Source organism: Mus caroli, chromosome 14 (genome assembly GCF_900094665.2).
Source record: "Mus caroli chromosome 14, CAROLI_EIJ_v1.1, whole genome shotgun sequence".
Taxonomy (NCBI): Eukaryota; Metazoa; Chordata; class Mammalia; order Rodentia; family Muridae; genus Mus; species Mus caroli.
The window spans coordinates 69330669-69399083 of NC_034583.1; the positions used below are offsets into that span (position 1 = coordinate 69330669).

A 68415-nucleotide genomic window follows, 5' to 3' on the forward strand; every position below is an offset into this window, starting at 1 on the left:
TATAGCTGTCTCTTGTGAGGCTATGCAGGTGCCTGGCAAAAACAGAAGTAGATGCTCACAGTCAGCTATTGGATGGAACACAGGGCCCCCAATGGAGGAGCTAGAGAAAGTACCCAAGTAGCTAAAGGGGTCTGCAAGCCTATAGGTGGAACAACAACATGATCTAACCAGTACCCCCAGAGCTCCTGTCTCTAGCTGCATATGTATCAGAAAATGGCCTAGTTGGCCATCATTGGGAAGAGAGGCCCCTTGGTCTTACAAACTTTATCTGCCTCAGTACAGGGGAACTCCCAAGAAGTGGGAGTGGGTGAGTAGGGGAGTTGGGGGGGTAGGGTCTGGGGGACTTTTGGGATAGCATTTGAAATGTAAATGAAGAAAATACCTAATTTTAAAAAAATAAATTAAGAAAAAAGAAAGAAAGAAAGAAAGAAAGAAAGAAAGAAAGAAAGAAAGAAAGAAAGAAAGAAAGAAAGAAAAGAAAAGAAAATGGCTTACACCTGTATCTCACGGAGGCCATTCCTCAACGGAGGCTTCCTCCTCGCTGATGACTCTAGCTTGTGTCAAACTGACATAAAACTAGCCAGTAAAAGTATACAACTGTTAACAGGGCTGTGGCGATGGTTTGAAGGATACAGCACTCGCTGCACAAGGCTGATGACCTGAGTTCAATCCTTCAAATTGACTTAAAAGCAGAAGGAGAGAAGAGAGTTGTTCCCTGACTGCCGCCACATGTGCTCTATGACGCGCATGTCCGTACTTACACACTGGCGGGGATGAGGGTGCACACACACACGCGCGCACACACACACACACACACACACACACGTGCACGCACGTTTGTTTAACTAAACTCGCTGCATTAATGGCTTTTCTGCTGCGTTTGACAAAACACCTCGAACAAACCAATCTACAGAAGAGTTCATTTGGGCTTATGGTCCCAGAGGGATAAGAATTCATCACCATCATACAGGAAGGAAGAGTAGCAGGCAGGCCTGGGAGCCGAAGCATCAAGCTGAGTGAGAAGTCACTTCTTGAACCCCCGAGCACGAGCACGAAGTACCACTAAGCACTGAGAATGACGTGAGGCTCTGAGACCTCGAGGCCCACACCCCTGTGACGCACTTCCTCCAGCAAGGCCACACCTCCAAAATTCACCCAAACAGCTCCACCAACTAGGTGCCAAGTATTTAAATATTTGAGACTACGAAGGACATCCCCTTCAAACCGCCACACTAGCCCTACTGTCTATCAAAGGTCACACTTTTAGCACAGACTCTAAACACAAAGACATTGTGTCTTCAAAACCTAGGCTATCTCTAGGCTTGACTGTTCACTGCTGTAATCTCAGGATGTAATCTCAGCATGAAGAGTGAGGACTGCCCTGAGCTCAAGACCCACTTGGGCTACATAGTGAGTTCTGGGGAAGTCTAGAGTATAGAGTGAGATACTGTCTCAAAAACAAAAATAAAACAATTTAAATTAAAAACAAATAATTAGGCTACCAGCATCTTCTCATTGGTTCCCCCATACAGTGTCCCAGCCTGGGAACTAAACTAATGAGCTCAGCCTGTGCTGTGAGTGTGTGTGTGTGTGTGTGTGTGTGTGTGTGTGTGTGTGTACACGCTCGTGGTATCCATATCCACTGGCAATGTTTTTATTCTTAATTCTCTCTCTTGCTTCTGGGTTCACATTGTAACACCCCAACCAACAACTTTGCAACCTAACCAATGCCAGAGAGCATTTACCGTAATTTCTAAGAGGTTAGCAGCCTTTTAGAGGGGTCGTGAGCAGGTTTGCAATTGGAAAGCAGTCTATGTTTGGATACTTTTGGTCTGAGGTGAAGAAACAGAAAAAAAAATTATTGAAGAAATTCAGCCAAAATCCATACTGCCGACCTCAAATGATAAGTCTCCATATAGCAAGGAAAATAAAGATGAAGACAAGATAAAGTTTGGTTCCAGACTGTTCCACTCCATGAATCATCCCAACCCAGTAACCAGGATATTTCCGTCCACAATACCTCAAAACAGACTCAAATGGCAATGGAATAAACTGCACTTCCCAATTTTAATGGCACAAAGTTCATTTGAGTTAAGCAATGACCTCATGCAGGAAGGGGAAGAAAGCAACCTTTAGCTGTATATTACTTCGGTGGGTATGTTTCAAGTAGTGTATTTTGGACCTAGGAGGCCCATAGAACCACCAGAGATCTTTCACATCCATGCCAGGGCTGTCAGGAATCAACTGATAATATTCTCAAATATCTGTGCAAGGATAACTTGTTGCTGAAGCAAGGTATTTCTGGTATTTAAAAGTGTTTCTAAGTAGAAAACCATTAACTAAAATTAATTAACTAGCATAGCTCCCAGGCCCAGTAAATGTAAACATTAGCAGCTGTGATAATAGGATTAAGGGATGTGAAATTGATCATGGAGCAAATCAGAGAATCAAAATTTCAGAAATGAAGTCAGTCTTCTAATTCTGAGCTTCCCATAGTTTTCTTTGCACCTGCTGGGAGACTGTCACAGACGTAAAGTAGAGGCTATCTGTGGTTATTGCTTGATATTTGGTCTATAACTAAACAAGCTGCCTTCTACTTATTCTTTTTGACATTTTTTCGTTTCTGGAAATGGTAAATGACCCCATCCTTGAAGGGAAAGATGGAACCACAAATGCTGGTCAAAAAGGGGAAAACTCAGTTGCTGCATCCCATGTTCTATTAGACTATGTTTTCTAGATCCTTCGGGGACAACTGTGTCCAAATGAAATTGCCAGCTTTTGACCTGTCAAAAGACTTTCCAGGATCAGCAACACTGATAATGCATGCCCTGTTAATAACTTCTGAGCATGTGCTGGACATTCTGTTGTCTGGTGAGGGCGTAAAGACTTCTATGCTCCAGGACAAGAGGACACAGGAAACCTGCCTCTTATCTCTCAGGGATTTGGCATTATTGCTCTGTTCAATAGAATTAATGTGTGGGCTGGGAATGTAAGCCACAGCTGCCCTTTAAAGTTTAGCAGTCATGTTTTTAAATGTGTTTTTAAATGAAACAAAATTAATGTGTTTTATTTCATCTAAACAACCAATTCCAAATAATGCTATTTCAATATGAATAAATTATTAAAGGGGTTCATTTTTTGTTTTGTTTTGTTTTTTTTACTTTTGTTTTCACACTAAAGCTTTGGAATCTATTTGCATTTGGTATTTACAGCACTCCTTGGTTTGGACTGGTCACATTCCAGGCAGTCAGCAATCTCACACACATGGCTAGTGGCTAACATATTGAACTTGCAAATCACACAACCTTGGCACCTTAATATGCAGTTTTGGAGGTTAGAAATCTAACACAGATCTTGCTGTGTTCCCTGGGGTGGAGGTGGCAGCGGGAGGGGGTGGGGTGGGGGCAGGGGGCAGGGGGCAGGGGCGTGCAAAGGGAGCTCCCTCTCCAGACTCTCCCAGAATCCATTTTCACCCTTGCTCCAGTTACCAATGGCCACTGCTCTTGTTGACTCAAAGCCTTCCTCGGCCTTCACAGCTAGGTATCACATCCCTCTCAATCCCTGGTTTTGCAATCACATAGTGCAAAGCCCAGAGCTGGTTAAGGCTCTCCCAATTTAAGGAGATTCATTGAACTCTCATAGATAGTTCAGGTTAAGTTCCCCCTATCAAGGTCCTTAACTCCATGACATGTGAAAGCAGAAGGATCAGGAGTTCAAGACCACTCTCATCTACAGTCGGCTGGAGGTCAACCTGGGCTACACGGTGCTCCATCTCAAGAAAAAATAAGTAAATGAAGGCAGGGTGTAGTAGTGCATACCTTTAATCCCAGCACTGAGGGAGCAGAGCCACTGGCTCTGAGGCCATCCAGGTCCATAAAATTAGTTCCAGGTCAGTTGGGGCTACACAGAAAAATCCTATCTCAAACAAACAAAAATAAATAAATGAATGAATAAATAAATAAATAAAACTTTACCATATAAGGTAGCAGATTCAAAGATTCCAGGGTTATGTATTTGGGCATATTAGAGGCAAACATTATTCTGCCAACTACAAATAATGTTCTGTTTTAACTTATTTGCATTATAAAGAGCGATGGCTCAGTGGGTAAAGGTATTTGACACCAAGTCTGGTGACCTGAGTTCAATCCCCAGTTCCCACACAGGAGGAGGGAACACTTATTGTCAGCTGTCCTTTGACTTCCACATACTTGCACACATGCAATTTTTAAAAATGTAGTAAAATAATAAAAATATAAGTGCTAAAATCAAGAATTGAAATGGGGCTACATGGGTAGGTACTGCGCTGTTCTCTTCAGCTTGGCTGGTAGAGCAAAGACTCCCTGCTTTAAGTAATAATCACATTCACGAAGTTTTAACTATATTCCCAGTATACATTTCCCCCCTCCTGCATGCTACTGACCAACCAAACAAAATTTAATATCTTCTAGATCCCAGCATGTATCACATGTATCAGTCCTGAAACGCATTTACGAGCACATGGTAAGATGAATTTGGACAGAAGACAATAGTAAAGGGATCCTTTTATTATGAATTTATGTTGAATCCTTTTATCGCGTTGGAAGTACATGAAGAATGGCTCACCTTTCACAGAACAAAGCCATGAATCCAACAAAATAATGAAGCAAGAACCAAAATGAAGTGTAGTTTAAAAAAAAAAAAAAAAAGATCGGTATTGTTGAGGCCAGAGCACAAGTCATGTAAGGATGCAAAAGCTATGAGACAATAGCAGGTTTGTCCACACTGCCTTTCAGTGCTCCTTACTGCAACCATGGATGAAGACTATCACCTGGACCATGGTTTTGGCTCCTTTCAAAAGCAAAGTCAAGAAACCAAAACGTCTTAGAGAAGGCACTCTAGCCCATGAAGGCCAGCGAGTTCCCTTCAGAGAGGACGGACAGACGCTGAGGTGCAGTGTGCAGGGTGCACTGTATCTGAGCTCACCTGACCATGCACAGGGCCGCTCTGACTCTCCCTCTGCAGGATGCCTGGCGCCACAGGCTGGCCCACACCGGGTGGTGCTGCTCAGATAAGAATTTTGTGACCAAAGCAGCAGCTCTGCCCTGAAACTGAAGCTGAACTTGGGCAGAGAAAGGCTTCCTTTTAGTAACTTAAGAAGAAAACGCTCCGATTGTGACTGGGGATGGAAATACGCCAGCAAAAGAAGACCTGAAAATATAGGCTAAATTAGGAACCGGCCTAAAGCTGGAGACTAAGGAAGGCTCACTCTAGAGAGGGAGCTTTGGTGTATTGTAAGCTATAGGCTGTGCTGCGGTACCACCCTCAGGCACACAGGAACACTGCAGCTTCAGGAGCACAGTCAGCATCCAGGCTGGGGCATGGCTTGGTTTGCCCTGTTCCAAAGGCTCCCTTTTATTACGCTGAAACACTATGTGCTCCCAAGTTGTCACAAGTACTACCTCAAGTGAACTATGAAGGACAAGCTGCAGGGTGTCTGTGGGAAGGCAGCGTGTCCGCACAGCAGCCATCCAGTCCTGTTAGCTCTGTGACCAATCCAGCCTGGCTGGAGGCAGCTAGGAACCACCAGTGAGAGCCGAGTGCCAAAATACCACTGTGGCTGGCTACCCAGAGCGCCAACCCCTCAGTTCTGAGTCTCACAAGCTAGCCTTGGCTATCAATCAGCACGGCTACTCATGTCCCAAGACCACAGTGGCCAGGGCGCAACTTTGCCTTCTCGTTGACAAGGACAGCTTTCCTCTCCTGCCATTTTTTTTTAAGATTTATTTATTATATGTAAGTACCCCGTAGCTGTCTTCAGACACTCCAGAAGACAGAGTCAGATCTCTTTACAGATGGTTGTGAACTACCATGTGGTTGCTGGGAATTGAACTCAAGACCTTCGTAAGAGCAGTCAGTATTCTTACCAGCTGAGCCATCTCTCTAGCCTAAAAGCCTCCTTCGATCCTGTCTGTCTGTGCTGGCTACTTTTATGTCAACTTGGCACAAACTAAAGTCATTTGAGAGGAAGGAATCTCAATTTATAAAACACTGTAGGCAAGCCTGTAGGGTATTTTCTTAATTAGTGGTTGATGGGGGAGGCCCAGCTCATTGTGGGTGGGGCCATTCCTGGGCTGGTGAGCCTGGTTCTAGCAAGCAGTAGGGAGCAAACGAGTAAGCAGCATTCCTTCAGACTCTGGATCAGCTCCTACCTCCAGGTCCCTGGCCTGTTTGAGTTGCTGTCCTGACTTCCTTCAGTGATGAACAGCACTATGGAAGGGTAAGGCAAATAACCCTTTCCTCTCTAAGTGACTTTCATCATGGTGTTTCATCACAGCAATTATAACCCTAAGACACTATCCAGCCCTACCACCTCTTCCTCCAATCCATTATCTTTACAGGACATTTTTGTGTTCCTTCCAACCTCAGAGCTGACCCAGGTTTGGAGTTCGGGTCTCTATTCAGGTAGATGTAGGACCGAGGCATTACGGTAGAGGCAGCGTCGTCTTGGCCTGTGGAAGAGGACTAGCAGCCAGAATGTGTACTTTTGTGAGGATGCCATTTAGGAAGTATAGAGATAGTGTTTTTAATTTTAATAGTTTTCAGTTGTAGTTAAACCTCTTCAGCTTTCTTTTTATTCATTTCATTTTTTTAACAAAAATTTCAGAAGCTATCTAACATATCCATGACTTCTTTATACAAATTATCATCTTTTAATTTCCAGGTTTGAGCCAGGTGTGGGATACTTCATCTTGAGTTACTGGTCAGGATGACCTGGAGACCCCTAAAACATCACAAGCAACCGTTATTGTTCTTGGATGCCCACCAGAACTTGATGGTAAGAGCCTTTTGCTGAGAACACTCTACACTTTGTTCCTACTACATGCAGAAACCAAGCTGGCACTGACCCGGCAGCTTCCTCCCTGCCCTCTAGCTTTAATAGTACCACGGAAGTTTTATAAAGGCTGCTGGAGGAGAAAACCTGCGCACACAGTGAGCTAAATGAAGACTAGCCTGACAAGACACTACTGTGGTATGTGTATATGATACTGTGGTATATGTATATGTGGTAGTGATATGACAGTTATAAACAAATCACTGTCTGAGTGGCTTTACAGCTAGTTCCATGGAAGGAAATATATGCTTGGTACCGTCAATCTAACCAAGAGGCCATGGCTGGGAGCTCAGAGCCTAGAGGTAAACCCAATGTTATTTTCCTAAGTGAGCAAAGTGTCAAACTGCCCTCAGTAGATTAGTTTGATGTCACTTTGACACAAGCTAAAGGTATCAGAGAGGGAGAAAAGCTTCAATTGAGAAATTGTCTCCATAAGATCCAATGTAAGGCATTTTTTAAAATTAGTTATCAATGGGAGAGGGCCTAATCCATTGTGGGAAGTGCTATGCCTGGGCTGGTGGTCTTGTTCTGTAAGAAAGCAGGCTGCGCAAGCCATGGGAGCCAGGCAGCAGCACTCCTCCATGGCCTCTGAATCAGCTCCAGCTCCCAGCTTCCTGCCTGGGTTTTTTTTTTTTTTTTTTTTTTACTAATGTGGATAAGTGTCTTTATTTTTATGTAAGGGATTAAATCTTAGAATTTGGTTTCAAGCAGTCACTTTGAGTGGCTCACAATTAATTTCCCCTAACAACAGCTCCAGGGGGTCTGATGCCCTCTTCAAGCACATGCACACATATGTATATGTATACACACACAAACAAACACAGAGAAATCAAAATAACATTAATCTTTTAAAAGGTATTAAATCTTGGTTGATTATTTTATACGGAAGGGCCCAGAACAACTTGAAATGGTTTTTAGAGTTGGTTGGTATTTTTATTTAATATTCTTCAGTGCTGAGAATGCTGCTTCAAATAAGAATATAGTAATAATGGCAGAGGCATGATTAATGGTAACTCAGCAGTTATATGAAATTCTGTTCTGATCTGAAGTTGTAACTCATTTAATGATTCTTTAAAAAATGAAACTCAAGTTAGTGACTCAAACAGCAAATTTAAAACGCAAATATTCTGATATAGTATAAGCTAAAGATATGCTGATTAAATAGTTACATACTGAGGAATGATAACAGGAAAATGCAAAAGTGNTTTCCTTCTATGATTAAGCCAACATGCTTCTGCGAGTAGAAAACCCTGTGTGTACAGTTGAAACACTCATTCATCATGCACAACAGCCTCAAATTCGAGCACAGTGCTTCAGGCAATGTGCATGGACATTGTGGAATGAATGCCCAGCACAGAGCATGCAAAACATTCATGTGGTATGTTCAGAGGAAGGGCTGCCATGAACCTGTGTGACACCATCCTGCCTGGTTTGAGTTCCTGTCCTGATGTCCTGCAGTAATGAATAATGAGGCAAATAAACCCTTTCTTCCTCAACTTACTTTTGATCATGCTATTTCATCACAGTAACAGACACCCTAGGCCACCCACAGATTAGTGCAGCTCTTGGTCCCCATCAGAGAAATTTTCTAACTGCTGTAGTGGACCGCACTTAATACAGAAACTCAAAAGTGGTCAAATTGTGAAAAATGTCTCAGGAGCCTTTGATCATCTACTGTGACATTCTCTACTCCCAAAGCTCAGGGAATATAGTGAAGAGGGGATGGAAAACCCTAAGAGCTACCGGCCAGGGTGAAAGTGTTCTAGCCATGACAGGACCACTGGATTTACAAACTCACGGAAGCAGTAGTTGGCTTTAAAAGACAAGCCAGTCACCATTACAGCACAGATGGGGCAGGGGCTCTTGAGAGATGATAGATCCTAAGAAAACGTACTTGTTCTTTAAGGATAAGGTCCTTGGTAGGCTGACCACACACCACTGGATATCCTTACACACATACATTAATGAACAGTACAAACTGTACCTGGTGAGTTATTTTGTTTTGTTCTGTTTTTTTTTTTTTTTAAGTTGGCAGAGGAAATAAAAGGTGGCATGTGGATCCAGGAGAAATTATGGAGAGGAATGTGGTTGGAGTATGATCAAAATGCATTATATGTATGAAGGCTGCAAACATGAGCACAAACACATTTAAACCACAATATAAAGCTTTTAAAATATAATTTGAAAAGAATTATCCAGGGCACACCCTTCATAGTTTATTACTACTGCTTCGGACACTTGTGCTGTATATCCCTCCTTTTCTCACCTGTACAGGAAGTTACCCTGGATTCTCTATTAATCTTCTCCAACATTCATATACCAATATAACTCTCATTCATATATATGTGTGTGTGTGTGTGTGTGTGTGTGTGTGTGTGTGTGTGTGCATACATGTCTACACATACACATGACTATCAAGTTATGTGTCTAACGCTATTTACCATCATGTTTGGTTTTTATCTGTTTGATTCTTCTATGTTTTTTATACCTGTGATGTTTTTGCTATGTTGTGTTCCAGACTGATGCATATAGCTGTACCATTTTTTTTCTATTTTAAATTCCATTAGATGAATACAGTCATTCCTCCATGCCTGTGATTGGTTCTAGGTTTCCCTGTGGACACCAGCATCCTAAGATATGTAAATTCTTTTTATAAGTGTCATATTTGCATATAGCCTATGTGCATCCTCCTACATACTTTAAATCTCTTCTAGATTGCTTATAATACCCTTTAAATAATTACTCAACAGCACTGTTTAGGAAAATAGAATTCTACATGTTAGCTGCAGATGCCACTTTTCTGTATCTTGGTCCCCAGTTATTTCTCCAATGCAGAACTCTCAACAAGTACAAGGGGAAGACAACTGTGTATCAACATTTGTTGATAAATATTATAGATTTGTCTGTTGATAAATATCCTGTTTTCCTGTTGAGAACAATTCCACTACACATTTTCTTACATACCTCATATACATACACACACACAGTCTCTTTTCTTTGGAGTTTATATGTAACAATTCTGTGTGTCACATGGCATATACAAGTCCAACTTAAGTCATGCCCAATTATCTTCCAAAGTGGTTTGACTAATATGTACTTTCATAAACTGGATCCTCCCAAAACACACACACACACACACAGAGAGAGAGAGAGAGAGAGAGAGAGAGAGAGAGAGAGAGAGAGAGAACGCTTATTGAGGAAGACTCCCAGGAACAACTGTGAGGAAACAGGAATTTGAGATTCAGATCTGGCATCTTCTTTATTTTTGAGGGGTATGCAATTTCTTTAAATTCTTATTTTTTAGTAATCCCTTGACAACCCCATACATAAACACAAAAGGTATCTTGATCATATACACCCCTAACATCCCTCCCACTCCCCCAGTTCCCCAATACTACCCCTCCCACCTTTAGGTCCTCTTGATTTTTTTCTTTTTTATAATTCTACTGACCCCAATCATGAACTATATGAACATGGGCAAATACTCCCATTGAATCATCCACCCCTTGAGCTACCAACAGCAAAATAGCTCATCAGTTTGAGATAGAACCTCAAGAGCCCTTGCTTCATCCATGCTGGAATTGTCTTGATCATGTGCAAGCAACTGCCGCTGCTATTGAGTTATTAAGTGTAGTGGCCATGCAATGACCATACCATATACAGGAGACAGCCTTTATCTTCATCTTCTGGCTTACTCTTCCAGCTCCCTCTCCCACTGCCCCTGAGCCATGGAGGGTTGATACAGCAACTTAGGACTGGCACTCACAGCCTCCCATTCTCAGCAGCCTAACTCATATTGAGGCTTTTACAGTGGTATGGCTGGATTCTTTTTCTCCCTTTTAGTTCAGATACATTTTTCTCTACAAATTTTTAATACAACTTCTTTTTTTTTTTTACTAATCACTTTAGACATTTTAGCTTCCTTATTCAGTAATCCAGAAAAAGTAGAAATACATGCATGCATGCATCCCTAGAAAATACAGGTTTTGAGTTTTCTTATGTTAAGTCTATGCATGGTTGTTTCTGTAATTTTTGCACCAATCTTTTCCATTATTTAGGACTTTTTTTCCTTTTTCTGAACTACACAAATTTGACCCTTCTCCCTTAACAAACTTACATCACTTCTTTTTATATATCCACCCCATTACTGACTTTCTGAAAACTATTCTGTGTAATTTTTTCCAATTCACTAATTCTCTCTTAGCTGTGTCTACTCTGCTGTCAAACACAAATGCCAAGTCTCAATGATTTTACCTCACATTTAAAAAGATTCTTTTGCTTAAAAAACTATTTACCTTGTTACATATATAAGCTTTTGGGGATTTACCTATATGATAAAATTCATTGTTTTAAAATACTCAATTCAATGAATTTTTGTATATTCAAAGAACTGGATAACATCATCAGATCTAATTCCAGAACTATCTCATCACACCTAATGAAACCCTGTAGCACTTAATGGTCACTCCCCGTTGCCTTCTTCCCCAGGCTCCCAGCAAACACTAACCTAACGTCTGCAGTCTGCTTCTGCCTCAAGTCCTGGGACTAAAAGGGTGCACCACAACCACTCAGATCCTGTCAGGTCCTGTCTTAAAAGCATCAAACACAACTACTTTATATCCTAATGCCGGACTGAGTGGGCTCCAATTCGGTCACTCTCACTCATGGTTTTACAGTTCTTTTTCTAAAAACAAAACAAAACAAAACAAAAACCAAAAATAAACCCTAAAACTTATTTCTCATTTTTCTATCTTTTTATGGTTTGGATTTGAAAATGAGCTCCTTAAGTTTTTTGTTTTGTCTTTGACAGGCATGGAGAGTTAACGGAAAAATGTTAAAGCAACAACCTGCTTTGAACATTCTAAACCACCCACTTAGGGTCAACTGAGGCTACAGGCTTACATGGAACTAGCTTATGAACTCTGGGGTGGATGTGTCTCTCTCTGCCTTTATTCACTACTAAGGTTGAACAGAAACTTGCAGAGTTCTTTTTTTTCCCCGCCTGCCCTACTAACTCTCCTCCTGTAAATATAGTCTCTTTTCTAAACCTAAATTATTCAGGCTTAAGATGGAATCTTGCTATGTAGCTCAGGTTGGCCTGGAACTCAGAAATGACCCTCCCTTCTCCAAGACTCAGGAACTAAGGCAAGAAAAGCTCTAGCTAGGAGACTAGCCTGGGAACTCCCATGGGAGTTCCTGTTTCAAAACAAAACCAAGCACCACTTCCACGCACAGGTTTAAGAAACAGGGCCAAGACACAGAGTTTGACTTTCCAGATGCAGTGAGAACCTATCCTGGGACAAGGGCAACCATCATTCATCTCCTATCTATTACTATTATTATTATTATTATTATTATTATTATTATTATTATTGTTATTATTATTACATTGCCACTGACAATCTGACCAGTGCTCCTGAGCATTCAAATTAGTAAAACTGGCAACTCCAAGCATAATTTAAACATAGCATCTCCTCATGAGTACTTACCTTAAAAGAGCTTATATCAGCTAAAAGTTATCAGCAGGCCTCTATAAACCAGGTCAGCCTTGGTCCAACAGGTGTATCAGTGGGTACAGGTACTTGCTGCCATGCCTGGTGACCTGCACTTGTGACCCAGAACCCACAACAGGGAAGAGAATCACCTCCCACAGACTGTTCTCTGATTTCAACATGAATGCTATGGCCCCAACATAAAAATGTGGGGATGGGGGGGTTGCATTTGTTTTTCCAGTTCAGTCTTAACCACATACTACAAAAGAAACCCATTCCAGTGTTTACTTAAAAGAGGATGGGTACAGAGGGAAGAGCCAAAATCAAACACCTCAATCTTGGGGCGTAAGTCCTTTTTTTTAAGTCTTTTTTTTTAAATTAAAATTTGTATTAGTTTTTAAACTCAAAAGTGTACAGGCACACGTGTGTGTGCGTGTGTGTGTGTGTGTGTATGTGTGTACTTGTGTATGAGGACAACTTTGTGAATCAGTTCTCTCCTTCCACCTTGACATCAGACCTGAAACTGAACTCAAGTTTTCAGGCCTTGTTCCATAAGCAAGTTTCCCATCTCACTGGGCCTTGAATTCCCTCTCAAATGTTCCTTTGTTCCAATCTACAAGTTTTCATCCTCGGCCTGTACAACAGGAGTAAAGTCAGTGTATGACAACTGCAAAATTACAAAGGATGAGGAAAAGAGATGTCCCCTGCATTCTTCATGGCTTGCACAACGTCACGAGCACTGAGCAGCTTTCAGGACCGTCCCTTTCTCTTCTCACAACACAGGACAACATGTGGTACTTACCCTTGCATATGCAATCTCTCACACTTAGAGAACCGTGTAGATACTTCAAGCCCTCACCGCATCCTCAATTCTGTACTCCCAAGAAAACAAGTCCTAAGTGGTCCCCTGACTTAAACCATTCAAAACCCTTTTGCTACATGTCTTACCTTTAGGTCCATTCTCTTCTTGGAATCCTCCTTAGTGTGTTTAACACCCAAGGCTATGTGTCTGCCCTTATTCCCAAACATTTTGAAGCACGAATGAGCTCTTTTCCAGCTTCTGGGTATTAAATGCTCATCAGGCAACAATTGTACTTGTATGGCCCTACAATGCATTACATGCATGTTCAAAATCACAGGATGGCCGGGCGTGGTGGCACACGCCTTTAATCCTATCGCTTGGGAGGCAGAGGCAGGCGGATTTCTGAGTTCGAGGCCAGCCTGGTCTACAAAATGAGTTCCAGGACAGCCAGAGCTACGCAGAGAAACCCTGTCTCGAAAAAAAAAAAAAAAACAAAAAAAAAAAAAAAAAAAAAAAAAAAAAAACAAAAAAAACAAAACAAAACAAAAAAACCCAAAATCACAGGATGTATAATACTAAGAGTAAACCTTAATAGAACTCATGGGCCTTAGCCAGTAACAGCATGTAGGCTCAGAGATGGTAGTATGCTTCATTCTCACATGTGGCAGTGAGGAGGAGGTGTGAGGTGTAAGTGAATCAACTGTACTTTCAGCTCAAATTTTTTCTCTATACCCTGTATTTCTAAAAAATAAAAAGCATTGAAATTTTACTAGTAAAATCTCATTATAAACTTAACCCACACCTTCACATTCATCAATACTTGTTTTCTCCATTTTCCTGTTCACACTGATGTAATTGTAGAGCTGCACTACTCTGCTAGCATGTCTGCTAATACCTACAACCAAGAGCTAACTTTCACATCCACCTATGTGTCAGGGCTATGATGTCTGTAGACTACCAAGGAATGCTGAAGCCAGATGAGAAGAATTTCAGAATCATGCACACGTGTTGAGGCAATAGCCTTCAACTTGCATTAAATCCAAAATGAGCAGCCTAGCTTTTAGGTCTCCTATATTACCCATTAAAGGCATCTCTGAAATAGATAGAATCCAGTATTCAACTAAAAATATTTCTAATTTCTCTTGTCCTCAAAATCCATGATATCAGCACATAGCTCCTTTTATGTCTTCCAACATACCAGTCTTGAATGCCTTTGTTTTAGTTCAGCAAAGAATGAATAGGATGCTACAGAAGGAAAACCATGGCTTGACATTTCTTAAATTTATTGAATAATTTTTGGCTGGGAGAGGAAAGATCACAGGCTTGAACAAGAGTAAAGACAAAAGAACAATTAACTGCAAATTATTACAAAAGTAAGTTCTGAAACATTTTTTGAGCCACCGCTAAATAAAACTTTAGTGCATCTTGAAATTCCAAGTTTGGTAAATGAACATTAAATTACTCAAGAGCAAAAAGAGGAGTTACTATTACATAGTATAAGACCTTAGTGCACTAAATGAGCAAACTCAAATAAATGGCCACAATTATTCAAAGTTACTTCTACTAAATATTCATTAAGTGAACAAGAATGCAGATTGCTTGGAACACAGCACAAGTAACTGAAGGCAGCAAATCCAGCAACATCTAAACCTGGCATTAAATAGTATCCAAACCATACAACAGACTGTAATAGGAGCCTGCAGAACTGCAGTTCTAACTCTATGAAAGGAATGTACAGATGGTCAAAATAAATAAATAGAGAGGCAGGAGTGACCAGCACCGCGTCTGTGTGTGCAGAGCAGGCGCACAGTAAACAAGGGGTGCCTACAGGGCTTGTGCTGAAGAGCCACGCGCACTTGACTTGAGTACGCCACTTCCAATTCCAACAGACACTCCCACAGTTCTCATGTGCTGCTGACAGGCAGACATGATTTTAAGTGGAGAGCATTTTCCCTACCCGTGTGTGGACCCAACATATTTAAACTCTGTGTAAAGATTTCTTTGAAAAATTACAAAATAATACATTGACTAGAAGCTGCTGCAAGTAGCTGTGGAGAAACACTACTGGTGGACAGCAGGTAACCACGAGGCTCTGGACAAGGATGGAGAGCATGCACCACCACTGTCAGAGCTGCCCGCTGTCACATGGGCCAACTCGTCACTTTCCACACAGTGCACTCAGTCTATAGCTTCCCACCAGCAATATAAGTCCTTTGCTAAGCGGAGTTAGAGTAGCATGAACTGAATTAATTCACATTAAATATCTCTAGGGGTAAATGAAGCATTTCTGAAAGTACAAAGGTACTACAGGTGTTCACGGAAGGCTGTCATAATGTTAGATTACACCACAAGGAGGCAGCTCATCTCTACTGCCATTTCTTCTGTGGGTGTTTTGTTGGTTGGTTTTTCTGGCAGAGGTCTCTGTCTGTGGATCATAGAATACCTTTAAAACTGGTGAATCAAGAATCAGCTCATTGCACATCACAACTTTTTAACAATTTTGAGTAAATTGTATTTCATTAGGAGCAAAATGCATATGACAGTATACAAATTCCAATATAAATATGTCAAGAAATCTGTGATAAGATGGAGCATCTCAACAGAGATGCTCCAAAGACAAAGTGCTTTAAAGCAGCCTCCTTTCCCCTGTGTCCGGCCCACAGGACTGCTCTACACTCAAACGCTTTCTTTAAGGAAGGTCAAGCTACACTTCTGCGCATCCTGCCGATACTTCTGTTTTCCGTGTCCCTGCACAGAACCGATGCAATGTGAGGTCCACTCTGTCTATGTTGCACTGAATGAAGAACACTGAGTGAGCGCTGCTTGGCTTCACCAGAATGCAAAGGAACCAGGAGCAGAGTTAAAGCTCAGCTCAACTACACCAGCAACTGAAACAGGAGCTGAGTTAAAGCTTGCCTCAAATAACTCCACCAGCAGCTGAAACACACCTGGGCACTTTCAGCTTTAGAAAACCAACATTGTCATTTGCACCTCAAAGAAATTTAGAAGTCAGTTTTACTGTTAATCTAAGCAATACATATCATGCAAATTACATAAGTTCGGTGTGCTGGTTCCTCATGGAATTGCAGGAGAGTGCACATGGGTATTACTCCCTGCATTTCCCCACTCTGGAAAATACTTGAAGAAACTTTTAAAAATGTATGTTTAAGGCAGGCCCCGTGTCTCTATGTTCAATTGAGGAAAAACTACAGTTTATAATGTAGTTTCAAAATACTTAAATTGTTTCTGGAGTCAAAGCAAATCTGACATCTCTATAAAAATAACTTTACCATAATTACTAATTCAAATTCACCTAAGTCCCCTGATAGGTGCTGTGTCTTCTACTCACTGTAGCCTCTAAAAAAGTCAGAGCTTGAGGAAAAATGAAAATGTAATGAAGAAAAATCACCAGCCCCAAGCAATATGACCTGCTTTAGATTCCAGAATCGGTTAGGGGAGACCCTCCCATCTTCACACATCTCAGACACAGAGACACAGCCTGGTCACCTCACGCAGAGCAGCCTGCAGTCTCTAAAAACACAGTAGGGAATGTAGAGACCAAAAAAGATCATGAGAGGAAACTTTACGAAATAGTCCAGATACATTTTACTGGGGGAGAGGTACTTCTGTGCTGAAATGGCAGTTACAACCTCTTTTGGGGCTACATGACCCCCATCAGACCATCACAAAACACCAATATTTACAAGTAATAGTAGCAAAATTACAGTTATGAAATATCAGCAAAATAATGTTATGGTTGGGGGTCACCACAACATGAGGAACCGTATTAAAGGGTTGCAGTGTTAGGAAGGTTGAGAACCACTTAGATAAAAGAAATTACTCTTGGTGAAGTGAGGTTTTTTTTTTCCTTCTTCAAAAATCCAACATAGAAAATTATTATTAGGCTCCTCTGAATGCATTTCTACATTAAATTTTAAAATTTCAATTTATTTTACAACCTGAATTTTCATTTGTGGAATAAATAAAAAAGACAAAATTCTTACCGCACAATATTTAGACGTTTTATTTAATGTTAATAGTGGTTTTCTAACTAAGAAAACACTAAAATAAAAGAATAAACTAGTAGGAAGGTTAAAGTTTATCCTCGTGCGCGCATGCGCACGCACACATTCTCTCTCTAAAAACCTCCGCCCCCCACTCCTTCTCCTTTCAGAACAATTGGCAGTATTAGCAAATAACATCACTTGATGGAAGGCAAGGGGAACTCATTTATGATGTTCACAGAAACCTAAATCAGTCAGGAGTCTGCTAAGAAATTAAAGGTCTGGGGAAATCTACAAGTACCAATAGCTGAATTAGGGAAATAAAACTGGTTTTAAGGAACAGTACATAAAGAATAAAACTTATCAGAAATAAATAAACAACAAAATATCAGCCTCAGTTTTCTTTCTTGATGTCAGATGACTTATCATTAGACGCCACCTGTTTTCAAAGGAACCAAGGGATAACTTGGGCCAGGCCGGCCGCCTCAGCCCTGTTTGCAGCAGCAGCAGCAGCACTATGTGGATCCAAACAAATGCTGTCAGACAATGCCCCAGCCTCAGGCGGGGTCAGATCGTCCTTCACAGAATATTATCTCAGGGTCAGAACACATACACATGTACAGAAGATTAAGTAAAGAGAATATCTTGACAAAGATTACAAAAGTATGAACTATATACAGTGTAATGACAGAAAGCATTTTAAAAGCTTCTTACTTTCCTCTCAATTCAATTAAAATGTTAATATTCTGCATTTGAATTTTATCCTACATGTAAATCATCAATTTCTTTACTTTCTAAAACAAGCAATAAAACATACTGGTCTGGAGCCTGTTCTAGGCATTCTCTAAAAGCCAATCAAACAGCGACTTGCATCTTTCCTCCCTTGAGGTTTTTTCCACCACTTCGTAGTATTTAAGCACAGCCTGCAGGACATCTCCCACTTTCCATCCTTTCTCTTGTAACTGCTTTGAAAGCTAAGAAAGAAGGATTAACAGAAACATTAACACACATTAACAGAAACTCATTTGAGGCAACAAAATTTTTGTTTTTATCTTTAGGCAAAACTGGAAATCCTGCTGTTTACCATGAAATATTCTTTCCCAGTTATGAGATCTCCCCTCAACCACCGGCGCCCTTTGCCCAAATTAAACATTTTCCTTTCTTAACCTTCAGAAACACATCTCCACAGAATGACACTTCAGGATTGCTAGAAACAGAACCCAAATCTTGGCAGTGGACAGTATGCATGGGAACACAGAGTAACTGTCTACAGGAAAATTCTTTACCTAACTAACACCCGCCACACCCTCAATTAGAAACATAAAATAATAATGACAATGTCAAGGTTAATAAAAGGATGTAGATTTTCCTTTCCACAGCATATAGTGTGATTTATACTCTGGAAAACACTCCACCTCAACAGAAACATGGCTTTCTAAGTTAAGAAATGTAATGTTTCAACAAAAAAAGCAAGCAAAAGAGTAAATGGGGTTTAAGCAAACTCTACCACTGCAAAGCAGAACAGGACCTTATTCATTTTTTTTTGTTTGTTTGTTTACTCAACTAGCTAAGAGTTCTTAAGTTTTAAAAGACCTGTAAAATAAATGTTGAAAAACTATTTTACTAGAAGTGTTCTTTTCTTTAAACAGCTTTGAGATATAATTCATATGCCATGGGTGTTAGCATCACTGAACTGAAAACAACTATCACACAATCAATACTGGATGCTCTTTCCTCACACCAGGAAAAAAGCCCTCTGACTCAGAAGCCCCTCTCCATCCTCCATAGCACCTTCCAGTATGGCACTCATCTACTTGGGGCCTCAGAGCTTTGCCTCTTTGGGGATATTTCATAGAAATGGAACTGTACGCTCTGTGTGTGGTCTTGGGCGGATCATAGGTATCTTGTAGTAAAGCAGGGCTTGGTGCCTCATTACTTTCTACTAACCAACAAAGCTCCTTCTCCATTCATTAGCTGATAAGACAGATGGAGGCTTTTCACTGTTTTGTTCTGGTTTGTTCAAGACAGGGTCTTACTATGACCAGAACTTGCTTGATTTAGACCATGGTGGCCTCAAGCATACAGTAATCCTCTGCTTCTGGTGTGCTGGAATTACAGACCTATCCCACCAAGCCTAACACTTCCCTAACATAAGTAATGTTGCCATAGACATGTCTGAGAAGGTGTCTGTTCCCCCGAGTGTACACCAAGCAGTGAAATGCTGGGTGACATGGTAATGTGTCCTTGGCATTTTGGGGAACTATCAGGTGTTTTCCACCACAGCTTCACCACTTTAGGTTCTCACTAAGAACTTTATGAAGAACGCAGCATCTCGTGTCCTCCCACACTTGCTGTTACCACCTGGACAGTCACCCTGCTGGTGCTAAAGTGTGTAGTGATTTTGATTTGCATTTTCCTAATGGCTAGTAAAGTTGAACACCCTTTCGTGTTTTTATTTTCCAAAGATATGCACTAATAACTCTAAGTCCATTTTAAAACTGTATTATGTGCCTTTTTATTTTTAAAATGAAGTCCTTTGTACATGCTAGGACTAAGAACTTTATAAATACAAAATTATAAACATTTCCTCTCAAATGTGAACTGTCTTCTTGCTTTGTTGGCAAAGTCTTTCAGTACAAGTCATTTATGTAGTTTCTCTTTTACTACCTAATATGTTTATATTTTTTTGAAATACAATTGTATGCCATCTTCTATTTATCCTCAAGGTAATACTGTTTGTTCTATTTAATAATGAAAATGTTAAATTTTAATGTATGATCCAGAAAAACAGAAAGTATTTCTATTATTCTTATTACTACCAAACATAAGCTGTACATGTCTCAACTGTTTCAAATATCCCCATATCCTTATGGAGTCCTAGCTAGACACAATCTCTGAAAGCCAATAGTAAAAATGAGCCGTAAATATAATAAAACCTTGCCATCCACAACTGAGCATTGTAATTGACCCAATCAGGCAAAGATCCCTGGGCTAGGTTACACGATAGCAAGGCCTCCTCCTCTAGCCACCACATGTCAACCCCATGTAGCCGACCGAGGTCTATCTTAAGCCTAAGTTCTAACAATTTCCCTAGCCACATTTCCACTTGATAATTCATTTGAGTATTTCTCCTCCTTCAAACAGAAGTCTCAAGCTAATAAACTCCACTTCGGAGTATTCACATCCTTCACAGACATCTTCGACAATACTATTGTAAATTTTGAACTAGAAAATTGAGTATCTTGGTTTTCCTTTCCTGTCCTTTTTTGATTCATCTATTTGTTTAGTCACTGGACTGTTTTATACTATGGTAAGGTTATAATTTTTCATATGGAAAACTGGGGAAGAACACTCATAACGCTAAAAACTGAAAATACCTACTAACAGTATGCTTGGTGCATACTAAAAAAAAGTATCTAACCTTATTTTGATTTTTCATCGCATCAGCCTTCTATTCACATAAAGATGAGAAAGACCTAATTAATTAGGTACAATTATGAATCACAGAAATAGAATATCTTTTCTTAAGAATTTCTGGAGCTGCTTATTACTGACATCTAACTTCTAGGGTTAGGATGTTAGATTAAGTACTTGTTCTTTACAGTATTATAATTAATCCTTACAAACCTGCAAGGTAAGTTCTCTATGACTCTAATCCCACATGCAATTAAGGAAACTGAGACATTCACTAACTCATCTGCCCAAGGTTATACCTACTGGAAAGTGGCAAATCTAAACCCAACTGTAAGACTCCTACATACTAATATCCTGCAATCAACAAGCATTTGCTAAAGCAACAAAGTCGTTAGGATTATTTAGTGGTGTTACTGTTTCCTCACCAGCACTCTAGAAGGGAGATACTTACTAATATAAACTCCTTCTTTGCAGAGTCCTGAAAATAAAGTTCTGCAACTTCAGCCTCAGAGGCAATGAGCCACTGAAGAATAATCCTTAGCTGCGGGTCTACAGCTCCAGGCTCCATGTCAATGTTCATAATTAGCAGAGTCTTTCCATTTTGCTGCAAATCTAGTAGTAAATTTAAACAATAGGAAGTAAAGTTTATCCGATCAACTTTCAAAACTCTAGTTTTGATTTAAGATTCCAGTGACTGTTTTCCTTAACTATACCATAATGTCAAATAAAGCATTTCTTAAGGACAAAATAATGCTAAAACAAAGGAATATTTTTGATCATTTACTGATGGCACAAATGTAAAATACTATTTGGAGTGAATTTAAGTATAAGACAAAGAGGAACTGTTCTCAGTTTTACTTTCTTGTTAATGAGAATGATGTTTTCAATACAAAGGAGACATTCTAGCTGGATGATGGAACCAATGTCCTGTGAACTAGTGTCATGTTTAACATTCCCACTCAAAGATAACTGAGTACAAGAAGTATCTAGGGCATGCTGCCAGTCCTTAAGCCAGCCGGTATGGACTGATAATGGAAATGTTGGTGAATTTCTTTGTGGTTGATGGACACTTTTCTGTTATAGTATATAAGGCACTCTAGACCACTACTAATCTTTTTTAGAATTTGTGTTACCCTTCTATTCTTAATGTAAAAATTTTGATCCATGTTATACTCAGGAATTTATCTTTTTTTGCCCTTTGTGCCAGTATCGATCAAAGTAAGTGTATGTTGTCTTTCCTATGCAGTCTACATTTAAAATTGTGTATGTGTACTTACATACATTCATGTTTGTGTGAGCCATGAAAGAGAAGTAAGACCCCTGAGAGAAAGAGTAAGGTGACATGAGCAGAGGAAGGGTTGTCCGGCAGGGAGGGAGGACTGTCTGGTAGGGAGGGAGGACTGTCCGGCAGGGAGGAAGGACTGTCTGGTAGGGAGGGAGGACTGTCCGGCAAGGAGGGAGGACTGTCTGGTAGGGAGAAGCAGCAGCCGAAGGAAAGCATGAGGAATGGGGCCAATGGGAAACAGCAATGAGGAAGATGAAAGTGTAATGATACATATTCAGAAATCAACACATGCAATCATTAATCACTTTGTATGTTAAACATAAAAAATTAACTTAGTAAATGGTCTGTATATGTTTATTTGTTCTAAAGGAGGTCTTAAATACTATGGTACAAGATACTGTATGTGAGGCCCTTAGTAAGCCCTGCAGTGTTCCTGGGGTTGGAAGCTGGGTTAGTTAATTCTTTTCTACACTGCTAGGGTTTCCTTGCTTAGGGTCTGCTGGTTACCTGGCCTGATGGGAAACTTCAACAGAGGTCAAGGCTGATGCCACCTAATTAATAAATAAATTAATAAATAGGAAAGAAAGAAGGTTTAAAAAGCAGATATTTACTATTGTAGGAATCCCTAATTTTGAGGCTTTCTGTCAATCTAAACCAATCTATCTTCTAATGGAACAAATTTCAAAAGTTCACTACAACTTCATACATGAGAGATGCCCATCATCTCAAGAGCTAAGGAATGATGCATTTGAATATAATTAACCTCCTGGTTTCTACACAGTAACAGAAGACATTTTCAGCCTACTACTATTTTTTTTAATGAATTATTTTATTTATATTAAGTTGTACCTCTTCTCTTAATTATTCCTCAACAAAGTTAGTTAAGTAATAACTAGGCTATTAAAGACCCACAACTTACATAATACATACATACAGATAGATAGTCTTTGGAATAATTATATTCATGAGTGTTATTAGAAGTATATGACTTTTAAAGATCAACACATTAATGAACAAAAATAAAGCAAATACTACCTAGATTATCACTAACTCTAAAATGTAGAGTAAGGGCTGGAGAGATGACTTACTAGTTAAAAACACTGGCTACTCTTGCAGGAGCCAAATCTGACACCCAGCATCCACATGCCAGCTCTTAACCGTCTGTAACTCCAGTTCCAGAGCAATCAGATGCCATCTTTTGGCCTTGTTGGATACTGCACACAGATATAGGCAAAATACCCAGTAACATAAAATAAAAATAAATCTAACCGTGGGATGGCTCAGCTGGTAAAGGCACTTGCTTCCAACCTGGAAAAACCTGAGTTCACATCTCAGGTCCCACATGGTAGACAGAAAACTGACTCCATGTGAGATGCATGACATGTGGCATTCCTGTGTTTACACTTATGCACACTCAGGCATACATACAAAACAAATAAATGTAATTTTAAACCACTAAATAACAATAATTTTAAATCTGAGAATTTTAAATTAAGATCAGTTATGTAACTTCCCTGAACAAGAACAGTGTGGATAAAGTGGCTGGAAACTGAGGGTTATATCTCAAGAAATTCTCATCAACATTTTATAGAGTCTCAGTGTACCTACATTATTGGTAGGAGGGTACGAGATAGAACTCTCAACATAGAACACTAGGCTATCTCCAGCCCTCAGTTTTTCTACTTCTAAAAAAAAAAATAATAATTTTTCATTAGTTCAAAAATAATTATATAAAACATTATATTTAATTTAAATATGCTTTTTTATAAAAAATATTATCATTTTATAATTTTAAAAAAGACAGACCTGAGAAGGACATTCAAAAACTATATAAATACAATAAAAATTTAGGTTCAATATGAATGAAGTCTCTAGGCTCACTTGGATATTCCACTATAAGAATTAAGGTCACAAACTATGTTCAAGACTTTGCAGCCAATGATATCTAGTGTTGGCATAGTAAGAACTCTGTTCACTAAAGAAGGCTATTTCCTTTAAGTAAGTATAAGTGTGAGTACAGAATTAGAAGTGGAAGAGAGTTGTGGGGACATCTAAAGTTCCTTTCCATGTTTACTTTTTGGCTCATATAAGTTTGACAAAAATACCAATTCTATAAGTTATCAATTTAAAGGAAACTACGAGTTTCAGTTTGAGTGAGCTCCTCATCCCCAGCTAAGTGGCACTGTTTGGGACATTGTGAGGTCATTGCTGCATGGACCTGACAGGAGTAGGTCCCTAGGGTAGGCTGTGAGGACCACAACCCCTCCCTCCGCTCCTGTGGGATTCCTGCCTGGTTTCCTCTAGCTACCAGTCCCACTGCCATGTCCTCCCTGCATGAAACTCCTTCCCATTTGGCAAGCATTTTGTCACAGCCAGAGAAAGTAAGTAATAAATAGAGTAATAAAAAATATGCTGTAATTACACTAAATTTATTTTATAACATGAGAAGGATTTTAGATTAAATTTTAAAAAGAGAAATATATCCTAAGCCTCTTCCTCAAACTTTTTGATTTTGCGGTGATTTGTGAGATTTCATAGCAACAACCCAGAGCTTATCTGTGAGAGGCATAAACACAGCCATAGAGAGTTACACAAACACAGACTGAGCGCAACTGTGACTAACCTTCCGCACCGTCCTCCTGCTCGTCATCCCCATCATCCGGTCCATCACTTTTCAAAGAGAACAAGAGTAGTTTTAAAAAACAAAAGAGAGAGCCTAATTAGTACTGAATTAAAATCACTTCTCAGAGAGTAGTAAGGAATGAAATGTTACAATATGACATATGACATTTAGAGAGGAGAAAATGGCAACCAAAAGGAAGCTTTGCTTCTCACATTATTTCATGTTAAAGTCTGAATTGCACAGGATACCTACAGAAGCCCTACCTTATCATGACATTTAAAGCCAAGCAACTTCAGGTGAAGTATTCTACCCTGGTTTTAAGTAATACACTATCTGAATATCATAGAATGTCATGAATGATGAAGTACTATTGCTTCTCCTAATGCCATTTATTGTTTTAAAACAATTTTCCTATACTTTTATTATATATGAAATTAAGCTACATAGGAAAACAAAACAAAACAAAATAAACAGAAATCCTGTAGGAAGCAAGCTCTTTTTAATGAAATCATTGGTAGAATGAAAAATAGCAAGCAGAGCAACCCATGCAAACAGTCACACATTTTGCAATTAGATGTCAGTCATATTTTAGATAGTTGAAATTTTCATTAGATGTAAATATATTGAGCAGAATCATGTCAAAATTCAGGAGGAAAGCAGGTTGATACATACTGGCTCTCTTAGGAATAATGACATCATGCATTAGTGATGAAAGAGTCATCAGTGTTAAGTGTCTAAACTGGACCAACCTGTCTGATGTTGGAAAGGATAAATTGTCCTCATACAAATCTCCTTCTAAACCAAGACTGCTCCAGCTACTGCTGTTACCATTACTGCTAGAGGGAGAAAAGAACAGAGCTGAACTAGAAAGTGAACAGTGAAGATCACCTGTGTTTCCTTGGGACAGCTTCTGTCCTAAAGCTGCCACAGTGGAGTGGAGCGTCCACAGAGGGGGTGAGACACTGTCACTGCTAGTCCATAAAGGATAACTGGCAGGGCTGGAGATGAGGGAATCTTTTCATTGTCCTCAAAACAATATGGAATCATTCTAAACTTACATTTATTTTCAAGATTAAAACAACATGACTGTTAGGATGGCAAATGACTGCATGATAAAATGAGTATCTCATGGCAAGCCTTAACATGTAACTTATTAAAAACAACCAAAAGGGCAATATACTTTGCTACTCCTCAGTTTGGAGAAAAATTAAAAAGTAAAAAGACCTAAGTTGAGGTCTTCTGAAATTTCTGAACAGTACAAAACAATGGGAAGGTGTAGGAGAAACTATCTCAAACAGCCCTCACCTTCCTATTTCAAAGAGATCATCACATCAACATGCCAATTATCTTTATTTCTGACATTACACAAACTAAGCAGTTGGCAAATAGCACATATTTTCTTCAAAAGAAAGCTAGAATAAGCAAGGCTTATTTAAGCAATACATTTGCATGGCTGGCTAGTCACCAAAGTCACACATAGCTCTAGCTTCTTATATTACCTAGCCAGAAGAGGAAGGCAGCTATATCTACAACTACAGCAAGCATTGTTTGGAGAAAAAAAAAAAGTAACCATATTCAAAAATAAAATTATAGGCTACTTTTCAAATTAAAAATTTCAACATGCAACTTAAATATTCTATTCCCTCCTATTTATTAAGATAATTAGTAAGCACATTAGTAAGCTTGCACGATAAGCAGCTTTTTACTTCCCACTCTCTACTAGTCAATTAGAACTTAGCATCCATACAATCCGGAAGGTTGCCTCTTTAACATGAACTCACTTCTTGCGCATCAGTAAGTGTTGTCAAGGTAACCAAAGTCATGATTAACAAAGGTTCTAAGTAGTTTCTAAGCATTCCCAAATAAATTACGTATCCATTTTTACTTTAACAGTATCAAACTTTCACAAATTACAATGCATTAAGTTAAAACAAAGTCATTTTTCAACATATATTAAAACAAGCCTAGTTCCATTATAAAACCATAAAGACAACCAGAGGTTTACCTCAGTCTATCATTAGACAAACTAAAACACAGAAAATTCAGTAGCACAGAATAGGCAACTATAAACAACGAGAGAGAGAGAAGAATCTCAAACCCTATCTACTTTAAGAAAATGATTTTCTAAAGAATGAAAACCACAAAATTAAAATTCTTACTTATATTCTACTAACAATAAATTTTCAATCTAATTAATAATAAAAATTCATCATTTAAATTTTAAATGAACATGACAAGTAACATCTAAGTAACTAAAGAATACAATGCAGACATCTTTCTGAGGAAACCCCTCTTGCTCCTGTTTATGAAAGTGGTTCAGATTCCAAGTCAGTTACTTGGACTGAACGGCCGTTGCTGGTTTGTGAATGGTGTTTGTGAGTGGATGGAGTACTACTGCTGATTCACATGAACTAAACCACTGATATCCTGACAATGAAGACTCGAATTACCCCAAAGAACTATTTCTAAATAGGTCCACACTCCCCTTTGCCCTATTAACCTTTCATTTCCACTATCTCAGGGCTAGAAGGGAGGTTAAAGCATTTAGTAACCCTTATTAAAGTAGATTTTAAAAAATCTAAGACTATACAATGTTTGCATTTTCAATCCAAGAAGCGACATAAAATATTTTGTTCCTAGCAGAAGTCCTGTCCCTAGAGACACTATTTATTATAGCTTGTATCAGGAAACTGCAGGGTTATAGTAATGCCATTTACGGACACCTAACTGTCCTTCTCATGAATACTTTTCTAATGAAGGTATGCTCTTTAAAGTGATAAATTATACTTCCACAACATAGATGAAAACCTAACATGGAAATAAAATTCAATATTGCAATACAGGTCAGCTGTCAGTATATCCGAAGATATTTGCTCTGTTCCCTCACTGCATTTAATATGTGTCAAAGCCATTGAGAAGCCAGGGATGGCAATATAATCCACAAGCCTATAATCCAGACCCTGGAAAGTTAAGAGAAAAACTTAACTTCAAGACCAGACTGGGCCACACCAGAAGAGAGCCATACCCTCAAGAACAATTAAAGTAAAAACAACAAAAAAGCCACACTGTGAATAATAAAATGTTGGAAGTATAGACAGATTTCCAAATTGAGAATTTGTAAATAACGCAAACCCACTGCTTACTTTTCTTAAGTCTAGAGACCTTTCTCACACACTTAACTATACAGTCAGAGTTACCTTTCACTGAGATGATGGAAACTGCTGCTTTCATCTTGATGGTCATCCTCAAAACTTAAGTTGGACCAGCTACCTGTGCTGTCTTCACCAACACTGAGATTCATCTGCTGGCTGCCAAGTGACTCAGTTGCCTGAAAATCTTCTATTTCTCTTGAACTAGGAAAAGATCACATGGTAATAATTTAAAAAACAATTGAAGCATCACAAATTGTGACAAAGAAAGAAGATGATAAAGCTGACACTAAGGAATTATATCCCCAGTGACACTAACACCCCTGAACACATCACTGCATCTGCACATAATGAAGACTGAACACCAGCACAGCAAGGAATGCATCTGCTACCTAGACAATACCCTTGTGCATCTACATTCAGTTGAAAGCACTTTACACGTTCAACAGGACACTGAGCAGAAGTACACCTCACTAGAAGTTCTAAGCGAATCATCTGACCTATAAAAATACTACCTTCATTTGAATCTAAAAGAGCCTCCTTCTGGCTTTTAGTATTAGAAATGCAGTTTGAAATTCTAGCTGTGTCAACCAAGCCTATATTCAAACTAGACAAATCTCTTCATAATATGAATCATAAACATATTTCTTAGCAGAAACTGATGTTCCAGCATTTGGGAGGTATCTCTGTGATTCAAAACCAGCCTGATTTACATAATTCTAAGCTAGCCAAGGCTACATAGTAAGACCCTGTCTTAAATTTTTTTTTAACAGACACATTCATATTTTTATAACACTGTAAAAAAAAAAAGGACCATTTAGAGAAACTAAACTAATTGCCCTATCTGTATATCATCAACACAGTTCTAAAGAGTGATGCTTAAGCAGGAAGAGAAAAAGTATCAGTTTTCTGATCAAAACTTTCCATTGATTTCCAAACATCATATATGTATAAGCTGGTCCCTCACTGCCATCCTCCAAGTTGAGTCACTCTACAGAAGTGCACAGAACACAGAACCCCCAGCTCTTGCAGAACAAAGTGGTTTTTGGTTTGGTTTGGTTTGGTTTGGTTTGGTTTTGGGGTTTTTTGTTTGTTTGTTTTTTGTTTTTTGCCTGTTTCAATTTCTTTTATATCCCTAACACCTAAAATAAGCCTTGAACTGCCCTTCCCATTTTTAAAGCACTTCTCACTTTGCATTTAAGATCTGACAACTCAGTTAGGCTTGGCATTCCAAATGCAGATATCTTCCACCACAACTTTATTTTATTTAACACTTTTTCCTGTTACCTACCACATTTTTAAGAAAATGATTCACAGGAGGAGGGTAAAAGAGGGTTTGTAATGACTGCTAGGTAACTGGACTCATGGTAATTGAAAATAAAGTCTAGATCTATTATTATTCTAAAATTCCACTATCATATGCTTTCCATATTTGAAATTCATATGGCTCCCAGCTGAGCGTTATGGGTTTGTAACGTCCTATTATATATTCTACCATTAATCAAACAGTTATGAGAAAAGAAACATTAGTGAAACAATTTAGTTAACATCTTAGTGAATAATCTATTTGAATCAATCATTCTTCAAGTGTAAATCATTTTCACTTTATAAAATGTAAGGCAGAATTATATACAACTAAGTGGACTCTGCAGTTCTTACAGAAGCCTGGGAACAAAAGTACAAAGAGAGAGCCTACAAATACCAGTCTGGATTCAAACAAGCTTAAGGAAGACTGCAGGGTACACTGCTGGCCAGGTCTAGGAAGAAAATGAGTAGTCTGAAGAATGACTAGCAGAGTTATTTGCTGAGTCCTGGGAGTGAGGGCTTAGGAATCACCATCTAGTTTCCTCTTCTGTTTTTTTGTTTGTTTGTTTGTTTTTCGAGACAGGGTTTTTCTGTATAGCCCTGGCTGTCCTGGAACTCACTTTGTAGACCAGGCTGGCCTCGAACTCAGAAATCCGCCTGCCTCTGCCTCCCGAGTGCTGGGATTAAAGGCGTGCGCCACCACGCCCGGTCTGAAGCTGCTATGATAGAAGAGGAAGAATAAAAACCATCCAAGACATGTGTAGAAAGTTGTCTCGACCATAGAAACAGACATTAATCTCAGAGTAGTAAATATACCAGTCTAAACTCTTGAATAAAATTCACCCATTTCTTTTATTCTAATTACCTGCTTCTTAGTTGATGTTATTGTGCTTTCTCTCATCTTCCAGCCCTGTAAATGAATAATTACTCACAAAAGGAACTGGGAAACAAAAATTTTCATATGAAAACCAAGCACAGGACATGAAGCTACATACAAATGCAACAGAGAAGACCTCTGTTAAGTTAGGATGAAAATAAGTAGAGTATTTATGAACAGAACCTAAAACATACAGGGCAAAGTTAACTATTCATTCTATTACAAGACTTGACAAAAAATTTGAAACCTACCTGCTAACAGCATGCCCGGCATTTGTCACAGCTGTTGTCATGATTTCTGTGGTAAGGCTCTCAGCAAAGCTAATGCCATCTTGTCCGATTCCACTATCAGCTGCCAAACTTGTGTTGCTCAACTCTCTCTCTGCTTTCTCAATAGCTTCAGCAACTATCTTCTCTGCAAGCACCGCCCTTTTATCAAGATTAACATGAATTTGAGGTACATCAAGATGAAAAATTCTTGATTTCTGACGAATGCTACTAAGTTTTGAACGTGAACTTGGCTTAGCACTAGCACACGGACTCTGCTTTGAAAAGAGCTGAGCAGAATTTCTGGTGCAACCATGGAATTCCTTAAGGTCACAGTATCTGCAAGCTTCATTTATAAGCGGTGACAATTTTTCTGCGTAAGTAATCCTATCTGCTGATGCTGTGGTCTCTGAATTATGAAAAACCGTGGGTCCTAAACTTAGCTCTAAAGTGTCACCCACTACTTTTCTAGCATACTGTTCTATAGCTTGAGCATTCTCTGCACAACTATATCCACTTAGATAGCCTGTATTCTGGCAAAATCCATGGTTTTGCAAAGGTTGACAAGACTTTGAAAGTTCTGGTCCAGCAACATTCTCACTGCTGTCAACACATTCAGATATTTCAAAAAAACAACCATCTGTTGAGGATTTTGGCAAGTCAACTTTAGGTGTTGTGAGTTGTTTCTTTGCATCTCTTGTTATGCTGCTAGCAAGAGAGGCTGAAAAACTGTACAGTTCCGAAAGTTCATTTCTACACGGATCCTGTGTCCTTTCACATGTCTGGTATTTGCAAAGATGGCTGCCATTTCTTTTTCTTTGTCTATCTACTTCTTGGTGACGCTCTTTACTTGAGAACACCAACAGTTCCTTGTTTGTTTTCACATGACAGCTGTGCAGAGGGAACAGTTTGGAACTGCACTTCATTCTTACTGTCTTAGCTGCTTCCCGAACTCCTGACTTGACAGACCGGTAGGCTAGTCTACTGGCATACTGATCCATGATCAGCTCACCACTGCCACCTTCCTGTTGGAGCACGTGAATAACATGCCCTGCATACTCATCAGTCACACTTTCACAACTGGGATACTTGTATGTCAGACCTGGCATGCCACTTGGTAATGAAAGAACACATGTATCGACTTCTCTTGGATGTGCAACATCATCCACATCCAGTTTCTCTTCTGCTTTACCTCGGTCACCTTCAACATGACAAATGTTCCTCTCATGCCTGAAAAGCATACAGTTTCTAGCGTTTGCAATCTTCTCGGCTTCTGCAATGACATCAGCTGCCATATCACTTGCAAAAGTGCATGTCTGTATGCTTTCATCGGAATGACTTAAAGCTGACAGCACATTTCTTTGACTTGGTACATTTAAGTGAGGGTTTTGGACCTTGAATTCTTGAGTGGTCTCATGATCTAAGTGGGAGGCTGCCACTTCAGTTGCAAGAGAAATGATGTGTGTAGCTAATGCTTCCGCAAACTGGACTTTTTTCCCCGAGTGCTCTGCCTTTACATGCATTTCTGGGTGTTCTTCACCTTCACTGCTCTCAACTTCTTCTGAAAGAGAACGCATGAGCTTCAACATGAACTCTTCCTTTTCTATAGTAGTTTGCTCATTCTCAGACAAACTACCAACAGATGGGTTGTGAGGCGTTGAAGGTGGTGTTGCGGGTGCAAATTCTTTGGCTAACTCCCCCTTGAGTTGTTTGGTTAATTTTTTGATGTCCCATTCAGAACTAGTCTGGGATGGCACTAAAGGAGTTGATGGGGGAGTATCAGGTATTACATTGCTGTCTCTGATTTTCTGCTTATCTTCCACATGCAAACCATCTACACAGGTAAGCACTGCAGATGATAAAGTCTGTGAGTGACGGAAAGAGCTTTCCTGTCCAAAAGGCATGGGCTCAAGTGCAGTATTATTCAAATTGTGCCTTGTCACTGCTTTGTCCTTCACAACTTCCTTCAAGTCAGATTTCTGATTTGTCATCATTGAACAAGATGGCAGTGTCTCTAGAGAAAATCCAAAACTCACAGAATCTTTACATTCTGGGACACAATAGTTTCCGACCAAGAGTGAACGGTGAGGTGAGTTATCTGAAAAGTCAAGGAATTTGGGAGTTTCCCCCAAGGTCATCTGTGATTCTTTTCCAAGATCAAGCATGTGTTCCTTACTATCTGTTTTTTTATCTATATTTGGAAGCATTGACTTGCTTTTATCCAGGGAATGTTTAATAATAGACTTTGATAACTGCTCAGCAAACATGTCCTTACTGCTAGCTTTGTTCTGTTGTGGTGCTGCTTGATCACAAAGGGAAAGAGAACAGGCTTTTCCCTTTATTGTTTTAGTTAAATAATCTGCATTTGTATCAACAGGTTTTGTAGCTTTGAAGGATGTCATGGACTCTAAGGTTTCATTTACTATTGTATGTACCATCGCTGCGGAAAAGTTGCTAATAATTACAGGGCCACTCATTAACTTTGAAGGACTCTGCCTGTCAATATCACCGTTAGTTGGTTTGAAGTCATTCTGGTTGCATGGATTGAGTTCTGAAGGTAGACAGGTATTTCTGAGACAATCCACGTCCTCTGCACCGCGTTCTATGGCAATGTGTTCTTGGGTAGAGCCACCACTTGCTTTACTAGGCTCAGATGAAAGACACTTGGAAGGATACAAAGTAGATGACATATGATACGGGAGAAGGGCACTACCTGCCAAGGGCACTGGTATAGAAGTGACAATTCCTGAGGTACAAAACAAAGCCTGCTGCACTGTGTATTCCTTCTTATGCTCCTGCATTGGTTTTGTCATCATAACTGCTTGACTGCTGAAGGATGAAGAAAATGTAAAGGTCTGTGTAGGGGACACTACACTTTCTGCACTCACATACTTGACATTACCCATAGAAACATTAACTGCTGCCTTTGTTGTAAAAGTCATGTTAGTCTGTGACAGTTCTATGAATGCTTCTTGTATTACAGATTCAGACAAATCTTTGGCGTAGGACTTCACGACTTTGTCTTCAAAGTCAAGTGACTGACACTGTGAAGATGCGGGTGTTTGAGGACATGAAAACTGACACACTTCCATGATACCTTCAAAAACAAGTTCTTCAGCAAGGTCCGTAGCAAACCTAGCAACTGTGTTTGTAAACATCTGCTTTTTTACATACTGTAAGTCTTTCAAGGCATTTGATAAGGCATCACTCACCAAAAGACTGGCCAGGCTACCAATGGCTCGTTCTTTTAGTGAAAATGCACACTGCCTTCTAAGTTCATTAAATGCCGTCTGAAATACAGATGATGTCAATTTGACAGCTAAGTGGCACAATGTATTGGTATATGAAGAAACTCCTTTCTGTAAGTCTTTAAACGCACTGCCCAAACTTTTCCCCACAAGATCTGCTGCAAACTTCTGAACACTACCTGTAATCACTGAAGATTTTTTACATGTACTTTTTTGATCAGAGTCTCCATGCTTAAAAGTTACAGTATTATTTCTTCCCCTTTTAATACTATTAATATCTGACATTGTGTTTGCATGTTGAGTATGAAGAACTGAGCCTAGTACTTCACAAGAAAGATTATTTGCATAATCCTCATAAGTGCAGTAATTTTCATGATTCCTATTTTCACCAGTATCTGTTTGGCAAAACCATTCAGCAGGAGTACAGCTTCCAGGAGGACTAAAAGCTGAGGTTCGAATAGGGCTGAACAAGCCACTGTCCTCTGATGTCATCACCGGACGAGGGGAATCTGGAGCGTCAGACAGGTGACCATATGGAGACTCAGGTTTGCGAGGAGTTGGCTTTCTAACATTAGCTGGAAGAGCCGGACGCTCAAACTTGAATTTCTGAGGATTCATACAAGATTTTTCATATTTGTGCCCTATCTTCTGTGATGACTTCCCTATGATAGGATCTTCCATGAGCAGGTAAGTCTCCAAAGTTTGCTCTAGTTCATCAAACTGATCAAAGCTATCAAAAAATTCACTCACTTCTGAGTCTGAATCTTCTACATCATCTTTTGTCACAGGAATTTCAGGCAGCTCAAGTTTCGCTTTTAAACTTTTTTGATATCCCTCTTCATCCAAAAAAATCACAGGACTTGGGCTTGAGCACTCAGACTCTGAGGAGTAGACAGGAGAAGGAAAGAATGTCTCCTGTGTGTCCTTGTCTTTATCTGAGGCACTGGGGGACCTGTAGAGACTCCTCTGGGTCCAGGGCTCTGAAACCGATGTTGTAACAGACGTTTTCACAGAAGCAGCTTCCTTGCGTCCCAGGACAGTTACTGAAGGCGAGGGCTTAGCCGATGACTTCGGCGATCCATAACTAACCAGCACTTTTAAATCATGGCTTTCTAAATGGTGGCCTGAAGTAGTCTGAGAAGCAGCATCACACCGGCTCCTTAGTGTAGCAATATTTATTTCTATAGGAAAAGAATAAAATTCTTACATTATTCTAGAAAAATTATTTTAAAACACTGACTTTAAACACAAAATGTTTATATCATGAATGTTTTCTATATGCTATTTAACTGAAAGTTCATCCCCAGTAACACAAGTACACCTTTTAATAAAATAATCCCATTTTACCCTGTGCCTTCAGATACATGCCTATGGGAAAGTCAACTCCTTGTTAGAAAAATTACTAGTGACTGCCAGCTAACCGCTCTGACATTTGAACACAGCAAAGTGCTAGATACTAGGTTATGAGGTAATCAAGGCTTGAACAATACAATCATTACAATGACCTTAAATATCACAGGAAAATGAATTCCTTTAATAAAAAACCTATTTAAACGTATAATCTAGGTCAACTTTCAAAATAAATTTCAATTGTTAAGTCTCCTTAAAAACTTCAAAACCGAACTTTCAACTTCAATCTATTTTTAGGAAAAGTCTAAGAAAAGGCACACACCATCATTATATAGCTTTGCATTCTCTTCCTCCTCTAACTGCTCAAAAGCAGTGACAAAGTCATCCTCTATGGAAGACACAGACTGGTTGGTATCATCATCATCTTCATCAGTGGTCTCAAGGTGGTGCTGCTGATGCTCGTGCATGTCCAGGGTGTGTCTTATGCCAGCAGCATATTTACTTAGGAGACTAAAGATAAAATCAATTCTGAGTCCTGGTAATGTAGGTGACACTCTCATGACACAAAGCATTCCCGAATGATGACTCTTGGGAGAGATGAAAGATGATAAAAATCAGTTTTAATTTTAAATATAAAACATCTTCTGGAAGTGAAGTCTAAAAATAAACCTCAAGGGGGGTGGGGGAGGCAAGAAATGCATGCACCCTGAAAGGTTCCTTCATTCTATAATGTTTAATAATTTTAATTAATTTCCTGAAGTTATCTAAAGATATATATTTGTTTTTATTTAAATCTCACTTTTACTATTTTTCCTTTCCAATCTTTTTTCTCTTATGTACCCAAAGTCTCCCCAATCTAACCCCTTGGATGTTATAGAACCTACTATCGCTCTAGTCTCTTGGGCAATTTTTTTATTACTGTATGTCTGTAATATGTCCTCTTTAATATTTGCCAATCTCACCTACTACAACACTATGGATGGACAGAAAGTTTACTTGTTTATTCCATTTTCCTGTAGCTCCCAACATGTCACCTTCCATTCTACCACAAAAGAACTGTCCTTATTTCTTGACTTGTATTTCTCCATTATTAAAACATACAATCATGGTTATAGCTTTGATTAAGAACACAGCCATTAGTTTTCCCCACACACACAATGCATTTTAAATGCAGACATTGATAAATAATTAAAAAAAAAAAAGAAACCAAATATAACAGCTAATTGCCCTTTATGTCCTAGCAAATAAAGCAAGTGTTTTTTAAGACTGAGTAACACAATCCAGGAAACAAGGCATAGCTCTAATCACTAGAGCTCACAAAGGACAAAGCACTATTTCATAGCTGGAGTAAGTTCTCCAAATTGTAAACATACTCATACAACTGTAAATGTCTTACTCCATAAAACCTTTTTCTTTGATACATTATCAAAAATAATTAGTGATGAACTAAAGACTGTTTTATGAAAACAACATTTTACATGGAAGGTCTTTAATCAGAAAGTTAACTGGAAGTCCATTTTCTATAGCATTCAGCTTGCAACACATACAAATGTGGAATGGCCATAAAGCAGGAGCAGTCCCTCCAGTCATCCAAGACATCTGAACAGAAATATTTCACTAAAAGTTTGCATACCACTGACAGTACTTCATTGGCAGGAATTTAGTTTAAAAGCCATGATCAAAATTATTTTATACTTCAAGGCTGGCAATGCTTTGCGCGAGAGACTTTTCATCCATACCATTTCCTGGAGACTAAATTAAATCAAGAAACGCTTCGATCACTATTACTGAGCAAATATACTAAAAACCTGCCCTGAAAAAGCAGATGAGAAATGATCCACCAGTTACCTGATTTAGAGGACTACTGCTTACATTGGACGATTTACTGGTATCCTTCATACAAATGATTTCATTTTCACTTAGACTGCAGAAATGGAGCGAATTCAGAAGATCTGGAAGTTCCAGTGAAACTGCAGCTAGATCCTAATTTTAAATAACAGTGACAGTGACAGTAATGAACAATACTACAGAGTAACACTGTCAAGGTTTCCACAATGGTGTCCACATCCCAAAACTCATGAAATGTACTGGTCAATAAATTGTCTGCTTTGTAACAGCTCACATACACACACAGTTTATCTACAGAGTCATTTTTAACTCACAAATAAAGCACAGGTCACTTACTAATGCTTTGTATTGTAGCCTTTCGAACATTTTGCTACTGAGCTACCTCATCAATCTTAAACAGGACACCTCACACACCCATAATGATCAGCATTTAAATGCTTTTAGTAGTTGTCACCCTCAGGTCTTCTGGGTTGATGCTGGAGTTCTTCATATAGAATTCTTAGCTACTGAACACCCTTCTTCAGAGACTGAGTTTTAGCTCTTTAAAATATAAGTTTACTTTTTCCAAAGATATTGTAGTAAGCTTTCAAAGAGTTTATGCAGGTTTAAGGAAAGCTAGCTTTCTTTTCTGTTGCCTTTTCTTTAAAGGCATTTTTTTCCAGCGCAGGGTTCCCTCCAGACTACAGAGTTTGCAGGTATATTCACCAGAGAGAACTAATGCAGAATTGCCAGTGTTCCAGCAGCAGCAGCAGCACAAGGAAAAACTATCTGCAGTGATCTGTGCAACTGTCAGGCAACCTTTCATTGATCCTGACCTCAAGTATCAGTTCCCTATAAATGCCTAAATGAAACGGGCTATAAACTTGTACACAAATCTATAAATATGCAAAAATTGAGACCTTTTACAAATCTGATCTTTTATATTTAATTCTACTTCACTAAAAATACAAGAACCTTACTACTGAAATCAAATTGTGAAAGCCATTAAAATATACAAATGTTACATGCAATATAATGAACAGAATGAAATAAACAGCCTGTGGTTTAAAGATTTCAGATAAATGATTTTAATTGTGAAATCTAAATCTGCTTTCCTTAGCAAAAATTATATCAACAAAAGCTAGTGGTGGTAGCACACAGTTGTTATCCCAGCAGTTGGGAGATGGAGGCAGAAGCTTTCAACAAGTTTAAGGCCACAGCAAGGATATCTGACAAGACCTTGTCTCACAAATAACAACAAAGGAATCCTTAATAAAAATACTGAAATTGAAGATGTACAAACCACACTCAAATGTTATCTTTGTTTTGAGGGGATCAGGGTAGGGACAGGGACTCACTACGTAGCCCTGGTTGGCCCAGAACACACTGTACAGACCAGCCACTGGTCCTGAACTAAAGTTCAGCCTGCCTTTGCTTCCTGAGTGCTGGAATTAAAGGAATGCACCATGATGCCTGGCTTCAAATAGCATCTTTTAGCTTTAAAAGATACCTTATAATCAGTGTAAAATTTGAGTACTAAAGTAAAGTTTTCAGTCTTCAAAATTTAAGTAGTCCCCCACAATCTGCCATTCAATAAACTGACCCCACCTGCATATGAGCAGCATCTGTTTCTTCATTAAAGCCCAGAAACGTGACCTGAATTAAAAAAAAAAAAAATCTCCATTAGTTTACTGTGTTTAAGTCCTGGGTCAGAATGTGGACAAGGCACAATAAGCAAGGCACTAAACACTGGGCAGGGCAGGCAGTGTTCCTAAAGACCAAGGTTTCTACCACACTGTAGCTCTTGAACCTCACCATTCACTTTTCCCTTGCCCTCCTCATCCCCATCATCACTGCCATGCACTCTTACTTCCACCATCACTGGACCTGTCCACAGCCATGCCACTTGTCCATTTGCCATGGTTGTTAATGGATGCCTTCAGCCTGTCCTCATTTCATTCAAACCCATGAGACCCCTTTCTACATCTAGCACATGCCCTGTGCATGACTACTTGAGGTTCTTGCAGTGGTGTCCCCTTGGAATAAAGCTCTTCCTCAGACACATCTAGGCCTGGCTCCTCTTCATTCTGCAAGTTCCTGTAAGTTCCAGCAGCCTCCTTAGAGACCATCCTTCCCTCTGTAGATTCCCCCAGGCTCCCTCCTCACTAGATGATTCTATCAATATTCCCTTTAACACTCTTACAGATCTACTACTCCCTACACACCGTTATACAATTCAAATATCTATGGCAGCTCTAAGTAAAAGTAAGTAAGAAGAACAAGTTCTAAAAAAGATGTGTTATGCAAATAATTTCTTCCTTATTCTTAAAAACACATACATGAAAAATAATAGTGAAAAGCAATACACTGGACTATTTAGCAGTGACTAACTGGAAAGCTTCCTGTGGCCTAATTTTCCTCTCCTTCTGTCTGTGTGCTCCTTTACCTAATTCACTGGATAAAGAATATGCACTTTCTTTTTAAATTTTTCAGTACTCTCATTTTCCTACAAAGAACAGAGACTGAAAAGTTATTTTTTTAGATTATATTTATATACTTGTCATCATGCTAGCCCCCTTTGATTAGGGGGAAAAAAGTAAATGATCTACCAAGTAAGTGCTGTGTCTAGAAATACAAAATATTTAAATAATAGCAATTAATAATACTGGAGAGAAACTGGATGGTTAAAATCTAAGACTACATTGAATATACTTTGATTTCTTTCTGATGACTAAGAAGCCAGTCAGAATCTAAATTACCCTGGCACTTTATTAATTACGGCTACTAACCCAGTGGAGTGTTAGGTGCCCTCTAGGCATCTAGCAATCTGTTCTCCAGGAGAAGCAGCCTGTTTCCTCAGAACACTTCCAGGCAATAGAGCATCCCTCCCTAAAACATAGACACTAATTTCTTTCCTTTTTTGAAACAGATATTTAGTGCATAGATTTTATACAATTACATAAAAGCATGTATTCATGTATTAAATAAAAGGAGAAGTAAAATGGTCTAGAGAAACAGAGGCTAACAGAAGAGAAGGGAAGGTAGGGGATTTAAAGTACAGATTTGAAATTATATATATGAATTTGATTTGAAATACATATATTATATGTATATATGAGAGGTCTGCTCCTCTTTCTAGGGAGAGATTTTTTCAGGTAATAGATAGATAGATAGATAGATAGATAGATAGATAGATAGATAGATAGATAGATAGATAGATGAAACTGAAAACAACAACAAAATATTTAAGTCAGCTCAGGTACTTGACTTAAAATGAACCAGTATAACTGGAAAGAAAAAAAAAAAAACCCAAAACTTAGATATGTGAGATATGTATACCCTAAAATGGGTCAGAAATCTCTCCTATCCTTTCAAGCTTCCTTGAACACAAAGAGAAAATACGATGACCTTGGGTCCTGGAGATGCCAAGGGAGCCTGCTCCTTCAGGTGATATGGAAGGTCTCATAGAGCAGGTTGGAAGGACAGCATGATGGCAACTAGGGATCCGGGCTACAAAGCTGAGGGCTGGGCAGGAGGCGGAGGAAGAGCAGCTCTGCCCTACAGAGACAGAGTAGAAGAGGGAGGCAGAGGAGAGAAAGCAAGGGGGAGACCCAGATGGCAGAACACTACTCACTTAGCAGGCCTGCTCCTCTTTCTAGGGAAAGAAGCTTTTCAAGTAAAGAATTCCTCCAAGAACAGAAACCTCCCACCCAGGAAGAAATCAAGGTTTATTACAAACCTGCCTTCAAAAAGGACAGATCTAGATAGGAGAACCAATTTTAAGCTGTGAAGATCTAATACTAACCTTGGGGCTTTGCACATGCTAGGCAAATGATCTACTCTTAAGTTATACTCTCAGCCCCCTATACCAGATTCCAGTTTGTAATATGAATGTGATGATGGACTACAGATGCTGTTTTTAAAAAAAAAAATCACTCCTTTTAATAACAACGAATTCAAACAAAGATGAAGAAAAATGCTATTGCAGAGAAATAGCAAGCAAGATGTATATGTAAAATATACCACACACACACCCTCAGCTTTGTAGCCCGGATCCCTAGTTGTCCTCATGCTGTCCTTCTAGCCTGCTCTATGAGACCTTCCATATCACCTGAAGGAACAGGCTCCCTTGGCACCTCCAGGACCCAAGGTCATCGTATTTTCTCTTTTGTGTTCATCGAGGAAACTTGAAAGGATAGGAAAGATTTCTGACCCATTTCTGATCCCTTTTTAAGGATTTAAAAAGTGATTACATGAAATAAATGTACTTTGTTTCAGAATTAAAGAAACAGCATTAAAGTAGTAGCCACTGAATAAGCCCTACCTGCCCAGTGAGAGGTCAGTAAGACCTGTACACTTATAAAAAGGCTAATGTAACAGTTGGTCAATGATGTTAGCTATTATTTAAAAGATACTTCTTTTCAAATAACATTGTTATTCATTATTTAAGAATTTCATACAATGTATTTTGAGCATATTTGCCCTCCCCAATTAATCCCAGATTCATTCCCAACCCCATACCCACCTAACATGGTGGTATCATAAAAAAAAAAAAAATTCAGGTTCAATTTGTGTTGCCCAAATACTTTCCACTATGAGGCCTGTCTGAGGGCACTGTCAACCTACAAGTCATACCCTCAAAATAACCCAACTGCTTCCCAATCACTAGTATTATGTACAGCTTTTAAAAACAGACCCTGAAGTTATACGAAGACCATGAAAACATATTGTGCACAATTGCAAAAGGGTTCAGAAAGGCATATGGCAAACCTCAGTTAACTGGGGGTGCTCATCCTGGTTTAAACACTCTCCTCCTGATACACTGCATAGCTCCTTCTCACTCTGTAATAAAGCCTTTACAGACTGGAACACATCTTCACTGAAGCTCTGTGGAATAAATAAACAAGACAATTTAACTCTAAGACAAGTAAGAAAACTTGCAGATATTTAAGTTTTACAGTTACTCATTCACCAATTAATATTTTTTAAATTATCTGTTAAGCTCAATTCTGCTGAGAAGAAAATTCAAGTTACTGGAAAACCATACAGACCTATACTCCAGATTCACTTAGACTTACCTCTTACACCAGTGCTTCTCAACCCTCCTAATGCTGTGACCCTTTAATACAGCTCCTCATGCTGTAGTGACCCTCAACCATAAAATTATTTCATTGCTACTTCATAACTGTAATTTTGCTACTATTATGAATCATAATACAAATATCTGATATGTAGGATAATACAGATGTGACCCCCACACACAAAGGGGGTCAAGAGAGAACAGGTTAAAATTTTTGCCTTACACTAAAATTAGCAAACTGCATATATTATTTCCAAGTCACTAGCAGAACAGAAACAATTTGTATACTGAGTGAAATGATGTAGCTAGAAAAGGGTACATTAGCATCAACTATTCTTCCCTTAAAAGACAGAGGAAAAAATAAAAGTCTAAAAATAAGACTTCCTAGTGGTCTTAAAGCAGCTATATAACAAAAATAAGGTAAGACACTCCGTGTCTGGGAAAGAAAGTTGTCAAAAATGCCAAGTGCATGCAGGAGACAATGAATATTACAGTCGGACAGAAAGATAACACTAACTTCCCACTAACTCCAGTATTCCTCTTCTCATATGTGACCTGCTTTCCTCACCTGTGGGACTGCCTTATACCACAATCCTGCCCTATAGAACCCTATCACACCAAGGCTGAAGACGATGTCCTCACCCTTTAGTCTAAATTTCTCCTTTACTGTTTGCAGATTAAGGTCACTTGATCTGTATTATAACATATTGTAATTACAATATTCATATGTATATCTTCTCTGCTCACTGAACTGTATCACAAAAACTATAATATTCCATTCACTTTATCTCCTCACATTTTATATCAAGTCAACAAACAGCTGCTAACCATAAAAAGTTCATATAACTCAAATCTGTAATCTAAGAGATAATATTAAGGAATTCAAGAAAAAGGTATGTAACGTTAAATTTCAATCTCACCTATCAAGATGTGCCTATATTTTTAAAATACTACCTTTTCTAATGCAGGGTCTTAGAATCAATAACCCTCAAATAACAATGAGCAGATCACATATCCAGATTGTGGTTTCTAAACACAAACCAGCAATTAAAAGAACCAGAGCTCCTCAGAAAAATGTCTGGTTCCAGATCGTGGACAGAGAGAACATACAAAAGAAACTATACCATCAAACTGTGCCAGAATACAGAGAAGTGCTCAAAGACTAAATTGAGCAATTTCAAAAGAACACAGAAGTCACTGTATTATTCAGGAATCCCCATTGGCTACATCTGGAACAAGCAGGGCACCAAAAAGAACAGAAATGGTAATGCATCCTAACTCCTGAGTTCAGTCATAGTGTTCTTTGCCTATGATTGCTGGATGACAAATAGGGGCAAGCTGATTCCATTAGAACATCCTCTTTGTAAGGCTAAACATACTGATTTGGAAAGAATTATTAGTATATTCTAAATCTATGAAGTTAAAAGCTATTGGGAGATATGCTACTTACATTTCTCAAACTATCATCACATAGCTTCCTTAACTTAGCATTTAATCAAAGTTATTTTGCATTTATATTGGAGACAGCAGATGGTTACAACCTTGACCACTTCCTCAAGAGCACTGACGATATTACCTCTTGCCCTGACGTGAGAGCAATGAAGACCAGGAAACCTCTGAGATGTTCCTGACAAACTACAGTGAAAACCAATGTGGTATATTCTACAGGAGAGCTAGCTCAGATTTTTCCAAAGATATAGTGTCATGAAAATAGGATCTAGACCACTGGACTGGTTCCAGAATGAGGTAACCAAAATATTCAATGCAGTATGTAACAAACCTTGAGGAGACTCTAGATAAGAAACAAGAAAAAAGCTGGGAATGGTGGTGCACACCTTTAATCCCAGCACTTGGGAGGCAGAGGCAGGCGAATTTCTGAGTTCCAGGCCAGCTGGTCTACAGAGTGAGTTCCAGGACAATACAGAGAAACTCTGTCTTGAAAAACAAAAACAAAAAAGGAACAAGAAAAAGTTAAAGGTTTACAAGAAAAATTTTGAGACAAGTTGGGGGGAACTTATCAGATTACACGTCAGATGAAGTTACAGATGAAGGTTTTCTTAGAAGTGGTAATGACAGTAACACACACACACAATTATAAAGGGAAATGGAGGTGTAAAGAGAGAAGAGAATGGTTGTAAAAAGATGTTAACAGAAGGTAAAAAAATGTATGAGTTGTGCATTGTTCTGAGTTTTTTCCCAACTTTGGTAGACTTTAAAACATTAGTATTTATAGTTTTGTTTTCATTAATGAATAGAGGTTTTCACATTAATTTGTAAATATACACACACAAATAAATCATGAACTTCAACTACCAATATGAATAAATTCATGACACTCTAAAACAAATGGTATTTATAGGCAGAAATCGCTACAAATAAATACAGAATTGTAAAAGCCTGTGAGTCCAGAGGAATACAAATGACTAAGAAGTGGGGGAGGGTAACTATGTACTTGCCAGCACAAGAAGTGACAAGTCATAAACTGGCAATTAAAAGGCCTTTACCCATCCTTAGGTGTACTATCTTCTCCCTTTATAAATGCTGTCAAAAGAGAAAAGAATAAAAAAAGCAAAGAAAACAACTTCATGAAACTCAAAGATGGTCTTTGCGGGCAAAGGAAGATCTTCATGAAGGAAGAATGACCAAGGCTGTCAGTCCAGGTTTTTAGTCCTGGTTATTTGAGAGGATTAGGCAGAAGCAATGGCAAGCTCAAGTCTTTTCTGAGATAAAGAGCTACTTCAAAGCCAGCCTAGTTAATGTACTTTCTATCAAAAGAAGTCAAGAAGGAAGAGGATGTAAAGTGGGAACTAGGAACACAGCTCAGTGGTAGAGCAGTTTATGTAGCATGTACAAGGCCCTGAGTTTAATCCACGGTACAACAAACACAAGAAAAGTAAATTTTCATTGGCTCACCATCTAGTGTAGTATGACAAGTCATAAGCATTCAAATGCACTGATACTGAATACATGAGTGTTCAATACTTCTTATACACCTTTACGGTAGTTCTAACAGTATGTAAGACAGTTGACCTTTTTTTTTTTGGTTTTTCGAGACAGGGTTTCTCTGTGTAGCCCTGGCTGTCCTGGAACTCATTCCATAGACCAGGCTGGCCTCGAATTCAGAAATCTACCTGCCTCTGCCTCCCGAGTGCTGGGATTAAAGTCTTGCGCCACCACTGCCTGGGACAGTTTACTTTTTTATAAAAAAGGTAAAAAAGATGTGTGAAGAAGAAATGGGGCAGAGGTACTGTACTGTAATGATTGACATCACTACTTTCATACACGTTCGTCTTCAGAGTATTTTAATGTTATAATTTACATAAATACTAAGATTCATTTAAAAACTCTAAAAGAACCAAACCCACATGTTTAACCTGAGACAAGGACTTACTTTTCGGACAGACGCTTTACTCCTTAGGTGACGATTCCTGAGAGGCTGGAAAGCCGCCATAACTGTAGTACTGCAGTGTACAATATTGTTGAAGAGTAAATCCACACAACACCTAAAGGAGAATAGTAAAGAAAACAACTTACTCATCTGTGTGATTCAAGCACGCATTTTATGCTCCATCATCTCTTCAAATGTAGGCATTTAAAGAAAACCCTGAACACAAACACTAAGACCTAAAAGCCTCTTTGGCACCCATGGATATGGACATGGGGGAGGGGATGAAAGGTGAATCTGAGCACCTTAATGAAATACAAAAGTATTATGAAATATTTTTAGAATCACAACTATAGTTTGCTATTACATTCAATTGCACTGCCACCTTAGCTGCAGAATCTTAACAAATATCACTGGGAAAACGTTTATAAACTTGGATACTGTCACAGAAGGAAGCCATTTTCATAGCCCGAGTCACTCATCTATCCCCGAAGCAACACTAAATGGGGCAGGTACTATTACCCCTTCAACAAAAGGCTTTAGAACTATATAAATAAGAATGTAAAATTTGTACATATATTATAAAATGACAGATGAACACAAACACAATTGTTATCTGGAAGTTTCGGAGTATACCAGTGACTAGAACTCAGAAAACGAGCTGTAGAGCTATATACCTTACACACAGAACTCCTCAATACTCACTTCTACATGATGCTTTCATAAAAATTTTTGGGGACTTCAATGGACTCAAACACTACACAGCCAGCCAACTGTTCTATCTCAGTGTAGAAAACTATCTGTTCACTAAGGTCTGCCTGTACCACACACAGTGAGGATGGTGAGAAGACAGCGGTCTTGTTGGACCCAAGCCTTGGAGGGAAATATCTGATTATAGTAAAGGCCTGGAAGTAGAAAACTGAATTCTAAGTAACAAAATACAGAAAATTATAGCAATAAATATTTAAGAAAATCTCACATAAATTTCAATTATCTTCAGTTAACCAAACTTCAAGGCATGCCTATTTGAGGGATCCAAGACAGTGTCTTCAGCACAACTTCATCCTAGTCCCCGCCCCAGAATTTAAAAAGGCTAAATTTTACTAAGGTTCTAATTTTATATTCTATTTTCATACTCTTACTACAGAGGTATGAGCCCATCATCTCAGTCACTGCCCTACTGCTGTGAAGAGACACCATGACCAAGGCAGCTATTGTAAAAGAAAGCATTTGACTGAGGGCTTGCTTAGAGTTTCGGGTATTTAGTCAATTATCATCACGGTGAGGAACATGGGGCCATGTCACTTTGTATTTAATTTAAGCCAAACACCTACCAAAAGACTATCTGTGCAATGTAAGAGAGAACCAGTTTGGAATAACATGGCACTCTTCTTAAAAAGAGAAAAAAGCCTTTGCAAATCCAAAAGCATGTAGAGGACAAAGAGAAATAGCGAGGGCTGATTCCCTCAAGCTGTAGATCTAGGAAGACTCCTAAGTTACAGTTGCACACGAGCAAACATGCATCTTCCCTTAAACTACTGCCATCGCAAGTGCCACACCGAAGGCCTGCTTGTGTCATCAGAGACAAGCCACGCAGAAGAGCAACAACTGGAAGTGGAATGGCTAGAGCTCAGGCAAAACCCAGAAAATAAAACACCACCAATAAAGTAAATTTCCTGAGGAACAGTACAAAAGCAATATTCATCGGGAAAAACAAGTTTAACACATTTGTTAACCATACATACATATCTAGAATTTAAAAAAAAATCACAAAATTTATAAAGAGACATGAAAACAATCAGAGAAACAACTATAAAAAACAAAGACCAGAGCTACAGGGCACTGAACAAATATGCACACCTCCGATCCTGCAACTTCGCATCCCTTCACAACCCTGAAACCTCCCTTCACACATGCTTTTGCAAAATACAGTGCCAAATATAGCACAGTGGAAGGCTAGTCACTGAACCAGAAACAAAACCTAAAAATAATCTAATTTCTCATTGATCCAAATAAATTCACATATTATATATTACCCAGCAGCGGGAAATGATGAGTTTGATAGTACACATGAAGTGAAGAAGCAGGTTTGCAAAATGCTACAAATGACTTCAGATTAGCAGACTGACATCATTATATATGAATATTTGCACAAGCATAGGAAACATCTTGAAGACAGTGCTGGAAACCGATAATGAGGATTATTTTTATGTTACAAAATTTCACCTATCCGATTTATGGGAAGATGATAAATTATCAAAATAATGCCAGTTCCAGGATGTATCCATTATCCCATTCAGTGTAAAATCTTTAAGTATGTATAAATATAAAATATAAGTATGTAAAAAATATATATTGTACATAGATACATACATATACATATATACACACTATAAATAGGTACAGGTAGTGGGGTTTTTTAATTTTTTCATAGATTCTTCATGAATTTCACATCATGCACCCAATCTCACTCATCTCCCTGTCACTTCATATCTGCCCTCAGTCCTCACAACCTTCCCCCACAAAAGAGTATAAAAAATGGGGCTGAAGAGATGGCTCAGTGGTTAAGAGCACTGGCTGCTCTTCCATAGGCCCTGAGTTCAATTCCCTGGCTATCATATGATTGATGGCTCATTACCATCTATAATGGGATCTGATGCCCTCTTGTGGCAAGGCACACAGGTACACATGCAGAAAGAGCATCCATAAAAATAAATAAATCTTCAAAACAACAAAAACAAACAAAAATTTCGTTGGAAGCTGGTGTCAGTGTGTCTCACAGTACACCCTTTTGTCTACACATCTTTACTTGCAAATGTTCATTGCAATTGGTCTGGTCTGAGGCTTCTGGCTTCTGCTATACTGTATCACCACCAGGACTTCTCTCAGATATCCCACTGTCCTGTGTCATGGATATCCTGCAACTTTGGATTTGTGGAAGCAGCACCTTCATGCCATTCAGCAGATCCTAGTTGAGGTAGATGTTGGAGTGAGTCAACTTTGATCAAAGCCCTGGATCTGGGCCTGGGTAGCAGCTGAGTTGGTCAGCCCACCAGCTTTCCCCAACCCACACTACCACGCTAAGCTTTCCAGCACTGCCCAGGCTAGCTCACCCAATGCCACAGACAAGGGGCTGGGCCAGCTTCTAAATGTGCTGTTCAGGAAAGGTGCAGAGTGCTGCAGCTAATGAGGGGCAGGACCTGTTCTTCAGCTCTTATGAGCCTGGGGTCAGCTCTCCAGTCTGCTGCAGTTGGCAAGAGCAAAGTAGAGAAGGGCACTGCCCCCATCCCACATCACCATGCAGCAGATGAGGGGTGGAGCCAGCTCTCCTGTGCTCATATCCTCTAGCCAGCTCACCCATGCTGCCAACACCAGAGTCAGCTCTACTGTGCTGCCTAAGCAAAGTGCCCAGCCACTCTCCCAAGTACTGTAGCCACTGAGGGGCATGGTCAGCTTTCCAGAGTGTTGCAGCCAGTGAGAGGTAGGGCCAGCTCTGCACAGCCCTTGAACTACAACATTGTCCCAAGAAACAGCCCAGACTAAGATCATCCACATGGCCTTTGCTTTTAATGGGTCACATACACTGACACAGACCCCTACTGCTTCATGAAGCTGGGACTTCCCCATGGCCTGCCTCAGGAGGTGGGGCAGGCTCCTCACATCAGGTTATTCCTCTCCTCCTGAGTCTCCAGTTCCACCTCTCTGTCTTTCCCCCCAGTCCAACACACCTGTAGTGGCTCTGGCCGAGGACAAGCCATGCAGCCAGTGGGTCTCTTGGTGTCTTCAGCCCACCCCTGCCACATGGCTTAGTAGCCTGCATGCCTCTGGATATTTTCTGCCCACCCACCCCAGGTGGGCCTCTGGCTTTTTTTTTTTTTGGGGGGGGAACAGGTTATGGGGACAAACTTATCTTGTAATTGTCTAGAAGCAAATGAATTCCTTAACGATTACAAATGAAAAACAAACACAACTTCCTACGCCTTCCTACCTCATCTCTAGCTTAAGAACCATTCAAGTCAATAGCACCTGTAACTTGACCTTTTTTATAATCAGGACTCAGGTGTAAAACACCTTCTAACAGTAACTGTACCCCATGACTCACCCCTTTGCACTATCTCTCAAATAACAACTTGAAAATCAGATTGTTTCTAACGCCAAACACAAGATCCAATTTCATCAATTCTATTCTTTGTTTATTTATTTTATTCATTCACTTTACATCCCGCTCACTGGCCCCCCTCCACAGTCCTCCCCTTATTCCCCCCTATGGGGACCCCCATTCTAGCACTTCAAGCCTCCGTCCAGCTTTAACACTTTTTGTTTTTTTGTTTTTTTTTTTTGTTTTTTTTTTTGGTTTTTCGAGACAAGGTTTCTCTGTATAGCCCTGGCTGTCCTGGAACTCACTTTGTAGACCAGGCTGGCCTCGAACTCAGAAATCCGCCTGCCTCTGCCTCCCGAGTGCTGGGATTAAAGGCGTGCGCCACCACACCCAGCTTAACACTTTTGTTTTTAATTCCTTGTCCCCATTGGTTTTTTTCTACTTAGTTTTCCAAAGATACTTTACCTGTGGTTTGAACTACACAATTAAGTTCCTAGTTTAGAGTTTCAGTTCAATCCCATGCTTTAGTTTTAATTCCTCTTATCTAAACGTTCTAACTAAACATGGAAGGATCTTTGCTATGGTTTGGATGCGGGCTGTTCCCCAGAGGCTCACATCCTAGAGAGCTGGTCACCAGTATGGTAGAGGTGGTGGAATGGTAGAGCTGGGACTCTGGGGACCTCTAGGCCCCGGAGGCACTGCATCACAAATGAATTAGTGCTGCTCCACGGCAGTTCTTGCTCCCACTGGACCACAGCAAGCACTCCAAGGGCTGCTATAAAAAAGCTCCTTCCAGCTCTCTGGCTTCCAGTCCCACCACTCAATCTCTTCCCCTCGCACACACACAGGCCATGATACTATCTACTATGTAGTGAGTTACCCAGAAAGCCCTGACCAGGGGCTCAAAGGTGGAACTGCTCAAAAATGGGACTTTCATTCTCTAAATTTGTGAGCTAAATAAATCTATTCTCTCTAGAAAACAACTCACCTCAAGTATTTTGTTAGAGCAACACAAAACAGACTAAGCCAAGTATAGTTTAATGAAAATAACTATGTTTAAAGCCAGGTGTGGTTGCACAACCTTTAATCCCTGCACTGGAAGACAGAGAGGCAGGTGGATCTCTGAGTTCAAGGCCACCCTGATCCCTAGAGGGAGTTCTAGGACAGCTAGAACCACACAGAAAAACCCTGTGTCCTAAATAGACAAATGTGAATTAAAAAGTATGCTTAGCCAGGCAGTGGTGGTGCACGCCTTTAATCCCAGCACTTGGGAGGCAGAGACAGGTGGATTTCTGAGTTCAAGGCCAGCCTGGTCTACAAAGTGAGTTCCAGGATAGCCAGGGCTATACAGAGAAACCCTGTCTCGAAAAACCAAAAAGTATGCTTAAAACCTGGGTAGAGCTTCTTTAAACACTCTCCATTGTTATCTCATTATAAACCAGCAAATCAACTCTATAGTCAAGCATGATTTTCCCTCAATCCTTACTGGTGATCTCAGCTAATCAGTTACAAATCCCTCATCTATTATGCTCTAAAAGTCCACTCACTTTTCATGCATCTTCCAGGACCTCTGAGGAAAGCTTACCTCATCCCTCATCTTTCCTATCACTCACCATGTCCTCTATGCTCTCCAGTGGTTTATCCGTTACTCTTCCGGGCCACTGTTTGTACACATCTCTTTTGTGACTCAGGAGATTAAATTTGTATTTGAAAATGGTAGGACTCAACTGCTTGCTAAATAAAAAGCAATCTTATGATTGCATACATTTGTAATGTTAGGTTCAGGGTTGAAGCTGGACTAAGAGGTCAAGACTGGTCTAGGCAAGACTCTCAAAAAAAAGTAATCTTATTTAAAGTGCAAAGTATACTTAAATGTTCAAATAGGTATGCCTACATTTAATGTCTTTTTAAGTTTATTAGCAGGTTCTACTATGTTTGAGATATGTAATAAATGTTCTAAATATATTTCAACACGTACCAAATGGCCAAGTGTTAAATTTAACTTTCCATTGAACTACAATAAATCAGTACAACATACACATAAAACATTGGTTTTTTAAACATCAGACAGCAGCAAGGCAGGGTGTAGCTGATCCCTCAGAAAGGAAACACTGCCTGCCAGCTACTTCCAGGTCACAACACAGTGAGTCTTGGAGACAATGCTGGCTCATGTTATAGAACAGCGTATTAAAGGAAGAACGCAATGGCAGCAAGTGCTGCAGAGGTCTGAAGAACGGTTTCCTGGAACTGTTAGCTAAATACACACTGAGCATCTGAGGTTGAGAAGGGATCCAAGAGCAGTATACCAAGCCACACTTAGGACCAAACAGGGTTTGGAATACTTCATACTCTCCCCAACTGAGTAGGGAAAAGCAAAACTCCTGTAGCCCATCAGACAACATGCAGCCTCCACAGAAGCTGTCCACATTAGGAAATCCAAGCGTCACCACTAACAAAACCTAAACATGGACCTTGAAACAACCCTACAGAGTACAAATAATCTAACTGTGCATTCCAACTGCAGCCAGCTCTCTGGAAAAATACACTTCAAGGAAGCAATAAGGAAAAACTCAAGGGTGGGCAGACAATATGCAAAGGAGAGAAATCTAACAGGGAGAGAAAAATGGGCAACAACTGCACACCTAGAATTGATATTAGCGCCTACTTCTGCAGGATTCCAGCGTGGACTGAAGACTAGCCAGACAGTAAACATCAAGGTCTGAACAACTACTAGACTTTGGGATTTTTCTTTAGGAGTGGCCACTTTTGGACAGCCAGTCCACATCCTGTACGCCACACTAATAAATCTCCCTTTAATATACATAAACACATTCAATAGATTATGTTCCTCTAGAGAATCAATTAATACACTGTGCTCCATACAGTCAAGAAGGAAGAAAACATGATCACGATAAAAGAAGAAACACAAGACAGCAGACTAAAGCAGAACTTCTGGGAATGCAAGAAGGGGAACCCTGCAGATGAGCAGATTAAGCTGAGAGGAGTGGGTGGGGAGATGGGAAAGAGGATGAGGTGAAGGGTTAAACAAAACCAAAGATTATGAAAAATGCCATATACATGCTTGATAAAACTGAGTATGAAGAGGCAGCCTGCACAGGTTATTAAGTGAACAATTCAATGCCAGGGTGGGATACCTCCTTATGAGTTGTTAGTCAAGGAGTTTCTACAGCCAACAAAACAATACAGGTAACTGCCTCTGCTGGTGGTTGCTGGTAGGCCATATTACTGAAGATACCGCATGGAACTGAAATAGAAGTTTCCTCCCTGCTGGTTAGCTCTAATAGTGCTGGAAGGTGCTATGTAGGTTGTTGGGGGTGAATTTTCATCAACAGGCTTACTCATCTGTACTACATTACTAACCTGCCAGGCAAGATCTGCCCACTGATGCAATAAAGGCAAATTATGGGAATAACCAATGGCTTTCTAACTGGAACGAGAGGGAGTTCACATCTGGTACTGCAAACCAAAGGCCCTAATAGCTGGTGGGTCACAGGCTCTAGTGAGGAAGCTATAGCTATAGTTTTACAGAATGATGTGCCCACCACATTATCTTCTAAATACTCTGTTTAGCTACACAGATCAATGATGGACAGTGATAAACTCAGCCTAACAACCAGACAATGATGAGAATAACTGACTACTGAATGCTCAGGAGATCTACATTATCCTTCTAACTCAGAGAACATCAACAGAGAGGATGCTGTACTCCCTACATGACTTGGCATGGCACTCTTGAACTCAAAGAAGCTGTACTGACTTAGACCATCGACATTTGTTTCAAAGAAGGGACTCACAAGGCTCAAGCCCTCCCTGAGGATTTATAAGCAGTTAAAAGTAGTGATGGAATAGGGCCCCACAAGACCTCCCCCTCACCAACAACGGATAGGCAGTAAATGGTTGATGAGGGAGGGACAGTGAGAGATTTCCTTTAGTGTTGTAGTCACTGGTGAGGAGCTACAGTCCTGCAAACAATGCCTCACCTATATTATGTAAGCAACCCTACTGAAACTCACTGGGTCACCAAAAAGTCATCAAAGTAGAAAGAGACGAGTTGGAAAGAGAAAGGGAGTCACCAGGAGTGGGAGGACATAAGTTAATGGAGTGAATATGATTAATACATCATATTCATGTACAAAACTGTCGTGACATTGTGTAATTCCTATATTAATAAAAACGTTAAAAATAAGGGAAGTATCTCTAAAATGAAAAACATACTAGATGCATTAACTTTATATATTGAAGTAAAATTGTAGATAATATAATAGAAAATATCTCAGCAAAACACAGGAATTTAAAAACAGGCAATTCCACGGCATCAGAATCTATTAAGCATCATAAAAAAAAAAGGTAGGTACATGGTCTCCTAAAGGTCGGATGGAGGACAGAATCAAAAGCAGGAAGGCAAAGCAGTATAGAATTGGTCTAGAATGCACCAAATTTGATGAAAATAATGGCAGATCCAAGAAAATCCAATAAATATTTTAACAAATTAAAAACCACCCATGTGAATCATAACCAAATTGCTAGAAACAAAAGACCATTTTCCCAGCAATGAGGAAAGAGAGTGAGGGGGCCAGCAGGCCTGACACCTAGGCAGCCCGAAGCAGGCCAATGACATCAGCTCTAACAATGGAAAGAGGGGAAAGTGTTAACAGACACACATGTTAAAAAAATTACCTATCAAAGATTAAGACAAAATAAAATTCTTCTCACTACTCAAAGAGCTGTGAGGATTCATCATCAGCTGATCACAAGAAATTAACTATGAAAAGAAATTCTTCAGACAAATAAAAACAATACCAGATGGAACCTGGACCTACCAAAGTCATAATGAAGGATGAAATGTTAAAAACAGAGATATAAGACTATTTCCTCAGTTCGTAGTTGCTTTTAAAATAATAACGATAAAAATAGCAATTGATTAAACACTGAAGTGAAAAGCACGACAGAGAGAACAAAGGATGTGGTGGGTGAGCAGTGAGAAGTCAGCCATTAGATGCAATGTCATGTATGAAATGTATTGTGTGAAAACAGGCTGTGCGGAGCTAAAGCTATAAACCCTACAGTGACCACCAGAGAAACCAACAGAATTAACAAAAACAGTGAGCAGTGGGAGGATGCGAGTGATGCCATCCTCTCCTGCAGAGACAAGGCTAAGGCTCACCTCACCTCACGGCTTGACAATAGCATGGAAAGGCAGGACTCACAAGCTGGTTCCTCCCTCAGGCACAGACCTGCTGCTTGACTTACTAAATCTAAAAATACCACAACTATCCTCTGCCTTCCAAAACAATAGCCAATTATATTAAGAAGAAAGAACATTTCTACAATGACTAAGACATTTGCTTTCTGATAGTTTCTGGCTTTTTATATTTTACTCCTAAGTCAACCCATTCCTGCATGTACAAGATACATCTTATTCTTACCACCGTAACGGCTAGGCTAGATCAGTCTTTGCTGAAGGGGTGGACCTATCTGTCCTCTGGATGCCAGCAGACCCACCCAGCTGTGAGAATCAACTCTCCAGAAGTCATCTCAAGTAGCTGGCGGAGCAGAGCTAACTTTAGCACTTACAACTATGGTGCCTTGTATTACAATTAAATGGACACATCTATGCCTTGCATTAACGACTAGCAACACTCACCTGCCAGTCCTTAAGTATCTAAGTAACTGTGGCTAAGATACACCAGCAGAAAGCCTTTCAATCAAGAGTTCACTTAGACCCAAGGCCAGGCCTTACTTATCTCTCTGCACTCCTCAAAGGCCTTATCAAAAACAAAACCATACTTACTGAACTGAACAAACCGGAAGATGAAGGAAGTGTCAAGCATATGAAATTGAGAGACATGTGCTAACAGGTGACATCACTGAATGACAAGCCAGGCACTTAGACAAGAACTGTTTGAAGGTAACCATATTTGTTTTCTTAAACAGAAAAATGTCACTGGCCTTCCCACTGCATTCCAGGTCTGGCTTCTCTTTAAGCACAGCCAGCCACTGATGTTTCAAGTATCGGGGCCTTTTGACAGATATTAAGTATGAACTGTAACTCCCTCTAAAGCGATTGTAAATACAACTTCAAAAAGAAAATACACAAACTTAAACCTTAAGAGTTATTGTCAGCCAGGCGGTGGTGGCGCACACCTTTAATCCCAGCACTTGGGAGACAGAGGCAGGTGGGTTTCTGAGTTCGAGGCCAGCCTGGTCTACAGAGTGAGTTCCAGGACAGCCAGGGTTTACATAGAGAAACCCTGTCTCGATAAACCAAACAAACAAAAAAGAGTTATTATCAGTGTGATCATGCTGTCAAGACCACACAGTTATGTTCTTAATATTATGCATTATCCTCTACAAGATTGTTTCTAAACAAAATCCTGGTAGATTTTTCGAATCATGGAACACCTGCAACTCCCTGACTTAACGAACATTAATGAAAAACACTGCAGATACAGAAAGCCTCTGCCCCTGGCTTTGAGGAGCAAAACTCAGTGAGTGAATCTGACACACAAGGCGTGCTGCTTGGCTCACAGGAGAGCCCATACAAGCCTGCACATAGGGCATTCACTAATAGGATATATAAGGAGCAATTAAAAAAGGAAAAGTGTGAAATATGAAGTTAAGGTTTGAACCTAAGAAAAGCAGAGGAGGGGCTGGAGAGATGGCTCAGCAGTTAAGAGCACCGACTGCTCTTCCAGAGGTACTGAGTTCAATTCCCAGCAACCACATGGTGGCTCATAACCATCTGTAATGGGGTTCGATGCACTCTTCTGGTGTTTGTGTGAAGATGGCTACAGTGTACTCATATAAATAAAAATAAAATCTTTAAAAAAAAAAAAAGAAAAGCAGAGCCTTCACCAATTACTCAATGACTGGAAGATGGTGCTTTCCATCAATATGGTAGTATCCAAAGATGAACTAATGAACAGACTTGTTAAACCTGGAAACGTTACTCTCAGGATCATTCACATATCCAGAATTTAAAGCTGAGCCAAGACAGTAGAAGAGAATATGAGATTAACCAAAATCTAAAGGAATAATCTACCATCAATGGTTCAAGGCAGGTAAAAAGAAGAAGAGAGCAATGGGGAACCACAATTACGTGGCAATCTAAAACACAGGTGGTAGAAATTTTTAAGAAATAGTTCTTAAACCATTGTATGGTCAGCACAGCACTAGACTGAAAAGAAAAATGCCAATTTCTTCTCTGAACACTCCAGACGCCCAGTCCACAGTCAGCAACAAGACAGTACACAACATACTTCTGCACCATAACTGCCATCTGCCAGCTGGAAACAACAGTTTACACATGTGCATCTAGAATTCTCACGGTAGCATTATGCCCATTATATAAACTGTTTTAAGCAGCCTGTACAACCTAACAAACCCAAGATAACCTGTCCTGGAAAGGGACCACTGAATGCAGTTTACAACTCTACATAGCTGAGACCCAGGGAAATGCTGGGCTTGGGGCAAGAACTCAAACTCCAAGATACTACAGTACACCATAGGTATCCATCATCTCCTCCCAACTCCAGAAATCCCCATGTTAAAGACCTTGCTGAAGCAGTCTGAAAGGCTCCCCACCCTCCATCTCCTAGTCCCATCTTCCTAATCCACGCTACAACCAACCTGACAAGAAGTGGAAAGCTGACCACGACATTCTCTCGATACACAGACATTAAGAACTGAGAGTGGAAGAGCTCTGTTAGAAATCATGATGCAAAGTCAAGGTGGGTCTGATGTGAACACTCTTGCAAACCAAAGAAAAAGCCCACGAGGTCTCAGGAGAAGGCCAGTGTTTGACAACTGAATAGAGCATGCAACTAGTAGTAAAGAACGAAGAGAAAACTTGGTGCCTTTCAACCTCAAGACTTTCCGGTCTCCAGGCCACTGAGCTAGAATCACAAACTGGACCTCAGCATCAGTGCTCTAACAATATGACAAATGCCTTTTTCAAGTAAGCTAATTCTAATGGCTTTTTGATTCTGGCAGCCAAATAATCCTCAAACCATTAAGGAGGGTCAAAGAAAAAGCTCCAAGTAAGCAGAGGCTAATCCAAAATCTGTATGCTTCCTCCTTCTGTCAAGTCTAGTCAATAACCCATACATTCTAAATGCTTATCTCCAGGAGGTCATGTTCAACTAATTTCTTTCTGTAAGCATGAACAGAAAAAAATGAAAATATATGGATTTGCTTTTAAGATGGTAAAGCATGTTTTCCCTGTGCCAGAATTCGAGGGTATGCCCAACTTCCACACAAGCTAAACTCAAGAGTTCTCTAACCTGGCTCAACACTCATTCTCTCTGAGTGGTTAATTTTTATTTTATTTATTTATTTATTAACTATTGGGGCCACTTCACAAAAAGAAAAAGTGAAAAAAAAAATACAAAAAACAACACTTTACCTAAGTAATTGCTCCATCCAAAGTTACTTCAATTTGCTTTCCAAACACAAGACAAAGCAACCATTGCTCTAAAAGTCTGAAACCCTTGCCACAAGTTAGAAAGACTAGCAACAAAGTCTTTCTTTCTCACTTTAACTTTTGCTATCTCCTTTGCCCATTCACCTAAGTCTTTCATATCTTCCTGTGCGAACTAGAATTCCCCTATTTATAACTGGAAATTTCCCTTTACACAACCTGCTGCATTATGATCGGAATTGGCTGAGTTCCTTTCCCAGACACTAAGTCTTTGGAGTTAAAATAAAATGTACCATCCTTTCTCCCAGAGGATTTTCTTCTGTTTCCTAGACGAAGCCCTGGAATTCAGAGGCTTGAGAAGGCTAGCAAATCTCTCACTACAGTTCTAGGCCTCCAACTTCAGTATCTTCAACAACTGAGAAACATCACTGGGCACAGAGTATATACTGCCAATTCCTTTCCAGGCAGATCAGTTGAGCAGTTCTGTAGCTATCTACATTAGCCACAGCTCAGCTTATAAACCCATGTCTTCCCCAATTCCCTCACATCCCTTTATCCCTCATAAGTCAGTTGCTAACTACACAACTAATTGCTTAATTTACTGCCAACCCATGATTCACAGTCCTGCCTGGAAAACACAATCAAGTATGAATAACCAGGTTATTCCTTGAAAAAAAAAATGCTTCTATAGTTTGAAAGATTAGGTGGCACTATTTAAAATGACATCAATCATACCAGGCACTGGGCTGCCTTTTACCAACACACACACCAACACACACACACACCAAGCAAAAGCGAAGACATTAAAACAATATCACCTTTGCATGAATAAATACTCCATCTTTCCTGATACCCTTATTTTTAAATATTTTCATACATAAAAAAATTGAGTACCAATATAAATAACACTGCTAACAAGGTGAGAAAGATGCAAAGGAAAACAAGCGATTTAGAAGCAAATGAATAATCACAAGGCTATAAAGAACTGCGAATATTAACTCCAGTATGCGCCAAGGCCATTAGCGATGTGTCTCAGCAGTATTGCTCACCGCGAAATGCCTTAATGCCTAAAGCTAAGCCACCTCCAACTAATAGGGTTTTTTTTCTTTTCTTTTTAAAGACCGTAAGCAGAGCTAAAGGGCTGTCACCAAGCCATACCAGGGGTTTAGACTGTACCGACACTGTGGTCTGGCCAGCCCATTTTCTATTTGATAGCGCAATTCGGATGCTTGGCCAGCCTGGAGGCGACGTGACAGCGATGCAAACAGCGGCATCTGGGGTTAGGGCAGCGCCAGGGACCCGGGCTCGGACGCTGACAGGGAAGGATGCTGCTGCGGAGGACAAAGTGCACCGTCCTCCTGCCCGCGCCCCACGCAGCGAGGCCACGGCGCCCGGCCGCAGTCTGGACCCGGCCCTCTGGCTCCCCGGTCCCTGCCCCGCTCACCCGGCGACGCAGCCTCTCAGCTCCCGGGCATGTCAGCCTCTCGTCACGGCCCGCAACGCCCGGTGGCGCGAGCCGCAGCGCAGCGGCGCTCCCCCTTGCCCGCCCCAGCCCGCGACGCCACCGCCGCCGCCTCCCCACGCCGCCCACTCAATCTCGCGAGAGCCGTCGCACCTCTCGCGAGAACGACCCCGTGGCCGAGCCCGCGCAAAAGGAACAAGGGGTGGGGGGAAATATCTTCCCACGTGCTCTGGAGGGCAAAGCTGCGGGTCGCCCGTCACGTGACACGGAGGCGCCCTCTCCATTGGCCAGGCGGCCCTTGGCCCGTGGGAGCTTTAAACCTCGAGCTGACCTACGAACTCTCGGCTGACGTCTTGCGCGCTTCCTGGTGCGTTGCCTTGGGAACGGCTTAACCCTTTCCTCTGGCAAGCGCCCGAGCCCAGGATGCTGTCATCCCATCCGCCACCCTTAGACCTTCCTGGGGCTGGTTTCCCACAGCCAGTGGCAGCCCACGACATCAGGGGTCCAGGCACAGCCCATCCTTCAGAATGGGTCTGCCCGGTTCCCAACATCACCAGGGAAAACCACTGGGAAAGCCTTGGGCCCAATCGGAACCTCTGGAGTCATTCTAAAGGGCAGTGCACTTCCCAACCCCACCGGCCATTGAAATTGGAAAATAAGGCTTTGACCACCAAGAAGCCTAGCCTTGGGTGACAAGCTGTGTGATTCCTTGTTTAAATCGGAGGGATCAGTGCAGTCATGTTGCATGGTCTCCTCAAGGACATACGGTCCTCAAACTGGCCGAGAGATGAGAAAGACATTTTGAAGTAGATGCTCCTTATTTGTTTTATCCTCTTTAGGGGAAAGAGACAAGAAAGAGTACAGTCATATCTTCGTTCTCTTCAACAGCCTTTGGCTGCTTTCCTTACACGTTTGAGGCATAATTCCAGGTTGTCTATTGAACACTATGAAGACAAATAGACTAGGTTGTTGAGAGCTGGGGCGGGGTGGGGGGGGTGGATATCTGTAGGCGTTAACTCGCAGATTATCATCATCTGATGGTGGTGGTTACAACTGGGCCACTGCTTGGGGGTGGTGCCCTTGTGGGAGGAAAGATTCAGGCAGTGATTTGGATAGCAGCCCTACATGGCTAGCAGAAAGTAGGATGATAGTTCACAAGCCCCAAATCGGGATCTAATCTAGCACATTTGAATAACAAGAAATAAACTTGGGATGATAATAGAGGCTAGATTCCCTTACTGCTTCATCAACCAAGAAAAGAACTGGGAGTTTAGTCTACAATGAAAAGCTTTGAAGACTTGCTTTTCTTAAAGGGGGAACAATAACAATTAGCTTAAAAAAAAAAAAAAGTAGTAAGCTCTTCCCTGTAGAGAGTGAATTTTACAGAAGCTGAAGCAACAAGGAACTAGGTGAGAGACAATCCTGTGAGAACCAATTTTCAATGACCTTGACAGTCTCCAAAATGTGTTAAGTCAGAGCCCTAAGTGCTGGCTGCTGACTTGTATTTAAAATACGTAGATTTTTTTTAAATCATTTTGTTGTTTTAAACTACTTGAGAAGCGAATGGCCTGAGAGGCCTCTTGACTTTGGCTTTCTGTCCTCCATTTTCACTACACAGGTAGCCGCATCTCTAAGTTAACTCTAAACAAACATAAAATGGTGTTCTTTGTAGATATTTATTGGAGTAAGATTAGAAAGGAGGGGTTGGAGGCTGAAAAAAAAAAAAGAGTTTAATTAAAAACGAAAGAAATAAGGAAGTAAACACTCCACTAACTAGTGACAAGCACAAAGCAAGCCTCTTTATGGTCCTGAGTTTCAACTTCCTGGTACATAAAACAAGGCCATTTGGTCTCCACACAGGCTGGCTAAGACTGAATTCCATTTTGTCAAGCTTGCCCTGGCAGAGTAAGCCGGAGAGGGAAATGAACTTTTCTGAAAGACTCAAGAGTCAGCGGGCTGAGCAGGCCAAGTGAAATCGGACCTCACACACCAACTGAGAGACTGTAACTGTGAGCCAGATACCAGGAATGCTTTCCTCAGAAATTCTGGCCTCAGAAATGCTGGGTGTGAAAACGGAAGTAGGGCCACCTGCTCAGCCCCATGGTCCCTTCCTCTGGAGCCACTGCAAATCACTGTTACATCCAAAACATTGCCATGAGCCTGATCAAAACAAGACAACATCTGAAAGTTAACACCTTACTTTTAATAAGATTTAAGGTTACTTTGTAAGAAGGGAAAAATGTGCCAGAAGTATTATTTTAACAAGGCCTTTAAAAAACAATTCCCCACTCCTTCAAATAGGGTTATTCTAAAGGCTAGTTTGGAGTGCTTTTTTGGAATCTGCAGCTCTCATAATGATTAATAGAAGCAGCTGCTTGGTATTGCTAATTTAGACAAACAGAGGACTCAACTCTACCTTCCAAACATATTAACGGGATCATAAATCATCCGAACTTACTCTAGCAGGGAAGTGATTGTGGTCCCTGTGCTAGCTGTTTGGAATGCTATGGACGGACATAAAGCGAAAAGAAATGCAAGAGCTCCTATAGAATCCTTAGTTCTTAGAGTCTTTCAAAACATCTTTTACATACACACATACACATGCATGTATATAAATATATACATATATGTAGTTTTACTCCAATATAACTTACATGTCATGCATTTTCATGTCTTTTGTATATTCACAGAACTGTGTTGTAATCTAATAAACTGCATTGTAATCTAATTTTCAAACTGACTTTGTCCTCCCGTTTTTCAAAAACACCCATTAGCATCCAGTAATCCCCGATCTCACCCTCAGTCCTAAGCAAGTGTTAATAATCTTTGTCTCTACAAACTTGCCTAATCTGGGTATTTAATATTCATGAAATTAAATAGCTTATGACCTTTTGTCAGTTTACTCACTTAGTCCATTATCCTCAAGGGCCATCCAGGTAAAAACATGAATCAGGATTTCATTTCTTTTTAATGACATAATGATCCTAGTCTATGCATATAATATATTTTACTCATCATCTTATAGTTGATAGATATGTGGGTTGTTTTCACTTTGGGCTAGTAATAATGTGTACTGAACATCTATCTAACATTTTGTGGTAGATGTTGCTTCCCATTCTTATTTTTTATTAAAAAAAATATGTTTATGGGGCTGGAGAGATGGGTCAACAGAGCACTGGCTGCTCTTCTGGAAAACCTAGATTAGGTTCCTAGTACCCACATGACAGCTAACAGCTGTTTATAACTCTAGTTCTGGGGGACCCATGAACTCTGTGGACACTGCATGCACACTGACATGCATGCATTAGAGTATATGCATATACATATGTGTATACATATATGCATATACACAATAAATCTTTGTAAAATTAAAGATCATAAATTTGTCTAGTTTACAAAGTCCTTCCTTTCAGTCTGCACACACTTTCTTTGTTCCTATGGCTATGGCACCTGCTCTATTAAGCACGTTTAGTGTACCTGCAGACACTTGTACTCATTCGCCTGCTTAAATCCTGTGGTTCTCCTCAAGGCCTGTCTTGATTTCGTTACTCCCATGCTGTTCTCTCTTTCAGAGCCTGACCCTGCTTCGGACCTTGCCTCCTCACACTCTGCCTTCAGCCCTATGCATCTTTTCTGTTTCCCTTATCTATGACTGCCCAGAATCCAGGACCTGCCCTCTCTGTTGTCACTTCTGCTGGAAGTCTTGTCTTAACTCCCTCCGTGAAGTGCACTCCTCTTTAGAGAGGACTCTGCCTTTTCTCTGACACACTTGCCCACATATACCGTTTTCATTTGTGTGGTTATAGTTAAGTAATGCCCATCTCTTCTGCTAGACCAGAGGATCCATACAGGAATCACATCTATATTTCTTAGCAGTAAAGTCTGGGTAAAAGTTACAATCTAAACTCGTGCTGGCTAAGGATAGCCAAGGCTGAGGCCTGCTGTAGACTTGTTCTGATGCAAATTCTTGAAGAATTCAAGGTTGAAAAGAAAGGAGGACAGTATACAAAAGAGTCAAGGCAGCAGGCTGCCAAGTTACAGAACACAGCCTATCTCGAAGGACGCCTATGAAAGCATCAGAGAAAGCCTCTCACAGCCCCAGAAAAACGTTTATTTCTTGCTTGTGTTTATAGCCCTGGCCATTGAGCCCAGGGCCTCAGGCACACCAGGCAAGCAGTCTCACACTGAGCTATGGTCATCTCCAGCCCAGTTTTTACTTTCTATTCTGAGATAATCCAACTAAATTAACTCAAGCTGGCCTGGAACTCAGTCTGTAGACTAGGCAAGCCTTGAGTTGTGGGCTCACCTGAGTATCAGGACTCAACAACCTGAGTAGCTGGGATTTTCAGGCCTGGCGTCACATGGATATTTTAGTAAACAAATTGCTAGTGTCTCCTCCAATGTAACCTTTTGTAATGAATGAAAAAAGGTGCTTTCACTTGTAGGCATGATCCAGTGGAGACAAGATACTTGGTGATAGGCACATAGAAGCACTATGGCCTAGAAGCATTGATCTGTTCTTGATCCTATCTGGCACTAAATGTCATAGTGCATGCTAAAACCAACTAGTTCGGTCTGGTTCTGCCTGTCAGTGAAACTGAGCACCCTACACAAAGCTGGCTCCCAACTGCATCTCTGCACGACATTCTGACTACAAAGGAAGGCATCATCTTTCCCCAGAAGATCTGGAGCTTTGCACCAGCAACCTCGGATAGCCAAAGCAGATTCCATGTCGCTTCCTGTTGGAAAACTTAACTTGCCCTTGGCTGAGTTCCTGGATTCCTCCCTGAGCCATATTGCATGAGTGATGAACCCAGCTGTCAGTTCACTCATAAAAAAACATGTCAAGCTCTAGTACACATCCTTCAGTTCTTATCTTTGGTTCTTTTGTTTGTTTGTTTGTTTGTTTTTATGGCTATATGTTAACACAGATTCATGTAGAACATTAGAAAATTTAGGAAGAGACAGTGAAACTCTCTTATACTGTGCATCATCACAGCATTATTATTTGATAATAACCCAATGTTAAAGATTCTGAAAGTAGAAAGATACAAATTATATAAACCATTTCAATATACTAAGGCCTTTCTAAACTGAAGTGATGAAGTCCCACAACTTTTTTGTTTGCTGATTTTTGCTTTGTTTGAAGTGCTGAGGATCCAACCCAGGGTCTTGTACTCTACCACTGAGCTATCCCCTTGGTCTCCATGGCTTTCTTTTAAGAGGGTATTAACAGTGTTAGTTTTCCATTGCTGTGATAAACTATTATGATCAAGAGCAATTTAAGGACAAAAGGCATTTTTTTCAGCTAGTAGTTCCAGAGCACTAGAGTTCATTAATGGTGGAATGTCCTGGCATGGTAGCAGGAAGAAGAAGTAGATCACATGTTGTCCACACACAGGGAGCAGAGCAAGAGACAGCAAGAAGTGGAGTGAGTTATATGCTCAGAGCCTCTGCGTGTTTGTGTCTGTGCGTGCACGCACGCATTTGTGTGTGTGTGTGTGTGTGTATGTACATAAATACATAAACATACTTCTTCCATCAGGACATATATGTGTATCTGTATACATATATATATATATATATATATATATATACACACACATACATTACATATAATATACTTCATATAAGTATATACATGGTGAAGAGGTTCATCATGCAAGAGTGGACATCATCTCTCCACTTTGACATCCTTAAATACATATGTATACTTCATATATATATATATATATATATATATGCAATATACTCCAGCTCCTGAAGGATCCATAACGTCCCCAAAAAAGAGTCACCAACTGAGGACCAAGTGTTCAAATAACTGAACCTATCGGGGGCATTTCTCATTCAAACAACTACAAAGAGCATATACATCATATCACAGCCTGTTACAATGTTTATAACATACACACCTGTTACTTTGTAGCAAGTCTCTGGACCTATAGAAACACAATTGCACCATTATTCGAGTATCGTACCTAGTAATGTTTTAATATACAGAAAGAGTCATTAAGTACTCAAAGGATCCTGAAGCCAGGGCTCTGCTTAGCCTTTGTGTACATGTTGGTAGGGGGTATGTATACTGAGAGTATATATTCATATGTGCATGTAATTTCTGAAGAGGCCAGCAGAAGGTATCAAATTGTTGTGAGCCAAAATATGTGAGTACTGGGAACCAAATGCTGGTCCTCTTCAAGAAGAGCAAGCACTCATAAGCACCGAGCCATCGCATGACTGGTATTAGTAAACACCACAGGGGCTAATTCACAAGCACTGCTCCAAGGCAAGGCCTTCTTTTTTCTTTTTTTTTCTTTTTGGTTTTTTTGGGGCTTTGGGGGGAAGTTGGTTTTTTTTGTTTGTTTGTTTTTGGTTTTTTGTTTGTTTTGTTTTTTTCGAGACAGGGTTTCTCTGGATAGCCCTGGCTGTCCTGGAACTCACTCTGTAGACCAGGCTGGCCTCGAACTCAAAATCCGCCTGCCTCTGCCTCCCAAGTGCTGGGATTAAAGGCATGCATCACCACTGCCTGGCTAAGGCCTTCATGACTAGCAAAATTAATTGAAGTGTTATTACATATCATATTCAAATATAATAGTTATTCTGATTAAATCATCAAAACCTTAGGTACCAATAATTTCCAATGTATAACAATCAGGTGAACGTTCTTTTAAGAAAATGTAATGTGTGAGTGCCTAAAATTCAAAAACAAGTGTTTTTGAAAGGATGTATTCAATGCAATTACTTAATAAGACAGTTTTCATTGTCCCGCTTACTTTAAATGGCCACCATATAGAGAAGTACGAAGCCTTATACAAAGCTGGTTTTAAATGTGACAAATTCAAAAAGAAAATCACGAAAGTTACCAAGGGTTTCGAGAGCATTTAAGGATATCGAAGTGGAGGGATGATGTCCACTCTTGCACGATGAACCTCTTCATCATGTGACAGCACATGCTGAAAGAACGTAGATAACTTCTCTTCGACTATAGGGTTTCAGGTCAGGGTATTTGTTTGTTTAGGGTTTTGGCATGCTCTCACAAGAGAAGAGAGAGAAGAACAGATCTAGCGTGGGCTGATCCTGTGGCCACTGTTCCCAGTCCTGGGTGGTTCTTTCTCCTTTTCATGGGAGTAAGAGCATCTTTGATCCACAGTTAATGTGAAATGTCCACGTGAGCTTTAGTTAGAGCTCGTGTATGTGAAAGATGGATGTCCTATGTATACACTTCAGCCATTAGACGCTGTGATAAAGGTCTAGGGCAAAAGTAGCAGAGCGTTGAAGACACTCTGACTTCAGGAATTCTATCTTCTACTTGAAATGTTAAAACCCATTAAACAATACTAGACAGGTATAGCCTGACTCTACACTCTGTCTGTTCTCTGCTTGTTATAGAGTCTTTGGGGACATCTTGAATAAACATGGCCGATTCCCCAGGATGGCACTTATGAAGGCCGGTTCTATAGCCAGTCCTTTATGAACATGAAAGTAGACACCATCACTGGCCTGCACCATTCCATGGTGAGTCTAAGCTCTTGTGTCTGAAGGATGCAGCTATCAAAAAAGAAGTGCATGAACGGCAGCGTGGTACTGAGAACAAAAGAGGCACAAACCCTCCTAGTCTGGGCTAGTCATACCTCACAGTAATCAAGTGAGTTAGTATCAGAGGTGAGGCTGCTAGGAAACACGTTAGGTACACACTTCAACCTGGGTTTGTTTAACCCATAGAATGGAAGACCTGGGCAGATTATAGAAACTGAGGCTGAACAGCTACTGTGCAAGACATGTCCAAAGTTCCACTTCCTCTTCTAGAAGAAAAAAAAACATTTTTGTCTCAAATAAAAGATAAAAAATATAATAGAACTGTCTTAGTCAGGGTTTCTATTCCTGCACAAACACCATGGCCAAGAAGCAAGTTGGGGAGGAAAGGGTTTATTTGGCTTACACTTCCATGCTGCTGTTCATCACCAAGGAAGTCAGGACTGGAACTCAAGCAGGTCAGGAAGCAGGAGCTGATGCAGAGGCCATGGAGGGATGTTCTTTACTGGCTTGCCTCCCCTGGCTTGCTCAGCCTACTCTCTTATAGAACCCAAGACTACCAGCCCAGGGATGGTCCCACCCACAAGGGGCCTTTCCCCCTTGATCACTAATTGAGAAAATGCCTTACAGTTGGATCTCATGGAGGCATTTCCTCAACTGAAGCTCCTTTCTCTGTGATAACTCAGCTGTGTCAAGTTGACACAAAAATAGCCAGTACAAGAACTATCTTCAAATGCAATGGGTAGACCAGGCTAGCCTCAAACTCACAGAGAGCTGCCTGTCTCTACTTCCCGAGTGCTCGGATCAAAAATGTCTGCCACCAAGCCTCAAGGAATGGGTTAATTTTATTTAAAAAAAAGAAATGGGTATCAAAACATATTTTTTCCATGACAGGTGTAGCTCTGGCTATTTATTCCTAGAACTCCCTCTATAGATGAGGCTGGCCTTGAACTCAGAGATCTGCTGCCTCTCTGCCTTCTGAGTGCTGGGATTAAAGGCATATACCGCCACCCATTGGCCAAAATATTTCTTAATATCTATATTATTCTTTGTAGAGCCCACGTTTATAAGATCTCATCTATTGTTTTATCATATTCTGTCTTATTTCTAAGCTGATTTTAATGTTCTTCCAGTGTCCTTACATCATGATTGACAGTGCAGGTTGCTACCTTTCTAAGTTGGTGTAATAAGATCCAAGAGGCCTTGTTATCTGTAAACCCTGGCAGGGTATCATGGCTGTAACAGGATTCCCACAGACGTCTTGTCTAACAGGAAAATATCGTGTAATTTTCTCTATCCTTTGTTGATGGCCAGTAGCTGATCTGAAGTCACCACTTAAACTCTCAAAGAAAGTGAGAACTGTGGTAAAGAAGGTCTGTCTGTCTCTCTCTCTCTCTCTCTCTCTCTCTCTCTTTTTTTTTTTTTTTTGGTCTGGCTGGAAGACAAGAAAACTCCCCGTTTCTCAGGTGTCACTTGAACTCTAGTACTAAACTTGAAACTTTGTTACTAGTTGACATGTTCTGTAACAAAAATAAACAACAAACAAAACAAAACAACAACATTCCTCACATTTCTTGTTCATTCTCTGTGTGATTCTGAGACTTCCCCAGCAACGAAGTTCCAAAAAGAATCTATTCAACTGAAGTCTGCTAATTTTCCCATTATCTTATTATATTTTTTTATTATTATCTCTTTCAATCCAGTGTCCTGGGAAGTGCCTTCACTTCTAGCTGACCTCCAGCTGACTGCTCAGTGCGGCCTTTTGCTACAAAATCCTCGCATTTAGATGTTCTAACTTATAACATTATATATGCAGGCACCCTCTTCTGCAGCAACAGCATTTAATTTTTTTGGTTTGTTTTGGTGGTGGTGGTGGTGGTGGTGGGGGTGGTGGTGGTGGTGGTGG

General features: G+C 40.1%; 1 protein-coding gene across 4 annotated transcripts; it reads right to left on the reverse strand.

The window, feature by feature from the left end:
* Nucleotides 1-15132: 15132 nt before the first annotated feature.
* Akap11 (A-kinase anchoring protein 11) lies at nt 15133-59068 on the reverse strand. 4 transcript variants are annotated; one of them, XM_021181527.2, is made up of 12 exons: nt 58962-59068; nt 44985-45096; nt 41284-41400; nt 38122-38169; nt 36535-36669; nt 35009-35273; nt 30074-34517; nt 27689-27844; nt 25241-25327; nt 24492-24538; nt 21035-21195; nt 15133-18143 (listed from the first exon to the last, which is right to left on the reverse strand). In XM_021181527.2, exons 2-12 carry the CDS (start codon nt 45042-45044, stop codon nt 18003-18005), a joined length of 5661 nt encoding a protein of 1886 aa, XP_021037186.1. In that variant the 5' UTR covers nt 45045-45096; nt 58962-59068; the 3' UTR covers nt 15133-18002. The 4 variants fall into 4 exon arrangements, with proteins under 4 accessions (XP_021037186.1, XP_029324638.1, XP_029324637.1 ...); XM_029468778.1 differs by lacking the exon at nt 58962-59068 and adding an exon at nt 58676-58894 and having other exon boundaries at nt 25241-25324; XM_029468777.1 differs by lacking the exon at nt 58962-59068 and adding an exon at nt 58676-58894.
* Between the last annotated feature and the right edge of the window lie 9347 nt (nt 59069-68415).

Coding starts and splice junctions, on each gene's coding strand:
- Akap11 (XM_029468777.1), bottom strand. CDS start 58,791: ATGCCGCTGTTTGCATCGCTGTCACGTCGCCTCCAGGCTGGCCAAGCA. Junction 41,401..44,984: donor GTAAAGCGTCTGTCCGAAAA/GTAAGTCCTTGT, acceptor TTTATTCCACAG/AGCTTCAGTGAAGATGTGTT. Junction 18,144..21,034: donor CAAAGAAGGAGTTTATATTA/GTAAGTATCTCC, acceptor CTTCTTTCTTAG/CTTTCAAAGCAGTTACAAGA.